The sequence below is a fragment of the Lissotriton helveticus genome, chromosome 6 (assembly GCF_964261635.1).
Source record: "Lissotriton helveticus chromosome 6, aLisHel1.1, whole genome shotgun sequence".
Classification (NCBI taxonomy): domain Eukaryota; kingdom Metazoa; phylum Chordata; class Amphibia; order Caudata; family Salamandridae; genus Lissotriton; species Lissotriton helveticus.
The window spans coordinates 2,076,406,349-2,076,478,437 of record NC_136067.1 but is presented as its reverse complement, the minus strand read 5'-3'; positions in this window follow the sequence as shown (position 1 = coordinate 2,076,478,437).

Here is a 72,089-nt window from a genome sequence, read left to right as displayed (position 1 = left end):
CCTCCTAGTCTTCCTGGACTTGTCTGCTGCATTCGACAATATCAACCATCTGCGCCTTCTCTGCACTCTTGAACACCACATGGGATGTCAAGGCACAGGCCTCAACTGGTTCTTCTCATACCTAACGAGCCATTGACAAATTATGCAAATGGGCAACTCAATCTTGTGACCAGTTAGTGTACATCAAGGAGTCCCTCAAGGCTCGATCCTCTACCCATCCCCTCTTTAACCTCTACCTAGAACCACTATGTGTGATTCCTAGAAAATCTGGGATTCTCTTCCACTTCTATGTCATTGACACTCAAATATACATGAGAATCTCATCCCCTGAATACATTGCCCTCCTTTTATACATGCTCCTAAAGATTCAAAACGTGATGTCTAACCACGATCCAAAACTAAACCCAACTAAAACAGAATTTCTCTTGATTTCTCCTCTGAAAGCAAAAACCCCATTCCAGGAATGGCTGGCTATCTTGCCCACCCTAGATGGCTGCCCTGCCATTGACCAGACTGCTACATCACTTGGTATGACCTTTGATAATACTCTCAATCTTCATAGACACATCATAGCCATGTCCAAAAGCACTCAACTCCATGTTAGGCAGCTTTGGTACATGAGACAATTGATCCCAGGACAAAACCTCAAAACAGGGGTGCAGTCTCTTGTTCTCTGTAGACTAGTCTCTCAGGCGTTCCCAAAGTTCACCTAGGACCACTGAGAGCAACACTACATGCAGCAGCTTGATTGTTTTAGGTCTCACCCTGCCCTGCTTACCCTCTAACATTTTCCCATTGAAGTGCGGGCCCAATTCAAAACAGCCTGCATTGCCCACTGAGTGCTGCACTACTCTTCACCCTCCTCTCGAACGAGAAACTGAAACTCTGGAGCAAATAGGGGTTCCAGAAATTTCTAATCCCTTCTCCAGGAACACCCACCTTCATTCAAGGACGGTGCATGTGCCAGTCAAAGTGCATAGTGCCACAAGAATCTGGAACTCCCTACCTTCCTCCCCCTGCCTAACCACCTTCCTTGTCACCTTCAAAAAGAACCGCAAGGGAGGAGGAGCTACGCGCGCATCCGAGATGGCCGCGTGAGCACAGGGCTCCCGAGGACCCTCGCTGCCTCCCGCATTTATCCTGGATAATATCCTGCTTTGATGGAAGATGATTGAAGACACAACGCGGCTGATGTACTAGCAGGTTTTTGGGTCGGAATCGGATGCGGGGTCCCCGAGTTCTGCCGTCTTGAAATTTGTGGCCTTCTCCATGGAACAGCCTGGACTTTGAGTTGTAGCAGTGCCCAGGTCGTAATTTAACAACGGCTTGAGGGGATCAGACCACAGCCTCACTTCACTTTCGGTTTAGTTTCTCCAGCGCACTGTCTCCTATCTGCGGTGTGTCTGTTGATCGGACGAACTCCGATGCCAGCTCATTGAGCTTCGAGCTCACGACGGTTTGGCTGTGGACTCAAATTGGCCCTACTTCGCCTCCTGTATTCTTTTGCGTGAATTTTTAGGAGCCATTTGGACCAGATCCCAAGCCTCCCTCCGGGGCACCCGACTCGCCATGACGGGCAAGCCCGAGGGTGAAAAATGGAAAGTCAAGACCACTATCCGTGGAGGCTGAACCCAGACGAATGTCATGGATCGCTACACACTTTCTAAAGGATCCCCTGGTGGCGCACCTAAGCCCCGGGAGGAGGCTGCAGATGATTCTGCTGTCTTGGTGGAATTAACGCTACAGGACGTGATGGGCGCCATTGCTGGTATTCAGTCTTCTATAGGCCAACAGTATGAAGCCCTGGCTCTGAAGTTGGACACGGTGGCTATTGATGTCAACCTCCTTCGAACTGATTTGGCCAAGACGAATGAGAAGGTGAAGTCATTGGACCTGAAGACATCCAGCCTTACCACGGATGTGTCCGACTTGCAAACAGAAATGTGCAACCTTAGATCTGCTAATTACTTTTTTGCTCGTCGCTTGGAGGATTTTGAAGGCCGTGCACGGCGCAACAACGTGCGTATTATTGGGGTCCCGGAAGATTCTAGTTCACTCGCCACTGATCTTCTTAATCACCTTGCACCCAAGGGCCTGAGCAAATTCTTTGCCATCGAACGTGCGCATAGAGTGCCAGGGGGACAGGCGAAGCCCGGTTTTCCCCCCCGTCCGATCATTGCACGGATCTTCAACTTCAGAGATTGGCCCGGGGTATATCAGACCATTCCCCCATTTGTTTTCATTTTAATCTCAAAACCGGCGCCGAAGGAAGGGTGGCCCCGATTAACCCCTGGTATCTTCTTAACCCTAAGACTCGCACTGAATTGATTAAATCATTTGATCTGTATTTTACAGAGAATGCTGGTTCTGTATCCTCGCCTGTTTCGTTATGGGAAGCTTTTAAAACTGTCATCAGGGGACAGGCATTGTCTTTGGTGGGGTGTGCTAAGAAATGTAAGAATGAGGCAATTGTTCAGCTCGAGACTGAAATCACAGACCTGGAGACTGCATTGGAGCGAGAGATGTCTCGAGAAGCATTACATGTCCTCCGCCTTAAACAATTAGAATATAAAAATGTGGTTACTGATGCGGCAAAGATGATGAGTAGGGAACAGCAGGGACGGCTATATGATGTGGGTGATAAAGCAGGAAAACTGATTGCCTGGCTGGACAGACGGGACAGAGCGAGTCGAGTGGTTCCGGCAATTGAGACATGCACACAAGGGCCTGAGCAAATTCTTTGCCATCGAACGTGCGCATAGAGTGCCAGGGGGACAGGCGAAGCCCGGTTTTCCCCCCCGTCCGATCATTGCACGGATCTTCAACTTCAGAGATTGCAACGCCATTCTGCAGGCGGCACGGACAAGTGGCCCTACGCAGTTCGAGAACGCTGCTGTGAACTTTTATCCGGACTTTTCTCAATCGGTCCAGAAACAACGACTGGGATTTCAAGGGGTGAAACGGCGACTAAGAGACATGGAACTAAAATACGCCATGTTGTTCCCGGCCCGACTGCGTGTTGAATATGACAATCGAACATTCTTCTTTGTCAGGCCTGAGGAAGCGAGTGATTGGATGGACACTTTGCCGGCTCGCCGTGCTGGCCAGGAACATGCTTGTGGTGCTGAGGGGGGACTGATGGACCAAGAATGATTATGGTGCATGTGTCCGGAACACTATTTAACGTGTCCAGCTGAGGCTCACTGACTTCTTTGATCATTCCGTTCGTATCTTGGGAGGTAGCGGGGATGGCGGGACCCCTTTCCTCCTCTGGGGTTTTCTTTGTGTAGATTAGTTCTTTTTTGTAATTGTTCGGCCGACAGGCACACTGCAAGTGGGGTGGCTTTTGAGTCGGTGCAGGGGTGCAGGGTGGGGGGGAGTTGTGTTGGGAACCTTGGGGGGGGGCATGTTTTGGGATTGTTTGTTTTTTCTTTTTCAAGGCAAGGTACTTTCATTATCTTTGACATCGGTGTGATGCTCGTTTTGCGTTGGGAGTTCACTTCGGATCTGGATGGGGGTAGAGGGTTGAGGGTATTATGCTGGAATGTGAATGGGTTGGGTGATCGGATAAAGAGAGGGGTGGTTATGCAGTTGTTGCGGCGCCTTTCGCCTGATGTTGTTTTGCTACTTGAGACGCACTTGATAGGAAATACTTGTCCCGCTCTTAATAGACGGGGTTATCGTCTTGCTGCCCATTCTGGATTTACATCTAGTTCTAGAGGAGTGGGTATTTTGCTTAGGGTTTCCCTCCCCCTCGAGGTTGACGATGTGATCCTTGATGCCAGAGGTCGATATGTTGCACTTGTTGGGCGGTGGGAGGGAAAACCAATTTCGTTGGTGTCGGTGTATGTCCCTCCGGGCTTAGAATTCACGACATTCACGGACCTGGGGCGGATGGTTCTGGGTCTCCCCGAGGGTGTTTTGATACTGGGTGGTGATTTTAACTCCGTCATTTCTGGCAGAATAGACCGCTATCCGCCCCGAGATCTTCCTGCTGCGCAATCCTGGTTGGGTGACTTCCTGGAAACATTGGGACTTATAGATTGTTGGAGATTAATGCATCCAGAGTAAACACAGTTTACTTTCCACTCGGGAGCTCATGGTAGTCTTTCTAGATTGGATTATATCCTGATACCAGCTGCCCTGTCCCCCTCAATTGGAGAAGTTAGACACTTGGCCCGGGGTATATCAGACCATTCCCCCATTTGTTTTCATTTTAATCTCAAAACCGGCGCCGAAGGAAGGGTGGCCCCGATTAACCCCTGGTATCTTCTTAACCCTAAGACTCGCACTGAATTGATTAAATCATTTGATCTGTATTTTACAGAGAATGCTGGTTCTGTATCCTCGCCTGTTTCGTTATGGGAAGCTTTTAAAACTGTCATCAGGGGACAGGCATTGTCTTTGGTGGGGTGTGCTAAGAAATGTAAGAATGAGGCAATTGTTCAGCTCGAGACTGAAATCACAGACCTGGAGACTGCATTGGAGCGAGAGATGTCTCGAGAAGCATTACATGTCCTCCGCCTTAAACAATTAGAATATAAAAATGTGGTTACTGATGCGGCAAAGATGATGAGTAGGGAACAGCAGGGACGGCTATATGATGTGGGTGATAAAGCAGGAAAACTGATTGCCTGGCTGGACAGACGGGACAGAGCGAGTCGAGTGGTTCCGGCAATTGAGACATGTGATGGTGCCCGTGTGACGGACCCTGCTGAAATTGTTGAATGCTTTGCTGATTATTTTCGAAAGGTCTATACCTTGGTGTCCGACAGGCCCGAGGAGGATTCACAGTTGTTGCTTCGAGATATAGCACTTCCATGTTTGTCGGACTCGGATCGGGACTGTTTGGATGACACGCCCTCAATGGATGAGGTGGCTCTCGCGCTACGCTCCATTCGTTCTGGCAAGGCTCAGGGTCCCAATGGCCTTCCTATTGAACTGTATAAATTACGCCCCATATTTTATCTCCCTATCTCCGTGATATGTTTTTGGCTGTGCGGGACGGTGGCTCCCTCCCCAGAGATCAGCGTCTTGCTACCATTGTGGTGATCCATAAGGAGGGTAAACCACGGGATCGTTGCTCGTCTTATAGGCCCATTTCGCTATTAAATGCGGAGCCTAAGGTCCTCGCCAAACTGCTTGCTAATCGTCTGATTACGGTTATTAGCGACCTGATTCATCCGGATCAATCAGGTTTTATCCCGCACCGTAACACGGCATTAAATTTGCGACGTTTGCATGGTGTTCTCGCGAGGGCCCCGACGCTGCATGAACCGGCCATCTTGGCGTCCTTGGACGCCACGATGGCCTTCGACACGATCGAATGGTCTTATCTCTGGGCGGTACTCGCCAAATTTGGATTCGGCGCTGGTTTTATTGGTTGGGTCAAACTCCTGTATGAAACGCCACTGGCACAGGTTGTGGTTAATGGCCGTGTCTCCGTGCCTTTTACTCTTGGGAGGGGCACGCGGCAGGGTTGTCCGTTGTCCCCGCTCCTCTTTGCTTTGGCGTTGGAGCCACTCGCCGCTTGGCTACGGTGGGAACCTTCGATGAAGGGTATACGCTGGACGCCGGAATTTGAAGATCGCATTTCCTTATACGCGGATGATATTTTATTGTACCTCACATGTCCCCAAAAATCGCTCAACGTATTGTTTGACGTCCTTAACTCCTTCGGGAAGAACTCGGGCCTTATCATTAATTGGTCAAAATCCTATATTTATGTACTTGCAGGTGATGTCCCCCGTTTGCCGCGGGGCTGTCCCATCCAGTTGTCGCAGTCTGGTTTTAAGTACTTGGGTGTGTTTATCTCGTTGGATCCGGCGGTTCGCTATGAACGCAATTTACTCCCCCCACTCCAAAGGTTGCGCTCCGATGTAGCGCGTTGGCGTAAATTACCGTTATCTCCCCTAGGGCGTGCGGCCCTTTTTAAAATGATGTCCTTACCGCGGTTCCTATACGCACTTCAGAATAGTTTTGACGTCATCCCGTCGAAATATTTTCGGGAAGTAGAATCGTTGCAGAGGCAATTAATATGGGACGGACGTTCACGCATCGCTCTTCCAAAATTGACACTTCCCTGGTATGATGGCGGTATAGCACTCCCGGATTTTCGTAGGTATTATTGGGCCTCCCACCTTGCTGCCATCAACCACGGGATGTATGGCCCGGCGTTTAATCCAGCATTTGAAATGGATAAGTGGCTGCTCCCGGGTGGTGATTACTACAGGACGCTTTATTCGGGACCCTCGCGTTCGCAACTCTCGGGACCGGTTTCTGGCAGACGTGAGTCCCTTGCTCACTTTGCCACTGTATTCAAGCAAGCCGGTCTGAAGACGGCTGTAATGCCAGAAACATGTCCTCGGAAGCTTGTTTCCGGTCCAGGGAAGGCATGGCTTTGCAGTTCGGGCTGGACTGTTCCCATGAGGCAGAGGGTCAGACTGATTTGCATATAGCCATGTCTGAACTGGGGTGGCAGAGTGGGCTAAAGAACGGTGATGGATCAAACCCAGATCTTTTGACTGGGTGTGAGTGTTTGATTGGTTCAGATGCTCCGTCCATCACCACCCCCTTTTGTACCGCTTTGGCCGCCATAAGTGTGGCTGGGTATGCTCAGACGTGAGTCCCTTGCTCACTTTGCCACTGGGTTCAAGCAAGCCGGGCTGAAGACGGCTGTAATGCGAGAAACCGGTCCTCGGAAGCTTGTTTCCGGTCCAGGGAAGGCATGGCTTGGCAGTTCGGGCTGGACTGTTCCCATGAGGCACAGGGTCAGACTGATTTGCATATAGCCATGTCTGAACTGGGGTGGCAGAGTGGGCTAAAGAACGGTGATGGATCAAACCCAGATCTTTTGACTGGGTGTGAGTGTTTGATTGGTTCAGATGCTCCGTCCATCACCACCCCCTTTTGTACCGCTTTGGCCGCCATAAGTGTGGCGGGGTATGCTCAGACGTGAGTCCCTTGCTCACTTTGCCACTGGATTCAAGCAAGCCGGGCTGAAGACGGCTGAAATGCCAGAAACCAGTCCTCGGAAGCTTGTTTCCGGTCCAGGGAAGGCATGGCTTGGCAGTTCGGGCTGGACTGTTCCCATGAGGCACAGGGTCAGACTGATTTGCATATAGCCATGTCTGAACTGGGGTGGCAGAGTGGGCTAAAGAACGGTGATGGATCAAACCCAGATCTGTTGACTGGGTGTGAGTGTTTGATTGGTTCAGATGCTCCGTCCATCACCACCCCCTTTTGTACTCCTCTTCCTATTTGTCATTTCTTGTTTAATTGCAGTAGGTGGAGATCTCCGCCACAGATGCAGAGTCTCTGCCACCCTGAGTGAGAAGCTGTAACTCTGCACATGAGGCGGAGGCTCCTTATGCTAAATGGTGACACTTGTATTAGAAAAGACAGACATTTTAAGGAATGATAAAATGTAAGCAAGGATAGTTGATGGACCTAATATATGTGTGACTTACAATATATTTTAATGTTTGCCCTAAACCATGAATTTTGTGCCTAAGATATTGTGTTGTAATGTGCATCTGGGTAAGTGAGTCTGTGTTTTTGAACAGATAACAAATATTAAGTTTTTCAACTTGAGCTTAGAATGGAAGATAAATACATTATGTAATGTAAACAGTGATGTTTCAGGATGGGGATATGGACTTTATGTTTGAAGTTCAACATTCATCATTCACAACAGACTGTCAAACTGCATCAATTCCATATTGAAACTACCAACTTAAGAGAAATAAAAGTTGGCCAGCCAATTCCACACCTGCATACCCTGATCTCTATTCTTGGCCCCACCTTGGTTTCCTGGATGGGGATGTAGGTCAGGATGAACATCTATCTGTAAGCCGCGTCATATGGGTATGTTGTGCAACCCACAACAAGCTATAATTATCTTACATGCAACTTCTGGAGAGTATACCACATACCCTTTTATGGTCAAGATACCTGATTCATGCCTTAAAAGCAACTACAGTGCATTTAATAATAGCTTGTGTATGTATGTGTGCCCTATTGTACCTCCGATGAGAAACTGTGGTTGGGCAATAGTAAGATGTGGGAGAGAAAGCATATCCAACATCACCTGACAAAACAGGTCTCTATTCTAATGTTATTACATTATGCATGCCTACCTACATTCAGTGTGTGTCAGGGTCATGTGTGGAATGCGTTGTAGTCAATCTGCAATAGTGTTGAAATGGTTACCGAGGCTACAGTGCATGACCTGTATGAGGTGTGCTTACCTTCCAATATGGCACGTCGGAAGATTGTCCAGCAGCCAAACAACATGCAAAAGGTGACTGCTGTAAAATAAAGCTGTTATGTGTGCTTCCAGGAGGAGAGCATAACCATCTGTGAAGCAGCCTCCAGCATCATAGACAGCCTCCATGGTGCCAGAGTGCCAGCACTGTCTGTTACGATAAAGGTGGCTGCACAGTGAAGCAGCTGTCACACCAGGGAAGTGTGCAAAGTCAAACTATTTCAATTTCTAATATCCAACAATCCAGATTGCACCATTGCTAATTCCGAACACACTTTATAAGACTCTAGTCTTCCAAATCACAAATAAACTGAATCCTATAAATGTAAATTTTTTGCTCCATCTGTTCCAAAAGAATCAATAGTGACATCCAAACTCTTTACCAATTATTGGAACTACAACATTATTAAGCCTTCCAAGACCTTCATCTGGAGAATATAGTATCCCTATTTTGAAATTCACTTACAGTGGTTTTGGTTCCCCATGACATAACGCCTACAATAAATTGTGGGAAATATAAACATTCAGATTTCCAGGATCTTATAGTGAAAACATCCAGGTCCAGATTCACTAAACAATCATGCAATGCAGCTTAGCAAGTAGAGTTGCTGGGCTGATTTGACTGAATGACAGAGAGAAAAACGTGCCATATTTACTAAGATTTGGTGCCGGTCTGCTCTCTCCCTGCATTTGGTGTACTCTTGGCAGACATGCACCAACACAGACATTCTTGTGCCATAGTTGCAGGGTGTCTATAATGTGATAGGCATAGATTTTTTGACAAGTAGGAGCCCCTTATGCCATGACTATGCTATGAGGCATGTTGCTCATTATTTATCAATTCCTTGTTACACTTGTTATATTCCCCATATAGGCGCAGGTAAGGTTGTAACCTTTCACCTATATTCTTCCCTACATTACATACATACAGTTCTTAGGGACTGACCTTTTACCTAGATACAACACTGCATTCAGAACGCAGGTTTTCTCTAGTTTGAATCTCATACATTATGCATGATGTTTCTTGTAAATAATTTTGTCCACCCTAAGCGTGGAAGGGTATACTCAGATGTGAGTCCCTTGCTCATTGCACCATCAGGATTCAAGCAAGCCGGGCCGAAGACGGCTGTAATGCCAGAAACCGGTCCCCGGAAGCTTGTTTCCTTCCCAGTGTAAGAATTGGCTTTTGTAGTCTGGTCTGTCCTGTTCCCATGATGCACTGGGCCAGGGACAGACTAATTTGCATACAGCCAGGTTCTGAAACTGGGATGGTGCAATGAGCTAAAAAACGGTGTTGGATCTAGCCCTGATCTCTTGACTGGGTGAGAGTACTCTGCTTAATTCAGAGACTCTGTCCATCACCACCCCTTGTTGTAAATAATTTTGTCCACCCTAAGCGTGGAAGGGTATACTCAGATGTGAGTCCCTTGCTCATTGCACCATCAGGATTCAAGCAAGCCGGGCCGAAGACGGCTGTAATGCCAGAAACCGGTTCCCGGAAGCTTGTTTCCTTCCCAGTGTAAGAATTGGCTTTTGTAGTCTGGTCTTCCCTGTTCCCATGATGCACTGGGCCAGGGACAGACTAATTTGCATACAGCCAGGTTCTGAAACTGGGATGGTGCAATGAGCTAAAAAACGGTGTTGGATCTAGCCCTGATCTCTTGACTGGGTGAGAGTACTCTGCTTAATTCAGAGACTCTGTCCATCACCACCCCTTGTTGTAAATAATTTTGTCCACCCTAAGCGTGGAAGGGTATACTCAGATGTAAATGTAAATGTAAATGTAGTATACTTGTAAAGCGCACAGCTGCCCCAGCAACGGGGCGTCCCGGCGCTGTATAACTCTGGGGAACCCGTCCTGGCTTTCCCTGTGGGATGGTCCCTTGCTGGGAGTCCCCAAGGTGGAGCCAGGCATCCCCGGAATTGGTGGGGCCGTTGTGGAGATTAGGCAAGCTAATGCCCAGAGTTGCCGAGTGGAACCCCTGATTAGAGTAAGCACCGAAGCGAGAATTATCGAGTCCGCTAACCAAGGTCCACGACCCTGCCGCGTCGGGAATTGAACCCTGGTCCCGGGCTGACTTCTGCTCTCAGGCCTGCCGCCTCTAACCAGTGAGCCACACTACTCCACTAGATGTGAGTCCCTTGCTCATTGCACCATCAGGATTCAAGCAAGCCGGGCCGAAGACGGCTGTAATGCCAGAAACCGGTCCCCGGAAGCTTGTTTCCTTCCCAGTGTAAGAATTGGCTTTTGTAGTCTGGGATGGTGCAATGAGCTAAAAAACGGTGTTGGATCTAGCCCTGATCTCTTGACTGGGTGAGAGTACTCTGCTTAATTCAGAGACTCTGTCCATCACCACCCCTTGTTATAAACAATTTTGTCCACCCTAAGCGTGGAAGGGTATACTCAGATGTGAGTCCCTTGCTCATTGCACCATCAGGATTCAAGCAAGCCGGGCCGAAGACGGCTGTAATGCCAGAAACCGGTCCCCGGAAGCTTGTTTCCTTCCCAGTGTAAGAATTGGCTTTTGTAGTCTGGTCTGCCCTGTTCCCATGATGCACTGGGCCAGGGACAGACTAATTTGCATACAGCCAGGTTCTGAAACTGGGATGGTGCAATGAGCTAAAAAACGGTGTTGGATCTAGCCCTGATCTCTTGACTGGGTGAGAGTACTCTGCTTAATTCAGAGACTCTGTCCATCACCACCCCTTGTTGTAAATAATTTTGTCCACCCTAAGCGTGGAAGGGTATACTCAGATGTGAGTCCCTTGCTCATTGCACCATCAGGATTCAAGCAAGCCGGGCCGAAGACGGCTGTAATGCCAGAAACCGGTCTCCGGAAGCTTGTTTCCTTCCCAGTGTAAGAATTGGCTTTTGTAGTCTGGTCTGCCCTTTTCCCATGATGCACTGGGCCAGGGACAGACTAATTTGCATACAGCCAGGTTCTGAAACTGGGATGGTGCAATGAGCTAAAAAACGGTGTTGGATCTAGCCCTGATCTCTTGACTGGGTGAGAGTACTCTGCTTAATTCAGAGACTCTGTCCATCACCACCCCTTGTTGTAAATGATGTTTCTTGGAAGCACAGCAGGACTACCATCTCCTGTATAATATCTCTGTGTAATGTTCAGGCCCAACGTCATCCTTTAGGCTGACACAGTAACACAGCAAGGTAGGACCCCTGGGGAGACCTATGGGTATATATACATCAAATCTTGCTTAGAAGGACAGAGGAGATCAAGACTTCCTGGCTGACACACTGACCAGAGACACTGAGGTTCCTGCATGCAGACTCCCCAGCTCGCAGTGATCTAACATCCCTCAACTGGGGTGGTATGGTGAGCAAAAGAATGATGGATTTAACCCAGATCTCTTGACTGCGGGTGAATGATGTGTTCCACATTCCGTCCATCATGTGTGTGTCTTCTAATTATAAGTTGAGGCGTCATGTATTGCCCCTGATAAATAACATTACTATGGGGTACATTATTTATCGGGTGTGATGAAAAAAACCCATAGCAAGTTTATTGGGAATAACATGGGGATTTTGATGTTCAACGCACCAAAATCTGTATGAAGAGGTAAATACCATGTTTCCTCTCTTAAATTTTAGCAGGTTTAATCTGCCAAAATGTAATGGTTGAGTTATTTAATGCATGTGATAAATATCAGATGAGTTAAATACCTTCAAACTCATATTTCTAACCCATGTGTCAACAGGGGTTGACGCATGGGTCGGAATATTACAAGCAACTCGCAATCAGGCCCTTAGTGTAATATATCTATCTAGCTGTATCTATAGATAGATAGATAGGATAGATAGATAGATAGATAGATAGATAGATGGATAGATAGATAGATAGATAGATAGATAGATAGATAGATAGATAGATAGATAGATAGATAGATAGATAGATAGATAGATAGATAGATAGATAGATAGATAGATAGATAGATAGATAGATAGATAGATAGATAGATAGATAGATAGATAGATAGATAGATAGATAGATAGATAGATAGATCGGCAGATAGATAGATCCACAGATACATAGATAGATAGATAGATAGATAGATAGATAGATAGATAGATAGATAGATAGATAGATAGATAGATAGATAGATAGATAGATAGATAGATAGATAGATCGACAGATAGATAGATAGATAGATAGATAGATAGATAGATAGATAGATAGATAGATAGATAGATAGATAGATAGATAGATAGATAGATAGATAGATAGATAGATAGATAGATAGATAGATAGATAGATAGATAGATAGATAGATAGATAGATAGATAGATAGATAGATAGATAGATAGATAGATAGATAGATCGGCAGATAGATAGATAGATAGATAGATAGATAGATAGATAGATAGATAGATAGATAGATAGATAGATAGATAGATAGATAGATAGATAGATAGATAGATAGATAGATAGATAGATAGATAGATAGATACATAGATAGATAGATAGATAGATAGATAGATAGATAGATAGATAGATAGATAGATAGATAGATAGATAGATAGATAGATAGATAGATAGATAGATAGATAGATAGATCGGCAGATAGATAGATAGATAGATAGATAGATAGATAGATAGATAGATAGATAGATAGATAGATAGATAGCAGATTTTCAAAGTGTGAAAAGGTATTTACTGTAGCCTTACACTCAGCTTTCTTGCAGTTGTAGAGGAAGGGGGCTCCATAGGTGAGGTTCAAGAAATCCAAAAGATCTAAACTTGAGAGAAGCACATGGTAGCTAAGGTCCTGTTGGGACGTGAATGTTGGCAGAACATTAATGATCGTCTAGTGTGTTAAGAAGGACTGCCATTAAAAAACAGGAGGAGAGGTGTATTTTCCCTGTCTTAAGCAGATTGGGCAGCTCCTTTGTGCCTGTGGACGTGCTGGGTGTTGTGTGAGGTAAGTTCAGTAATGTGCATGTACAAAATGTATAACTTTTGTGAGATAAGCATAAGTATATTGTCAGAGTATCATAAGTAGGCTGCTACTTTAAAGTCAGAAAGGAAAATACCAACATATTTTCAGCTGCTGGAACGTCGTAGCAGGTGCAGTAGCATACTAAAAGTACTTGATTCCTCAATTGCGACCACCAGCAATCTCCTATTTCGTTACTAATGCCATATATTGAAAGGATTGATGTTAGCGGCTCACATTGGCTTATTCATGTTTTACATCACGACAACTAGTCCTGACCTCATTAGAGGAAAATAAAGTGACGCCATATCATGTATTTTCATAATATAAATAAAAATATTTGAAATAAACAAATATAGTAGCAGCATATTGGATTCAATAAACACAATACGAGGATAGTGTCCTTTACTCCTGCTACCCCCCTCTTCTGTCAGCAGAAGGCGCATTTGACAAAAAGGCCAGAGGAAGATTATCAGGAAAGAAAATGTTCATATATATGGACTGAAAATTCTTACTTAACTGTTTGGAACAATTGAAGAAACATGTGGGTCAACACAATTGTAATATGAATCAATGGGGCGGCAATGCTACAAAGAGATGTAGTTTAGAATGGAAAGAGGCAGTCCAACTACAGATTCAATCAATTCATGTGTATATTCAACTTAAAAAGTCAGAAAATACATTTCCAAAAATTAAATACAGATATTCAAATATTTCTTAGTACATGAATAAATCATGTTACTAAAACAGTACATTTCACATTTACAATAAATGCAATACCATTAATAGTCAGTATGGTGGCAGAAAAATAACAATTTGAAAGGAACAGGATTCTCTAAATCCAATAAGATAAAAAGCTGAGGACATATTATCAGAAACTCTTATTCATCTATGTCGAAATGACTTCATAGTTTTGAAAACACTTTTAATAAAGCAAGTTTCTGACAAAGCTGTTGTACGTTCATACTGAAGCCTGTCGGATAAAATCTATGTTTGTTGCTGTGGTGTTTCAGTCTAGTAACGTACATTTGGAAAGGAGGAACGATGCACTGGTGATGCTAGGATTGTTACATGGTGCTTTCCTTTATTCAGTTCCTAGGAATGTATGGAGTAGGATCTTGCACACGAAGACTGGAATTATCCAAGAAACTTTCCACACTTGAAATTTCACAAAACAATATATTGTTCACACACAGCAGGAATTATATTTAAAAAGAATTCTAGAAGAATACACATAAAGGTAAAATCACCATTTTGTGAAGCTATTTTTCAGCCACCTATATCTGAATGCCTTATAGCATATACCTATTTCTAATTACATTTTGCAAATATACTTTCTGTGTGGGGAGTATTTCATGATAACATATATATTGTTATATTTGCCTTCTTTTACATCTGTGAGATTGCCAGATGTCCAAAAATACTGAACTATATCCAAATCCACATATTGAACAAAGCCATTGCTCACTCCTACTTATGTCTTAACCCATTGAAAAGGGTCACTTTATAAGATTTAACAGGATGAGTCAGATTGTAAACTGCCACCATGAAAGGTAGCATGAAAAGGGGGGATTGCTTTGTTCAGAACATTGGTTGGAATAGTGTACCTGTCCCAGGGCACAAATAGGACAGATGAAGTTAATAGTTAGTTAAAGAAGAGAGAACACTGGAATTATTAATTAGTCACCTGTTCATGCATTTTTGCAAAGCCATAGTGATATCCTTGTTCCTCAGACTGTAAATGATGGGATTCCATAGTGGTGGTCCTATGGTGTAAAAAACAGCAATAATTTTGTCCTGATTTACAGAGCTGTGCTGCATAGGTTTCATGTACAAAAAAATAGCAGCACCATACATTAGAGAGATATTAATCAAGTGAGAAGTACAAGTGGAGAAAGCTTTCTTTCTTCCTTTTGAAGATTGGATTTTAAGGATCGCAGCAATTATGTTGATATAAGAGAGAAAAATAATAGTTAGCGGTATCACACCTGCAATTGCTGCAGCCGAGAGATTGATTGTCCGAGCAATGAAAGTGTCTGCACATGCCATCTTTATTAGAGTCAATACTTCACAAAAGAAATGGTTAAATACATTGCGACCACATAATGGCAACTGCAGTGCCGCGACTGTTACTGGGATTGGGAACAAGATGGCATTCACCCAGCAAGCAACCACTAATTTACTGCATGTTAATGAGTTCATTATGCTGGAATAATTCAATGGAAGGCAAATGGCCACATAGCGATCAAAAGCCATGACTGACAAAAGGGTACTCTCCACACATGCTAGCACTGTGTACGCAAACATCTGTGCTGCACATCCAGCGAAGCTGATGATCCATTTCTCCATAAAGAGATGAATCAACATATTGGGAACAAAGACAGATGAGTAAAGCATGTCCAGGAAGGAAAGGTTACTTATGAAGAAGTACATTGGTGTGTGAAGACGAGGGTCAAGGACACACACTGTGATCAGGATCATATTCCCACTGATAGTGAACAAATATACAATTAGAAATGTCACAAAGATGACTATCTTTACTTGTGGGTCATCAGTAAGTCCCAACATCAAAAAGCCGGTCACTTGGCTGCCATTCCATTTCTCCATTGTGTTCTTTTTTCCCTACCTATGAAAAGAAAACAAGGTAACTCTATGATCAGTACACCAAAAATGTGGTAACTATCCGTTGCCATTTAGTTCCTTATCACCCATGCCAAAATCCCACCACTCCATACCCTGTTTGTGTGGGGCAATATCAATAGAATGGTATGAGTGCAGAAAATGTATTCAATATAATCTGTTCTTTAAAAGCATATATACTTTACATCTAGTTTGTTTTGATTTATGAACCCAATGCATAATAGTGAGAGTGTATACTAATTTGCTTACATATCAGACGAGTTCCATTCAAGTTCCTGCATTCTGGTTTGCTAATAAACATAGGTTCATTATCATATAATCCTTTCACCAATGGGGTGTTTGGCATCTCCATGTAGAAGCATTAAAAAAATATTCGCTTTTTCAAGTACATGTGTTTTGTCTCTTTGTGGAACCACACAAAATATATGTTTCTTTTGGTATGTATGTATGTATGTATGTATTGTTGCAACTCCTGCATCAAACAAAGTACAGCCTGAAGATATCAGGAAAATTGTGGAGATATACTTTTCTTTGAAAAATATTTGATCAATATTTTATTGCACTTCTCATAAAGGGAAACATGAATCATGAACAACTAACAATAGAAATGTTGTCCTGAATGTCTGGAGCCTGTCAATATCCAAATATGTGAGTGTTATCCTATGAAATATAGTCTGAACAATTAATTACGTAATGTCAGTGCAGATCAGGAACTCACAGCAGTTTCACTGTTTATGTTGTCCTGTTATTGGTACTAAACTTGCATAGAATGTGGTGTAGTTATTCAGGCATGAACAAAGGCAGTACACCTTCAGAATGGGCAGAAGCAAAAGGCAGACTAATTATTTGAGGAAATAGAGGCAACATTTGACTCAAGTAATTCGAACTTTGATTAGGGAATAGTGCACTTGAACCTAAAGCACAATATATATAAATTGGAAAAATGAAGGACCATTGAACTCAGTAATTGGTGAGCAGTGGAATCACCGCAAATGTATGTGAAAATGGGCTGTGTCTTGAGAAGCCTATGCATCTTTACAATACGAATTGTCTCCAATACAAGGTATCTACTGCTTGGGGTATGATCAGAGAACTCAGCTACATGCTATAAAGAAATTCTAAATATCTTGATTAAATATTCATGGAGATCATGAGGAGACATTGCATAAAATGTAAATATCAGTAGATTAACTTAATGCAGAAAGATAGCAATCACAAATGAAAACATTCTTTTGGGTAGGAAATGGAAAAGCAAATTATGTTTCCAAATAATTATCAATATAGCCTTATCCAAATATTTGCCAAGACATATTGTGACAAACAGGAATATATAGCAGGCTAATAAGGGATCAGAACTCTTATGATGAGAACTTCGCTTGGAGCTAGACTACATTGATAATGAGGAAAATAGTACATCCAAACGCACCAAAAAATATCTTTTTTAGACCAATTCATGTTGCTTTGCTGAGGACGTAAAAAAAAGAGCATGGAAAATCTACAAAGGTAATGGACAAGAAACACAAAGGAAGAAACAGAGCAGAAGTAGAAAAGGCCAATGCAGGCCATTTGGTAAAAAGAGGAAGAGTACAGAAGAAGCTATATAGGATTGTATCTACACTTTAATGGTAATTAGCCTCTTTCTGAGGTTCCTCAAACAAGAGGGATATTGAGGCACGCAAAATGGGATTATCGTTTTGTCCAGATACAGATTTTCCAGAACAATTTGACTATGTTGGACAAACTGAAAGAGCCTAGATCTTGACACTTCCTGCCTGAACCGAAATATAGATCTTGACACTTCCTGCTGGAACTGAAAGATCACATCTACTAATATCTGATATTGAGTTGCTTGACACATTGAATGATTTGAGATGCAATTCCCACATTGATTCTGGTGACCATTCGGTTGATTGTTGTTGTGACCTAAATACAAATGGGCACTGAATACTATGTTCACACCTAGGTCATGCTTCTACCTCAGTTATAAGAAGATGTCATTGGTATATTTTGTGAATTGATAAATAGACATATACCATACATATTCTTACCTATACTCAGGATAAGGTCTTGTTGGCATCACTAGAAGACCAGAGCATAGTAAGCTTTCCGAAAACAGCAGGAACGTGGTCTTTTCTACAACAAAGATGTTTGATTAAAATACATTGGTATTCTTGTTGAATGGAAAAAACACAAGTTTTTAGATGGAGGAATTTTCTTTTCTTAATAATGATTCACCCACAATACCTACAATATAGCTTTTACCAAAGTTCATAAGAACCCAGGTAAACCACTAAGAAGATTTATAATTTCATCAAAAGGCAGTCTCCTCGAACATACTTTCATAAATGTAGACCACTTTCTTTTTCCCTTTGTTCAAAACTTACCTTGGTATGTTAAACCATGGGAACCAGATTACACCATGGATCTCAGGTCACTCTATACTAGCATTAGACACAAGGATGGTATACAGTCTTCTTAGCAAAAGGTATAAACCACTTCCAGCATACACACATGCTTTTAGACATTATGAAACTGTGCCTATATGAGAATATTTTCTTATGCAAGGACCCGCTTTACAGACGGAACACCAATGGGTACATATTTTACATAAAGCTATTCAAATGCATTCTGGGGCTGTTGAGAGGAGCAGGTACCTAGTCAGCCATAATGGAGTCCTTCACAAGTGGGGTGGTAATGAGACTCAATTACACTGCGGATCTTTTCTAATATGAACAAACCTGGATATTGAATTATGTACATGTGTTAAACCATTAAACCTGAACGATCTCAATTTGACTTTTGACTTTGATCATAATTGCCAGTAAAACTAGTCCAGATTACTTAGATCAGAGATCAGAGGTATAGAAACAAACTTCTGGTAACTCTATTTTACATGCTCAAATTTGCCACCCACCGTGCCTTAAATGTAGTATGCAACAAAATGGGGGTTTTACCTATGCCTCTATTACGAATGTCACAATGAATGCATTCATTGTGACATTCGTAATAGAGGCATAGGTAAAACCCCCATTTTGTTGCATTTTACAGTGGCCCAACCTACCCTCTTTCCCAGTGGGCCCAACCCCCAGTTGCTCTCATCCTTAAATGTAGTATAGCATAAAGTGTATTCCTCTATGCTCTGAATAATCCTACATTACTTCAATTGAGGATATGAAAAGAAGATTTAAAAAGCATGGTTATCCAGAAGAGATTTCAAAGCAAGCTTCCCAAAAAGAAAAGACCAACTCTCTAGAGAGAATACTTTGTTTAATGACCAAGCCAAACTCAGAGAGTCAAACGACTCAAGTAACATCATTAGGTTTGTGAAGTAACACCATATACACACCAGTGTTAGATTAGATGTCTTTTAATAACCATTAGTCCCAACAGCTCCCAGGAAACTGCCAACACCCAGCAGCCAGTGAACATTCAAACATTAGCATTCTATCACCATGGGGAAGGGGATGACATAATGAGAGCATGTAACATAATGGACATAGAAGATAGATTACTACAACATCTCCCTTCTTTACTAACACTAACTATTATACAGAAGCCTTCTAACAATCACAAAAAGGAAAAGAGATAAAAAGAAAAACAAAAAGAAAACTTACAATCTTAAAATAATACATTTCCCATAGAAATGACATAGATATGAGACAAACCTTGAACATAAAAATAATGGAACTGAATCACAAATCCATGCATTTAGAGAAAATTCAAAAATCCGAGCCAAAGGATCAACCCTCACTGGAGATCCAAATTTAGATAATCCTTTAGGCACATTATGAGGGGATTTAATTTCAACCCAATCACCTACCTTGATTTTAGAATTAAAAACCTTGAGATTATCCAACTTTGGCTGACTTCTGAAAAAATCTTTTCCAACTGTAAATAAGTCACCTTCCCCCAAGCGCCTTGAGACCCTTCCGGGTGAGTAGTGCGCTATACAAATATTATGATTGATTAATTGATTGATTGTGCACCCATCTTATGAATAACAGAACCCCATTTCTTCATCCATGCAGGACACAAATGAAATGATGCTTCTCTACCTCTCAATAATCTAAATGGACTTGAACCAGTGATAACACTTGGTGTGGTGCGATGAGCCCACAACATGCTCTGTACTGCCTCTTTGATGTCAATATTTGAGGAAACCGCCCATTGAATACATTCCACTAAAATGCGGTTTGTCCTCTCAATAAAACAATTTGCCTGTGGGTGATATAAGGCTACTCTCCTATGAATGATGCCTGATTGAGACAAAAAATCTGAAATTTCTCTAAAGGTAAACTGGACACCATTGTCCGAAACAATTTGCTAGGGAAATCCTTCTCTTGCAAACAATCTTTGAAAAAAACGTATAACTTCCATAGAGTTTGGATCAGGCATGAAATGAACCTCCCACGACTTACTAAAATAATCAGCAACCACCAGAGCAAATTTATATTTACTAGGGAAAATGTTGAATGGCCCCACAAAATCCACCGCCAATTTTAACCAAGGACCATCATGCAACACAACATCTTGTGTAGGATGCGACACAATTTTTATCACCTTATCACTAGCATTACAAGTTAAACAATCCTCAACTACTGAATTAATTTGACGATCCATAGACGGCCACCAATAAAAATTCCGAATTCTTTTTTTAGTATTGGTTTGACCAAGGTGTCCCTCATGCCCAAAATTGATAATACGATTCTTCAAAACATCAGGTGGAACAAACCTATCACCTCTCATGATCATACCCCCTTCCTCCACAGTTAGTTCATCAGCAATCTTCGCAAAAGGATGAAAATCTTTTTCCAGATTTTTCTCTTTAGGCCATCCCGAGACAATATAATTCCTTTTTTTTTTTTTTTTAATTGCAAGTTGGTCAGGTTACAAGCATATTTAAAACAAAAAAAACAACATAAAGACGGCAGAGAGAGTTTCTTGTGTAAATGGTACATAAAAGAAGAAAACAAAATTTCCAGTCAAGATTATACATAGGGGAGGGAAAACAGCTCCGGGCAAAATTAAAATTAATAACACATGAACCACTACCCCAATTTCCCCTCCATCCATCGCTCTAGAGGTGCCCAGATTTGTATTCCTATTGCCCTTCTTTTTTCGCCCTTTCGTTCTATAGATGGTGCTTTCTAGAATATACATAGCCAAAAGACGTGCCCTCCAAGCAAAGAAAGAGGGCGGGTCTGGACTGATCCAATCCTGAGTCACACAGGAACGAAAGATCCCAGTAGAGATAAATATCAATTTTTTGTGGTCGTCAACCATAGCTGTGGAGGTAACTCCAAGCAGTACAAGATCCGATGTGAGTACCAAAGAGATGCCAATTATCAAAGAAAGAAAGACTTGAAATTCAGATCAAATTTTACTTAAATGTGGACATAAAAAAACATATGCACCGCGTCCGCAGCGTGCAAGCCGCATCTACTGTATGAAGTACCAGCCAATGAACCCCATTTTGAGATTTTAGCTGGCGTATAATACAGATCGTACAACACCATATAATGCTGTGTCCTACTCCTACCAGAAAGCAAAATAGTATTAGCCAGATAGATGGACTCCTCGATCTTAATGGAATCCAATCCCAATTTCTCAGCCCACAACTGTTGTCTAAAAAGTAAATCATCTGGATGTGAGGATAGTAAAAGATTATAAAAATAACCAAACTTTCTCTTTTGATACATGGAATCAATCAGAGGGATCCGATGTAGCGATGCACGTTCCTGCACCGTTAATGGGTTAAGATAGCTATGCCACTGCAGATATTTAAAATAGTCAGCATTCGTAAATTTAAACTTAGTTTGGAGCTCAACAAATGCTATAATTTTATTGTCCTGCAAAAGATCACTGAGATGATTAATACCCAGATTGCGCCATCTTTTCATAGTATGGTCTGTACCCGTAAATGGACAAATATGATGGGACATCAGGGGAGTGTATCTCGTGATTTTAGGGATATCAACAGTGCGTTTGATGGATTTCCAAGCCCTAAAGGCAGCTTTTGCAATCTTAAATTTAGTTCTTTTATAATAGCTAGGCTCAACAAATTTTAACAAACAGCCCCTAGCCTCTACCCCTAGGACCAGTTCATAAATTGACGGAGAGTGCGAATCGAGAATCGGGGCCTTATCGCTAATTATTAAAGGAGTAATAAATTGTAACACTGATGCAAGATATTAATAAAAAAATATGGGATGCCCCAGCCCCCCTGGCCTTTGGTAGTACCATTTTTTGATAAGCTCTTCGTGACGTTTATAGCCCCAAAGAAATCTCCCTGTCATTTTCTCCAACTGTTTGAAAATGGAAATAGGAAAATCTAGAGGTATACAACGAAATAAGTATAAAAATGTTGGCAAAATCACCATTTTCATCACATTATTTCTGCCATATAGAGACAAATGTAGGTGGTTGATACGCTCAAGTATAGCATCAGACTTTTTAATCATAGGAGCGACGTTTATTTCAGGAATCTGTGAGACTGGTGATGTGATCTTAATACCCAGATAGGTCGCAATGGGTACTATATTAGGAAGTGGAGGGGGGTTCTGGCCAGTAAAAAGGATTTGTGTCTTTGACAAGTTCAGTTTATAGCCAGAAAAGGCACCAAACTGAGCAGCCAAATCTTCTATCTTTGAGATTGCTTTTGCTATATCCGTGGTGAGAACCACCACTTCGTCTGCGTATGCCAGTGCCTTATACTGTGTGCCTGCCACCACCACAGGTGTTATATCCTGCGCAAGATTTAGTTGGTTTAGAAAAAAATCAATATATATTGCAATTAGCAACGGGGGGGACGGACACCCTTGCCTTGTGCCTCGATAGATGGGAAACAATATTGATTTATTTGCTCCAATTTTAATAGATGAGGTGGGTGTTCTATACAAGGCTTCCAATGCCCAAATCATACCAGGTCCAAACCCCTTAAAGGAAAGAAGATCCCAGAGGTAGGGCCAAGCTACTCAGTCAAACGCCTTTTCGACGTTTAACAGAGTAACCCCCACCGGTGTGTTTGTGCCCTCTGCCCAATCCAAAAATGCAATTACTCGGTGGACATGATCCGTGGTGTCGCGATTGGGTATAAAACCATGTTGCCATCGGGAAACTATGCTGGGAATTATCGATGAAAGCCGTGCCGCTAAGATTTTGGAGAAGGCTTTGCTGTCAGCATTAATAAGTGATATCGGCCTATAAGATGCCGGGTCAGAGGGAGGTTTGTCCTTTTTGATAAATGCCATAATGGTTGATTGGCCCCACGAGGGAGGGGTGTCACCTTTCTGTGCCTCCAAAAAAGTAGTCAACAAATCTTGTTTTAGCACATTTCTGAACATTCGATAGAATTCTAAGGGAATCCCATCTGGTCCAATGGCTTTGCCAATGGCAAGAGAAAGTATCGCAGAATCTATCTCTTCCCATGCGATATCCATATCTAAGGTCTGAGCCTGTTCTAAAGAAAGTTTGGACACATTATCATTTGAAATAAAGTTCAGAAATAAGTCTCTAGAGTAATCTAGAGTATCTTGAGCATAAAGCTTGAAATAGAATTGACGAAAAACCTCTAGAATCTCGTCAGGTTTAGTGTGTAACTGGCCTGCCTCATCCTTGATTGAACCTATAAAGTTTGATGCCTCTTTTTACCGCGTCTTTTTTGCCAGATCTTTCCCAGAGTGTTCACCCATTTCATAAATCTGTGCCCTCATAACTGCAAACTGTTGTGCCAATTTAGCTGCAAAAACTACATAACGTTTTGCTTTAAAGATAGCTAATGAGGATTTAATGTGTTCAGTGTCCTGATTGGCCATGATGGCTAATATCAGCTTCTCTTCCCACTCACGTACTGATTGATATAAAACATCCATTTTGTTTCGAATACATTTCTGTTTGTTAATCGAGTATGATAAGGTCTCCCCTCTCACCCCCGTTTTAAAAGCATCCCAAACTATTTTAGGAGAAGCGCTCCCTCTATTAAATTGAAAGAATTCCGTGATCCAATTTCCCATATATTCCAGATATATTGGATCCACCAAGAGTTTCCGATCAAATGACCACGGCTTAAGGTTGGTGACAACATCAGTTTTTATCTCAATCAAAATTGGATTGTGGTCCGAAATTATTCTTGGATATATCTCAAATACAGTACTATCTATGAGAGAGGTATTAATAAAAAAAAATCCAACCGCACCATCTTCTGATGCGGTGTGGAGAAGAAGGTGTAGTCAGGAGAGGTGGGATTTTTTGCTAATGCTACATCGGACAGACCGTATTCTTTAATTAAGCTCTTTAAAGCCTTATATGTATTTTTCTTTAAGCCTGAATAAATGGCATTGCTATAAAGATCTAAGCCATTGTGCTAACTCTAGACTTAAAAAGCTCAAAATTTCAGGATCGTCTGTATTAGGGGCATACATTGAACAAATAGAGTAGGTTTTATTGTCAATACTGACTTCCAAAATAACTCACCTACCATGTGGATCAGCCTTACTGCGCTTAAGAAACCCTGATCCTCTTCTAATGAGGATTGCCACCCCCTTTGTGGTCGTTCCTTGGCGGGTACAGGCCAATAGCTGTATACCTAAGTCATTAAAGCAATGCCGATCATTTCAGGTCAGATGTGATTCTTGTATGCATAATAGATTTATGCGCATAGTCTGTATCATCTGTGCACATACCCCATCTTCTTTTTGTTATTAAGTCCACATAAATTCCACGAACAAATCCTCAATTTCCCCAGCATGGTAATTTAATCAAATACTCCCAATCAGACCAAGCATAACATTTAGTACCACATTTTCCGTGTGAAATTCTCTCTTGACGTCCCCTATACAATACAGCAGACACCAGCCTTTTGACATTAAATTTCATATTCAAATAAGCTGCCTCACCGAAAAATGTACTCTCTGCTTTAGTTTTATGTACATTGCTCTTCACCTGACCTTTCTTGCACCCTACCCTCCCCCTTCTCTCCCTGGCAACCCCACCCCTCCCCCACCCCCTCCCAAGGAAAGGCAAAGGGACTAAAAAGTCCCTAATTGTGATGATATTGTAAGATGCAGCTAGTGTGGCTCGCCGTTCGGACTCCACTGAAACATCCAAGTATATAATCCCTACATCATCCAAGAAAGAGAATGAATACATGAAAAATACATAAGAAACATGGAGGTTAGTTAGTTAATGACTAATATCTCAACCAAAAAACAAACATTAAATTCCACCATTATACTTTTTGGTATAACCACATCAAGAACCACCAGCTAATAAAAGCTAACTATAAATCATATTGAAGTAAGTAGTTCTTTAGCTGCCCCCTCTGAAGTCAACAAATATGTTCTTTCTTTAAAGATGACCTTCAATTTAGCAGGGTTGAGGAGAAAGGCCTGAGCCCCCTTCGCCTGAAAAGATGGAATTAACTGCCGGAATTGCCATCGATGTTGAACGGTGGTATGACAATAATCATGGCGGACGAAGAACTCGAGACCTTTCCCCCTGCGTTTCCTGTCTGGCCTAGCTAAGTCATACAAAGCTTCCCTTGCAAGAAAATTGTTCAGACAGATCAGGTTTAGCATTCAACTCATTTCTGACAATCTTTTGAAAGGGGAATCTGTTCACCCGTTGAAGTTCCATGTCCCATTTCCACTGGGTGAGTTCTGGAAAGGCCTCTATAAAGAGATCAACTATAAATTGTCTGAGATTCCGCCCTTCACTACCTTCAGGAATGCCTAAAATTCACAGATTATTCCTGCGTGATCTATTTTCAAGATCCACCAACTTCCAGTTGATCTCCTCTTTTAAGCCCTCTAGCGATGATAGCTGTTTGTTCTGCTGAGTCATTGAGTCCTCTATCGCCGAAATCCGAGCTTCGGCTTCTACCACTCTGGCTGAAACCTCATTGCAAGTTTTACCAACCCGTCGTAGATAGTTTTGAAGGCGGCGCACTGCGCCTTGGGTGTGCAGATTCTCTGTCCTAGTCTCTTCCCGATGTCGAAGCATTACCTGATATAGAGTATTTAGAGTTATTTCAGGAATCGATGATGTCTCAGGCATAATTAACGGGGGAGTAGAAGATGATTCGATACTAGCGCCTTGGACCGTGAGAACCGTATGCTCCTCAGCACCCCAGTCAGGCCGCTCCGAAGATTTGTCATAGTCAAAGTCAGAATCCTGGGGGGAGCTATGTATACTCTTCCTGCTCTCGTCGTCACCCCACTCTCCACCTCCAATGCCATCTCCATCGTAGCTACCAACTTCCAGCGCATTAGATAAATCCGACATTGAATAGAATTGCCCTGCTGAGTCGGTTGAGTCCCCTTCTGCCTGCGAGTTAGCCGTCTCCGTTGTCTCCGTTGTCTCTGGTGCCTCTTGAGGTGGAATAATGAGGGGTGAGAATACCTCAAACTGCAGTTGCTCTGATGGTGGTATAGCAATATTAGCAATATTACTTGAGGCACGCAGCTCTAATACTGAAAGCACAGGTGAACCCGACGAATACTGGTCTTGAAGAGATTGCTCAGTAGTAATGCCAGCATTAGACAGAATGGGCCTATTAAGCATTGCTGGGTCATTACTCACCAAGGTCGCTTGCTGTTGAGTTAGTGAATGGTCAGCTTTTTCCCCTTGTTCTCCTTTATTGTTAATGGCACTCTTATTTGTTTTCCTAAAGATCCCATTAATTTTCGCAATAGCGCCTGTGGAGGCACTACTAGTCCCAGAATGCACAAGTGGTGCTTGTTTGTGAGACAATATAATTCCTGACCAATTTAAGAATAGAATCTGCTTCCATGGCTGAAAACCATTCCTGTTCAGCAAAACACCCCACTGAACAAGCATCAACGGCAGCAATCAGACAATCTTCATCTAAATTTTCTTTCAAATCATGAGTAGATAAAGAAATGGGAAATCTAGACAAAAAATCAGCACGTGTATTTTTACCACCTGATATATGTGCAACCTGAAAACAATACTGTAATAACTTAAAGCTAAGTCTTGCTAAGTGTATGGTCTTTCACCACTTTTCCTTTCAGAATTGGAACCAACGGTTTGTGATCAGTGAGCAAATTAAAACTTCTACCCCACAAAAAACATTTGAATCTTTCAATAGCCCAACAGCATGCAAGTAATTCCCGCTCTATTACAGAGTAATTTTTCTCACTTGGATGTAAAGCTCGTGATACAAAGCCCACAGTTTGTTCTTTCCCTTGTTTGAACTGAGAAATCATTCCCCCAAACCATATAAGCTAGCATCAACTGACGAAGTACATTTTAACCCCTTGGACGCTCATGACGAGCTCAGCTCGACATGAGTTACGCCTCTCGTACGCTCATGACGAGCTGAGCTCGTCATGAACCGCGGGTTTTTGAAAAAGTCAGCGCACAGCGGGAAAATGCGCCGCACGCATGGGGTTAAGTTAGGGTTATATGGTGTAAGCATTTTGCAAGATCCCAATTCCTTTTTCAAATCAATAAATTCATTTTGACATATTTCATCCCATTTGAATGTAGATCTTTTCTTGAGCAAATCTCTCATATGTACAGTCTTCGTGAAAAATTTGAATTTCGAATAAAATTCACACATTCCTAAAAATGACGATATCATTTCTTTTGATGTAGGACTAGGAGCCTCAACAATCGCCTTAATTAGACCTTGCCTAGGTACTATTCCTTCACCTGAGATCTGGTGCCCCAAATATTCAATAGACTGCACACCAAACACACATTTCAGCTTATTTGCCACATTACCATTTGTTTCTAACCTTTTCAACACGTTTGACAAATTGTTATCATGTAATTCTTTTGAGTCACCTGCCACCAGAATGTCATCCTGATATACAACTGTATTATCAACACCCTCCAAAACCCTTTCCATTATGCGCTGAAAAACAGACGCAGCTGAAGCCAAGCCAAACGGCATCATTCTAAATTGAAATGTACCTATGGGTGAAACAAATGCCGTTACATGTTTACATGAAGGATCTAACTGGACTTGATGATAAGCTGAAGCCAAGTCAATTTCTGAAAAGAACTTGGCACCAGCAAACTTAGATAAAATGTCATCAATACGGGGAAGGGGATGAGAATCTACCCAAATTTCGTTGTTGACACTGCGAAGGTCAATGCAGACCCTAAGACTACCATTTTGTTTGCGCCTCACCAGCAAGGGATACAACCACAGGGAAGATTCAATAGGTTCTATTACTCCTGATTCACAAATTTTTTTAAGTTCGACAAATCATCCCTAACACTGAATGGAACATTACGCAACTTGTGCTTAATAGGAACAGCACTCTCCTTCACTCTAATACTATGTTTAGAACCAGTGATACACCCCAACTCATTTCCAAAAACCTTCGGAAACTTATAGAACCATGATACTGATGTTCCCTTAACACTGTAATCTTCCACCACCGAAACTTGCTCTTTAGTATCTGGTCTAAGTGTCAAGCCAAATAATCCTTGTTGGTACCATCCTAAAATGTTAAGTCCTTTTTTTGCTATATAAACTTTACCTTGAATCTGTTTGCTTTTAAATACCAGTGAAGTCTCAAAAAATCCAGATAACTCAATTTTCCTTCCTTCATAGGAAACTGGACTTCTGTCAGGTGGATTGAGTAGTTTGTTATCCCAGGTTTTCTCAAACAAATCATCAGTGGTCATTATCATACGTGCCCCCGAATCAGCTAACAAATTAAGGGGTTTATTATCCACTAAAATTTCAACAATAGGATCAACTCAATCTTCAAATTCATCTTTCACAACTACAGCCAAATCAGATAGTGAACTTATAAACTCTGACTCACCCTCAACCTGTCCATCACAAACTATACTTACATTTCCTTTGTAATTACATACTTTAGCAAAATGGCCTTGTTTACCACATTTGTGACATGACGCGTTCTTTGCTGGGCATAACTTTGAGTTAGGAAAATGAGTTGCAAATCCACATTTAGTACATGTATTTCTTTGAAAAACATTCTTTCTCTCAAACTTGTTAGGTATATACCTTGAACCTTTAACTTCAGTGCGTGGTTTAACTGATGGAGCTTGAACTTTCACAATTTTCTCTTCATTCTCTTTAACAACACTAATCATACTTTTATCTGGTTTTTACTCTTTCTTAGATTTTTGAGAAAGTTCAATACTCTTGACTATAGATATCGTCTCATCCAATGATAGATTTTTGAGAGTGAGTAATTTTTCTTGTACTTTCCCATCATTGGTATGAACAACTATCTGATCCCTAATAAGTTGTGATGTAAATTGTTCAAACTCACACTCAGCTGCCAGCATACGTAGTGCTGCAACATAAGTTCTCTAGTATGAAATTTATGTCTAGCCACTACTAAACTCCTTTCAACCTCATACTGTTTTTGTAAACTCTGTACTACCTGTTGATATTCATCTAATTCATCCTCCCCTCACCCACTTCAACACAAGGAAGATGTTCAAGAACTGCTTGTCCCTCAAATCCCAAGTTATGTTCAAGTATAAACCTTTTCCTTTGGGCACTAAACCTACTACCTCCAATTGCACCTAAATATTTCTCAAATGCGCAAAACTACACTTTTCAAATTACAGGTGGTTCGTCTGGGTGCTGTAAAAATGGAGGAGGTGCTTGTACATTTTGCATCTTGTCTGTTATAAAAATTAACTTACCTAATGCTCTAGAACATCAATTACATAAAAATCTGTGACCAAAATAGTTGAAAGAATGACTAAGCCCAAAACAAAATATATAAATTCAGTTCTAGACACTACAACAAGTTCCTCTAAAAATCTATTCACCACAAACGAAATAGACTAACACATTAAATATGTACTACAGTCTTCACTGATGTAAATACAACCTAAATGCAATATTCATTGAAGGTTTTACCATAGACGACTTCAATTATGTAAACTGTTCCTGTCAGTTCAAATAAAAACCGGAGTTAAAAGCATTCACTTTCTGTTCCTGAAAATGCTTCTTTTTCTTGGAACTGTCAGTTCAAATAAAACCCGGAGTTAAAAGCATTCACTTTCTGTTCCTGGAAATGCTTCTTGATAAATAGAGCTCCAACGACGTTAGTGTTCTGATACACACGACTTCTTCCCCTAAGAACACTTGCTGCCAATAGAAATAAAAATCGGACTCCAGAGAACTGTGATGACGTGACACGTTCAGTGTCAAAGTTCAAAGATTTCATCTAGCGACGTGACATGACTCTGTTTACAGACTTCCTCCAACCACATGACACAGAAGCCATTCAGTATGAGTGTCTCAGACGCACACTCTGCCAGTGTGATAAGCCATTCAATATGAAAGTCCAGAAGCTGGTAAACATAAGAGTCTTAAACACGCACTCTGTAAGAATTCAAAGATTATTTCCTTCGACGTGACGTTCAGAATTTCATTAGTGCATTCTGCCAGGTTTTGTCATGACGACAGCAACAATCACCAAGAGGACAGAAGATTCTGATGCGTCATCATTCAAACTTCAGCTTCAGAAGGGAACACTTCATTAGCAGTCAGTAAATGTACGCTCCAGTATACTCTAGTGCTCAGATTTTGGAAAAGGGGGGTGGTGATGGACAGAGTTTCTGAATGATGCAGAATACTCTTACCAAGTCAAGAGATCATGGTTTTAATCCATCACCGTTTTTTAGCTCACTGCACCATCCCAGCTCAGAACCTGGCTATATGCAAATTAGTCTGTTCCTGTCCCAGTGCATGATGGGAACAGGGCAAACCAAACTACCAAGCCAATTCTTATACTGGGAAGGAAACAAGCTCCCAGGGACCGGTTTCTGGCATCACAGCCTTCTTCGGCCCGGTTTGCTTGAATCCTGATGGTGCAATGAGCAAGGGACTCACGTCTGAGTATACCCTCCCACACATAGTGTGGATAAAACCGATTTTGGAAAAGGGGGGTGGTGATGGACAGAGTTTCTGAATGATGCAGAATACTCTTACCAAGTCAAGAGATCATGGTTTTAATCCATCATCGTTTTTTAGCTCACTGCACCATCCCAGCTCAGAACCTGGCTATATGCAAATTAGTCTGCTCCTGTCCCAGTGCATGATGGGAACAGGGCAAACCAAACTACCAAGCCAATTCTTATACTGGGAAGGAAACAAGCTCCCGGGGACCGGTTTCTGGCATCACAGCCTTCTTCGGCCCGGTTTGCTTGAATCCTGATGGTGCAATGAGCAAGGGACTCACGTCTGAGTATACCCTCCCACACATAGTGTGGATAAAACCGATTTTGGAAAAGGGGGGTGGTGATGGACAGAGTTTCTGAATGATGCAGAATACTCTTACCAAGTCAAGAGATCATGGTTTTAATCCATCACCGTTTTTTAGCTCACTGCACCATCCCAGCTCAGAACCTGGCTATGTGCAAAATAGTCTGTTCCTGTCCCAGTGCATGATGGGAACAGGGCAAACCAAACTACCAAGCCAATTCTTATACTGGGAAGGAAACAAGCTCCCGGGGACCGGTTTCTGGCATCACAGCCTTCTTCGGCCCGGTTTGCTTGAATCCTGATGGTGCAATGAGCAAGGGACTCACGTCTGAGTATACCCTCCCACACATAGTGTGGATAAAACCGATTTTGGAAAAGGGGGGTGGTGATGGACAGAGTTTCTGAATGATGCAGAATACTCTTACCAAGTCAAGAGATCATGGTTTTAATCCATCACCGTTTTTTAGCTCACTGCACCATCCCAGCTCAGAACCTGGCTATATGCAAATTAGTCTGTTCCTGTCCCAGTGCATGATGGGAACAGGGCAAACCAAACTACCAAGCCAATTCTTATACTGGGAAGGAAACAAGCTCCCGGGGACCGGTTTCTGGCATCACAGCCTTCTTCGGCCCGGTTTGCTTGAATCCTGATGGTGCAATGAGCAAGGGACTCACGTCTGAGTATACCCTCCCCGGAAGCTTGTTTCCTTCCCAGTATAAGAATTGGCTTGGTAGTTTGGTTTGCCCTGTTCCCATCATGCACTGGGACAGGAACAGACTAATTTGCATATAGCCAGGTTCTGAGCTGGGATGGTGCATTGAGCTAAAAAACAGTGATGGATTAAAACCATGATCTCGTGACTTGGTAAGAGTATTCTGCATCATTCAGAAACTCTGTCCATCACCACCCCTCTTTTCCAAAATCGGTTTTATCCACACTATGTGTGGGAGGGTATGCTCAGACGTGAGTCCCTTGCTCATTGCACCATCAGGATTCAAGCAAGCCGGGCCGAAGAAGGCTGTGATGCCAGAAACCGGTCCCTGGAAGCTTGTTTCCTTCCCAGTATAAGAATTGGCTTGGTAGTTTGGTTTGCCCTGTTCCCATCATGCACTGGGACAGGAACAGACTAATTTGCATATAGCCAGGTTCTGAGCTGGGATGGTGCATTGAGCTAAAAAACAGTGATGGATTAAAACCATGATCTCTTGACTTGGTAAGAGTATTCTGCATCATTCAGAAACTCTGTCCATCACCACCCCTCTTTTCCAAAATCTACTCTAGTGCTCAGTCAAGTAAGTTAAATTCAATTGTGAACAATCAAACACTCCACAAATAACTCACGACTTGTTACTGGCAGCTCTGTTGATGACTCATGTTTTCCTCCGATTGAACTTTCACCGTTTTTCCATAATCATCCAAACTTGTCATATTATGTTTGAATTTTCCCCAAATTCATGAAGACACTTTAACGAGTTCCTGGTTTCACTCCTGCTTAATATTTCTTCTAGTCTTCCAGAATGCTTCATGCTGTCTGAATCGCTGAGATCCAAGATCCCATCAGTGTTAAACACGAAGAATTATTAAAATAAATTCCAGTCACAAATAAAGCATTAGCACACGTGGGGAAATGGACTAATGGACAGTCCTCAACGCCAATTTGAAGTAACACCATATACACACCAGTGTTAGGTTAGATGTCTTTTAATAACCATTAGTCCCAACAGCTCCCAGGAAACTGCCAACACCGAGAAGCCAGTGAACATTCAAACATTAGCATTCTATCACCATGGGGAAGGGGATGACATAATGGGAGCATGTAACATAATGGACATAGAAGATAGATTACTAGAGTTTGTAACAACATGTAAGAAAATGGGACTTTTTGCAGATGTCCCTCTACTCTATACCCCTAAGTGGACTACTAGATGATCTGACAGTTCACTGATGCATACTAATGAGGCTGCAGTGCCAGTGCTCTCTCCCTAAAAGTGACATGTGTAATTGCCATCCCCAATTGACCATACCTCTCAAGGAAGTCCCTGGTAAGTGGTACTATGGTACCCAGGGCATGAGTGATAAAGGGGTATTCAGGACCTGCAGCACTGGTTGTGCCACCCTGAATGACCCAGGTAAACAGATGACAGCATGCCTGCCATTGCAGACTGCTTGAAAAGTGTGCACTATGCCATTTTGTCTTTCTCTTCACAATGTGTGGCAGGGTCACAGTGCTGCTCTGACGTGCCCTAGGAAAACCTAGCAAACCTGTGCATTTTTTAAAACTAGACACCTAGGGTAACACACATGGCTCCCACCATGTTTTAACCCAGAATCCCTTGCAAACCTAAAACTTTGATTAAAATATACATTTTTCTCCATTCTGTGATGGAAAGGATTTGGATTTACAACAGTGTGTGCACTAAAGACGCATGTAAGACATGCCTTACTGAGTTTCTTAGATGGTCCCTAGAGGTAAATTGATTAAGTAGGAAAAGCACACGTTTGCATTGTGTCATGCCACGATCTACAATCATGTTGTGGTATGACACAATACAAAGGTGCAAAGGTATGCTTTTCCAAAGTAATCCATTTACCTCTATGAGCCATGGGGAGCAACACATTTTTCCCCAAAATAATTAGGGGCCCACAGCAGGTCGGCCTATGTCCTGAAGGGACGACCCCCTATCAATTTCATAATTTTTTAAATATTTGATTGTACTTTCAAATTTCCCTCAGGGGTTCAATTGCCCCCCAGGGGGAAAAAAATATTTTTTTTAATGATGCCCCCACTGGCATTCCCTGATGGCCTAGTCGTATTCCTGCTTGTGGATCATGCTACAAAAAAGATCCACAAGCAGGAACCTGCTTGTGAGAGGCATCGCTGGAAAGGGGAGACTCTCCCTTAAATATGGGGAGGGATTCTAAAAAAGAAAACCCACCATAAGGGGAGCAGGTCTTACCTCCTGCTTCTCTTCGCTCCATTGGGGGTTTATGATGTAAGCACAACTCACAGCGTGCTTACATCACGGATTTGGAAGTAAGAGGGGCGGGGACTGACGCAAAAGCAATTCCACATCTTCCCCGCCCTTTTTTAAAAAATAAATCTTTTTAGACCTCCCAGGTGTCTGACAATGGTCAACAGATGCACTGAAGAGGGTGTAAAGGTGTCGCCATTGGTCAACACGCATGTAATGGGTTGATATCTAAGAGCATATGACAGATTGCATACATTGAGAAGGATGAAATCCGAGAACAGTATTGATATTGTCTGTCAGTACCCTCATGTATGTAGAAGTATCACTTTTGCCCACTTGGGCTTTGTGGCAATTTATTATTTTGTTCCTTGATACGCTAACAAGCTGTTACTATAGATGATGTCCATATGGCTGACAGAGAATTAGCACTGTTTATAGTCTGTCTTCTATATCTTTCAGGTAAGAAATAGTTGTACGGATGTTACTTTTTACACATAGTTGTCAGTCTTGAACATAATCTTGAAAATGGTTTACTGTGAAAAGAAAATCACACATTGATCACCTCTACCTCATTATACATTTTACAATGTTTATGCAGGCAGAAATCTGTAACTGTTTTTAAAAAAAATACATTTTCCTTAGATAAACACTGTGATGTCTGGAAATGATAATGTGATCGCAACCCATAATGGGTAAAAATGCATCTGTTTATTGGTCACATACCTGCACGAATAAAATAGTGAACATTGCTCTTTGGCATGGTACATCATGCCGACACACCTTAAGCGTTTATTTTCAAGAAAGTATAAACAGTATGTATTTTCTATTTCTGTACAACCTTTGGCAGATCTCCCTTTTCCTGACTGGCAAGCCATTAAAGACACCAAACAACATGTTTGTCAGATTTGCAAAAGATCCATACACCCAGGTTTGGAGGGACATCAATGTGTGCTGCAGAGTGCCACAAACACTGGGAGGAACTCTGGTACTGAGTATGTCTTATGGCATAAGATGTGGGTATTCTCCAAGCCACATTCACAGCACCCCGACAGCGACATTGAACTGGGGTCCATGGAGAAGCTTGCCCGTCCATCCAAGCTGAAGGCATTTGACAAGCAGAAAGTCGGAAAGCTTAGTCTGTTTGCTATAATGAAAGTGTGTTTTTAAAAAGTGTTGTCCATACATTTCTGAAGTTTACTCTCTTAATAGTAAGTCATTGTTGCCTGCTCCATATATTTTCCTGTCAAATGCATATTTCAAAATGCAGTTTAATTATTTGTTGAATGTAAACATTAATAACATTGATGTACAATTATTTTCTGGATAATCTGTTGGCACAGTGAAAGAATTGCTTGTCCCCTCTCTCTGTTTAAAGTTAATGGGCCTGTTTGAAATTCTGTTCCACAACATTTCCTGAAAATTACACACCATTCTGCGAAACTGCCCAAAAATAATTTCACAATATCTAGTGAAGAAAAAGAATGGGAGGACATATTTCATGTTCAAATGTCATGTAATGTACAAGCATAGGGACTGGGCTAAGGAGTCTGCCTGAAACAATTTCCTGTTGGAAAAAAGGAGCACAATTCACAGAATTTTTTCGTAATGAAAAATAACGAATTTTTGTGACCATAGTAAATTTGTACAGATATCCTATGACAAATTATTCTAAGAATTGTGAGACCATGGAAATAATTCAGCTCATGAGAACCAAAGTGACGTCTTCCCTCACTCAGCAAGCTGCGGCTGCACCAGATAATAGAACAGATCTATTGAAGGATACATTGAATACAACTGCAGTTTTGACAACGAAATAAGCATTTATACTTCTACAGACTGAAGCTATCCCATTAGAAGGCTTCTGCACTAATAAATTAATTATTTTTTTGACACTGTAGTTTCGGTTTCATATTTTTGGTTTTTAAACTATTTTATTGTGTATGTTATTTTTGAGCTATCTTTCTATTTGAAATCATTTGTTAGTCTTTTTAATTAATTAAATGATTATACATTTTGAATATATATATGTGTTTTAATTTTCTTTAAAATATGTACACACACAAGCACATTTTAGTGATTAATATTTAATGCTATCATCATACATATTTTTTACCAAATCTTTAGTTGATTCCTCCATGAAACTGAATTTATGGTCGTATGTTAAGGTTACAGTCCTAGGAAGAGGATTCATTGATGTGCAAATTTTAAATTTGAATTTAAAAAATGGATGGGCATGTAGAATCAATGTTTAAGACTGATATTGTTGATTGAGCGATCTGGAAAAAAGGATAAATGGACATAGCATCAGATTTACTAAGGAGTTGGAAAGCCACACAAGGAGTTTTTTGTGGTTCCTAGAGTGACCTTGTAAAGAGATGCGATACAATGCATCAGCTTGCACTGCATTGCCTAACATTTTTTTGTGGTAGCATGCCATGGGCAGTGTTTGGGCACTCCTGTGCATCCACTCATAGAATTAGATGCAATTCCAGATTTACTAAAGGCAGTAAAGCTGGGATTGTGCCAAAATGGTGCATGTACCACAGAGACATGTAGCAAAGAGAAATATCTTTATTTGGCCGCATTACTTAATCTTTTTATGTTTGATGCATAATGGAGGATATTGCCTCTTAGGATTGTTTTTGGGCAGGAAGGAATACCTTCCCGCACAGAAAAACAATCCTAAGAGGCAATTTCCTATTGGTAGGGATTTCTGGCTTAAAGGTGGCATAGGAAATTTGAAAAAAAAATATTTATATCATTTTCATTTTGAGACTGTGCACTAGCACATTATGATGTATTGGTAATATCCTTTTATCACCTGCATAACAGACAATATTGTTTTTGTATAGGAAAGCATACCTTTTGGCTGTAACTCAGGCACCCTTGCAGCCTGGCAAAAGGATGCCTCCATTGGCGCTTGGTAGCGCACACTGCGCCAGCACTAGGAAAGAGCAGAAGTGTGCCCTGTCTCAGGAGATATGCTACATTTCTTCTCTCTCTTGTTCATGAAACGCAGCCAGTGAAATATTAGTAAATCTGGGTCCTACTGTTCATGGATGTATCTAACACATTTTATCGCAAACTTTGGTCCGTGCTGGCGAGAATTGTGTAAGACATTGTCAAATGATTACACTTAGAGCTCATGGCAAAAGGGGCATACTGAGCAATGCATACATCTGTGAAGCATTAGGCAAGGATCCGTCTTGGCTCCATTCTGATTTTAAGTCAAATAAAGCATCTAACTTGTTGCCATTGATTCTACATTGGGTGGGAACTAAGACTCGTCCATTAATCACTTTTTGTTGATGTAGCAATACCAATGCCACAGCAACTAATGAGCTACAACATCTTATAAATTCACATGTGGCTATAGGCATTCCTTGTGTTTTCCTCTAACCTTGTCGATACTCGTTCACTGTAAATTTGATATAAGAATGTAAAATATTTTAAAATTTAAAAACAAGTAAGATCAAACGGTATTACTTTATCCCCAGTTAAATCTTGCATCTACTTAGGAGTAATTTTCAATAAGGCTTATGATGGTTTCTATTTATTATCCAAAGTGAAGCACATTTAGGTCAGTTTAAGTGTCAATTTGTACAGAGAACATAGGAAACAAACCAATCCCACAGTAACTGAAACACAGCGGAGAAAATGTGTGGCTTTTGCTATATAAGAACAGACATCTGGTCTCATAAAATATAACAACCAAGCTTAAGGAAGAAAAGAAAACATAATTAGACATTGTCCTGGTATGCCATTTCAATATTGGGTACATCTGTCAAGATATAGATGGTAAGGAAGTCTGTACAGTTTCATTCTTGATTTGTGAAGTAAAAGGTAAATAATCCAGTAACCACTGTGAAACTTCTTACATAAAGTTCACTTAAAATGTGTCAAGTCTCTCCTGCAGAGAGAGACAGTTAGGAAGAAACAGCTAAAAGGAGCAAATAACCACCTTGGCAAGCTTGAATTTTTTTATTGTAGATAATTGCAGAAGTAAATATCAAGACACCCATCTGCATCTGCCCCTGATATCAGGGAAGATGAAAGAGACCTCCAGCATTAAACCCACAGGAAGTTCAAAATGTATAGAGCAAAAATCAGGGACAACAATAATAGCAGGTGATTAACACAAATAAAAATAAGATAACAAATGCATTGTTTTTGGAAAGGGCAGTTCATAAGGTTTGTCCAAGCCTCTTTCCTGTAATTCATGGCATTAGGTTAACATATGAAGACGCCTAAGTTTGACATCCTTTACCCAATACAGAAATGCCATTGACTTTCCCATCTGATGCTATGTTATGTTCACTGAACACCCCTCTAGATGACTGCATCCATAACAAAGTCAGTGCAGTCACACACGGAGTGTGGCATCCTACAATACGCTGGCTTACTACACTGTGCACAAATTAATTTCTTCTTGACACTTCCAAGAAGAAAGCATCCTATTTGAGAATTACAGTTGTAATACCTACAAAATACATCTGCCTAGAAAAGATGTATTTTTTTTAAGTTAGCTGATATTGAGGGATATTTTAAATAAGATCATCGCAAAAAAATGATGGTTATCAATCATTAAGGATTAATCCATTACACCCAGTTGTGCCCTATCGAATATTTCCAGTAAGCCATTGAAGCAAAGGAAAACACTGAGTAGAAATAAACTTTCTTGCAGCTCCACACTACTGAGTGTGAATCATCTGAGTCAGAATTAAGCTCTATGGAAGCATATGTGCTAAAGACACTATTAGCCAGAACATGATTTAATATGGATGACAAGGTAGGGCTTGAATCAAAGAAATATGTACTGTTAGACTTGTCAGCCTTAGGGTGGTCTTCCTACAAACTTCTTACCTTAGTCTTCAAGTTTTGGTGAAATTAGTGTTTTATTAGCTTTAGGACTCTTTGCACTTTACCACAGCTAACCAGCACTAAAGTGCTTGGGTCTCTCCCTAAAACATAATAACATTGGATTACACCTGAATGGCGTATTTAGCCTACTTTTAAGACCCTAATAAAGTGGTATACCATGTACACAGGGTCTGTAAAATAAATGCTACTAGTGGGCCTGCAGTGACCTCCACTTAAGTCGCCCCTTAAAACGTGTCCCAGGTCTGCCATTGCAGCCTGTATGCAGTTTTACACAACCAATTTGACTTGGAAATATTACACCCTTGCCAAGCCTTAACTTCCCCTTTTATTGTATATGTCACCCCTAAGGTTGGTGCTAGGTAGCCAATAGGGTAGGGTGCATTGTAATTAAATGAGTAGGCATGTACTTTTATATTTTACATGTCCTGGTAGTAAAAAACTCCTATATTCGTTTTTCAGTACTTTGAGGACTGCCTCTCCCTTAGGTCAGCTTATTACATTTAATAAGTGATAACTTTTGATATGAAACAGGTTGACTAGTCATGTTTGGTGTCTGAGGAATTTTAATAAAAAATCATCTTTAATGGTAAAGTCGGATTTTGAGTTATAATTTTGAAATTGCACTTTTAGAAAGTTGAATAATACATGTTGGTTGTGATGCACTCACATAGTTACTAAAAGTATCTGTAACAATCTTTTACATGTTTTAAATCTTAGTGTACACTCAGTGTGGGGGCCCCACCCCAACCCCTATCATACAGATTTGAAATTTCTAGAGCCACTGGTATAGACACTGTGTGCACTACTGAGTCCCCCGTGGGTGTTTCTTCCTAATGCGTCTCTGTTAAACATTAAAGACAATAATGACAAAAATATGGAACAAAAAAAACATGCAAATGTGCCTAAATCGAATAACAGTAGTCCAGTATATTATGCTGCAAAGGCGACGTGGTTGTTAATAATTCATCCAATCGAATGATGCTCTTTTACTTTCTTGAAGATGGACAAATCAATTAAACCCAATGCATTTTGAGCAACTACAAGGCCTTTCATTAGGGGTATCTATAAACAAGATTACATGATTTTAGCCGGGAAACTGATAGGAATCAACTGCTGTTCAAAAAGTATAACCACATATTATGAGGGACATCAACTAATCAATAGCAGGTGTCATATATACCAGTTAGTTATAATCTAGGTAGTTGAAGATGGTAAGAAGCAAATAAAACAGAAAGAGTTGTTAGTGTCAAAGAACGCTTAATCAAGTGCCACCAAAGAAAAGTAAGCTTACTAAACTAAATCTGAATATAAGACCAAAAAGTGCCGGAAGTAGTGTGAGTCATGCTAGACATTGTAAACACGTGATCATAAAGTTATATGACCACAATTTACTGAGAAAAAACATCTTGCTATTTAGTGCAGTTGAAAATATAAGAACAAAAAAACACACTCCAACATGTAAATGGGCAAAATTCAACAAATGACATGACTGTAGTTAAAATATCTAGATTCCTGACTTGTAAAGAAAAGAAAAGAAAAAAACATGAGAATACAAAGGTCCAAACCACAGTTAAAAAGTAATACAATAAAGCTCAACTGTTAAAATCTCCTATTCATTAGAATTTCAGACGTTCCAGCAGTACTAACCTTGTGGTTCCTCACTCGGAGGGCTTACGCGGTCGATGCTAGTGCTTCAGTAACCCAAACGCAAGTGCGCCATGATGTGAAGATTACGTTAATTTGTGCTGGGTAAAATGTGTGCCCCGACAAAGGAAAGTGAAGGAAAGGAAAGAAAGACTTCCCATAAATAATCTTAAATCTACGGTAGCAATACATTTTCAGGAAGGTCCTACAGCAGAGTGAATACATATTCTAATTGATTATGTGTTAAGAAAAATTCTGGATTTGACTTTGATCCTGGATCTGATTGAATTACATTAAACAAATGTTTACTGTCCGTATGTAAAAGCAGTTTTTTCAATAAACCCAATTCAATAATCTATTATAGCAATAAAGTTTCAAAAAGTGACAATAACGTTTCAAAAAGTAACACTCCCACAAAAAATATTGCATAAAGCATGTTATGCATTTCACATGAAGCATAAGTCCAATGAAGTTGCATTAAACAAAAAACACTATGTGCAATCGTTATACAGAAACCTCTTGTTCATAGACCATAACTACAATGAGAGTTTCATGAAATAAGAGTTCTCCAACGGTTTTGTGAATCAAACTGGCATTTGGGCTACAGATCCATCCAATATTGCAGACTTGTTTTAACATGCGAATCAGACTTGGTCTGATGTTTCCTGTTGGGCTGTCCTGGCTCGCTCGGTGGCCCATGAGTTTAGTTTTCACATAATGGGCGCCATTTTGTTAGCCTCTAATAGTGTTTTGGTTGAGGTTTGGCCTCGATTTTGGCATCTTCCCATGGAGCTGAAAAAGGGCGCCCTCCTCCATGAGCACTAGGTACTGTCGGCCATGGAAAGAGAAACCGGCTTATTGTGTAGGGCCAGACATGGAAAGTGAAATGGGCATGTTCCTTTCCCAGGATTGGCGGCCATCTTGGAGTGTGTTCTTCCTCATATTTCACACACATGGGCCTGCTTAGTGTGCCCCTTCTCCACATATTTGGTGATGGATATTTCCTCTATGGCCTTGTATGAAACGGCCTGCCTGGACTGCCTACCTCTGAAGATGTAAAGTACAGGATTGCCTCCTTGGAGTATGTTCTTCCGTATATATCCCACACATGGGACTACTTAGTTTGCCCTATCACTGCATAGTTGCAGATGGTTATCTCCACTATGGCTATCTATGAAACAGCCTGCCTGAACTGCCTACCGTCTGAAGAGGTAAAGTCCAGGATTGCTTCCTTGTTATTATGGTCCAGTCCAGTACCTTTTGCTTGGATATTCTGACCTCTTATAGTCATTGTACCCAACGGTACCTGAGGGTGTGTAGCTAGCAATTGTCTTTCTATTGCATAGTGAGTAAGTGGGACTCAATGGCACATTAGCCTCCTATCTTCTAGCCCTGCTTAATATGGCTCTCATTGGTGTTATTATACCAGAATAAATCAGTGGGAGCACAGCTAGTAATTAGCATGCTACTGCCCAGCCCAACCTAACACTAGGACATTCTCCCTCTGAGTACACATCTAACGCCCTGGATATGTCCCTGACCTTGACTAGAATCTTGGCCTCCCCTTGGCTCCTATGGTCGGCGCACACCTCAGCCCAGTTTATTTGAGTATTGAGACATGGCTGGGAGCAAAATCTTCTGAAGTTCATCTCTCCCAACCTAGAGCCGGATGGCCAGAACACTTTCCAAATTATTTATCCCCCAAACCTTTAAAAAAATGCTGCAAAAAACTTCAAACATAGACTACTTAAAACCGATCTGGAAACTATTATTTTAGACCTCTTCTTCTCCATTAACAAGGGTGTCACTATAAATGATCTCATCTTCTACACTAAATTACATGCTCAATGGCGGAAGGCCAATTACTCTCAAGATCTCCTCTTCCCTTAAAACTCCTCACAGTCTCAGAGTGACCGTTGCACCTTCCTCTGCCTTTAGAGCTGAAGCCACCATCTCACTCTACAAAAACTGAACCATCCTTATCCAAGCCTCTGACCTCAATTTAATGTTGTTTGACAACTTTTTCCCCATCATCATGAAGTCAGCTGCTAAGTTCAGTGTCGCTCCCCGTGGAGGGGCTAGCCCCACAGGGGTTACCGAGACTGTGCAAATTCTATCTCCCGCCTCTTCACTACCAGCTGCCAACCTTACATCTGTTCCGAAGCTACCTCTATTCAGAATAACAATTCAACCGCACTGCCCGTCGTGAACGAGTCGCAAATGCACAGCCATCACGAGTTTCTACATGCTCCCCCCACACGGTTAGCTGGCTCTAACTCCCCTAACTTCCCTAGCTCCACTGCTCATAACACTGCCCGGACTCTCCCTATGATCCCTTCCCCCAGCTCTACCTGCAATCCTGACCTGGCCCCACATGCTGGCAAGGGTCGCCTGCTGTCCGTCCCCTCCTCCCCCATCCCACACATCCCTCCAAGCACACAGTTCCATTTCCCAGAATACCTTGCCTCTGGCCCATTCACTCACCACCGGCCCTTCCTGTCCCTTCCCCCACTAGCTATTCTCAGCCGCAGGGTCCCAAGGACCTAGCCTCATATCCCTATTCACACCCTTCATTGGAAGACTGACTTAACGAGATTGCACTCTGCCTATAACAACTTAGGGCTTATATTCGTAGCCTATCACACATCACTGATGATCTATCACTTAATTCCACATTAAGCCGCTCCCTTTGGACCAATCTCCATCTATGCTTGCTCCCTGGTGCCCTTCCCCATCCTAGGCTAACCACATCACACACCACCGACACACCGCAAAGTTGGGCCTCCGCTCCAACCTATAATGACCTCTCTTGCCCCCCCAGATGTAGAGCCTCCAACTGACTTATGATCTGGCACTTCCCTCCACCCCATCAAACTCACATCTAATTGATTCAATCCCCGCTGATCCCTTCAGGGATTCTAAGCCAAACACAGGAACGTGAAATGTGAATAACCTCACGATAGTCACCGCCACTCTACCCCCATCAAAGGACACCCCTGTTAGTCTCAATGCGCACTGCGGATATTGCCAATCTCATCCTTGTCCAAGATCTTGACCTTGTAATGCCGACGGAAACCTGGCTAAATGACTCAGCTGCTCCTATCCTGGACCTTTTAATGCCTTCTTAACTTTGATATCAATATCATTAGGTTGGATAGAACTAGTGGTCAAGGGGGAGGCATTGCATGCCTACATCGTAGTAATCTATTGGGAAAGTCATTCATGCCGACCTCCTGCCGTCTTGTGAATATCTATGCATTGAAGTGACTGGGGGCAATGATCACACATGCAAACTGCAAAGGTTCTACCACCCCCCTCACAACAATCTTCCCTTCACAGAACAGATCATGGACATTATTTCATCTAACACAGATTTTCAGGGCACTCAAATCTTCCGGCAAGACTTCAACCTCCACTGGAATGATATAAACGATGTGATTGTCAACAGCCTCCAATACTTCCTACTTGACCTTAACCTTACCCAATTATGTAACAGCCCTATGCATAACAAAGGAGCCACGCAAGATCTTGTCATTGTTAAGCCCAATTCTTTCCTCCTGGAGTCGATCCTTCCATGTGACTGGGCGGACCACTATTGCATCACCTTCTTCGTCCTTGAATCGTTAAGAGTAAGCAGATCCCAACCTAAGAACACAAAACAGTTGAAAAGATGTTTACGGAACATCAACTCGCAAGACCTGACAGTGCTCTGTGATAGGATCTTGCCAACCCCTTTGAATATGTTGGATGTCTATGACCTGGCATCCCACTATAACCATGCAATGCTTAATGTACTTGACTCAGTAGCACCACTTCAGCTTAAACTAGTGTCCTCTAAATGCTCCAAACTGTGGTTCAATGATAGTCTTAATACTGAAAAAAGACATTTAAGACTTGCAGAAAGGAAATTGCGAATACGTCCCTCCCTTGAACATCTTTTTTACTTGAGATCCTTGCGAAGCATATACAATAAACGCATCAGATGCTCGAAGGCCCCCTTCTTCAGAAAAACTGTTCAAACTCATCAAGTTTCAAGCTAACAATCATCCTAACCTCTCCTCTCTGGGTCAAGGGACACTCCCAAACTGCGAAGAACTAGATGTTTTCTTCACTGATAAATCTACTATGTTTGAGATAGAATTACGCTCAGCCCATGATCACCTCGTGAGTGGTCCGCTGAACACACTACACCCTTCAGAGTCGACTAGCACTGACTCTTCACAGCCTTTCCTACCCAAAAACAATACATCTTGGAGTCTGTTACAAATCTTGGATGAACCCACTATACGCAAAATACTGTTGACGTTGAAACCTTCCAATCCCTACAACGATCCTTTGCCATGGAACCTGTTCCCAGAAGTGAAATCATCCTTACTAACATTCTGGACGACGATCTTCAATGCTTCTCTTATGCAAGGTGATATTCCGGATTGCCTTAAATCAGGTCAAGTTACCCTGATCAAAAAGAAACCAAATGCTGATCCCATGGACCTTCTTAACTTTCGCCCAATCACCAACATCCCCACCTTAGCAAAACTCCTGGAGAAATGTGTGAGCGCCCAACTCTGTCATCACATCAACCACTTCCATCTCCTGGACCAATGTCAATCTGGTTTCCGCCCAGTCTTAGTACGTACGTAGTCGGCGCTAACGCACATCGAGGATGATGCGCTTAGAATGCTGGATGACAATGAATTGTGCCTATTTATCCTTCTTGACCTCTCATCAGCATTTGATACTGTCAAATACGATCACCTAATTGACCTACCGGATTATAGGATGGGGCTGTCTGGGCCGGTTTAAAACTGGTTCTCTTCGTTCCTTCACAACAGATCTCAAAGTTTCAAGGTGAACCACTCCTTGTCACATCCTGCACCGGTCACCTTGGGGGCTCCCCAAGGTTCAGCACTGTCCCCCACGCTCATAAAGGGTTCATGGAGTCTCGAACAAAAATTCTAATATCATCCAGCATTCATTATCATATGTACGCAGATGATACCTAACTATACCTGAAGATCGCCTCCCCCGAAGACATTCAGTCCCTCAACTCAGTCCTGCTGGAAACACAAAGCTGGTTCACAAGTAATGACCTGAAGCTAAATGCTCTTAAAACAGAATTCTTACTGATCTCACCCCACAACCAATCCCCTGTCATGGAGCAATGGCTGAATCAGCTGACTGCTCTTAACTGTAGACTGCACCTCGTGGACTCGGCATCTTCTCTGGGTATCATTGTGGACAAAATCCTGAACATGCAGAAGCACATCAGTTCCCTCACCAAAAGAACTAACTTCCAACTCAGTTTACTCAAGAAACTCAAACCCTTGCTCCCTGCGTATGACCTAAAGGTTGCAGTACAAGCATTAGTGATCTCAAAGCTGGACTATTGTAGTGCAACACTTTGCGGCCTGCCTAGAGTGAGGTCATCCACTTCAAGACCCTGCTGTACCTCCCTCGGAAACTTGAGCACTCCTGCTGTATTAGAGCCTCCAGAAGTGCCAGCACCCTTTTGCTAAAACCACAAAAATTCAAGAAACAAAAAGACCTATAACATTCTCAGGGATGGCTCCAAGGATCTGGAATTCCCTTCCACCCGAAGTCAGGGTGAACCCCTCCACTGTCTTCTTCAAAAAAGAAGGACTCCTGATGAAGAAATGTCTTCCTTAGCCTGGCTCCTTCATCTGGTTCTGAGTCCATACCCGTTGACTCTGGCCCAGCCACCTAGTTCACGAGTATCTTCGACAATTCTAGACTGTGATCTTCTCGCCCTGTCGATTCTGTTGTATCTGTTTTTCCCTCAGGATAATGTTTGACAATTTTAGACTTTGATTTGTTGCTTTGCTCATTCTGTCCTGTTTGCTTATAACCATTGTGATGCATAATCTGTAAAACCATCTGATACCCTCGGTGGTCATGTTCGCGCTATATAAAACTTTCAAAATTAATAAATAAATCCAGTCCATCAGTATTGCACTCAATGACATAACAAACCTTTTGCTGCTTATATGTCTAACATTATTTGAGATGTTAGTTCTTATGGTAACATCAATGTATGAAAACTCTAACAATATGTAAATGCTAAATATATTAAAAAGAAAAACATGATAAATATCCACTGAACTTCTCATGTTACTGCTAAGGTGCTGACGAGTTATCATTGCAGTATTGATCAACCTCATGGACAACTATATCAATAAAATTATAACATTTACTGAAATGAATGTAAAATGTATGTTATTTACGGTATGCTATTATAACTATACAATTGTCTGATGGTGAAAAAAAGGGAAGTGTACATAGTGAGAGCATGAGTAATGTGATGATGGAACATTTATGCAATAATAAATGTGTATAGCGGTCTGTGGGATACAAAAAAGTTCCTGTCCTCTTTCTATTTCAAACATTCAGAGAAAACATGATAATTCGAATGTATCATTCAGACATTTAGGGTTTGATGTATCCAGATATCTAATACAATAAGATTCACGTTGTGCTAAGATTTTTGCCTGGTTTCTGTCATGATGATGGGTAATGACTTTGAGGGCCGTAACATGTAATTGAGCTATGGTCCATGTTATTAAAAGTCAAAAAGGCTTGCTGACTTGAATTAGTTAATGGTAATTAAGAATAAAATTAACAGTTTTACCAATTAAATTTACTAATCACAAGAGCAGAGATAAAGCAAAGAGGAGAGACTTGTGCCATTTTTATTGAGTTTAAAATGACAACAACAGGAGAGAAGCTATTGTGGAGAAGTGTGGCTCACTGGTTAGAGGAGGCAGACCTGGAAGCAGAGGTCAGCCCGGGACCAGGGTTCAATTCCTGGCTCGGCGGGGTCTTGAGTCCTAAAATGTCCATGGACTCGACAATTCTCGCTCCGGTGCCTACTCGATTCACGGGTTCACACTCTGCGACTCTGGGCAATAGCTTGCTTAATCTCCACAACGGCCCCTCGTGGTGGGATGCCTGGCTTTCACCTTGCGGATACCCTGCTGGGGCTATCTCACAGGGGAATACCAGGACGGGTTCCCTAAGCAAGCGCTTAGAAACCGCTCGGTGATTTGCGCTATATAAATTCCTGTACATTTACATTTACATTTACATTGTTTCATCCATATGAAAGGAAGTATTGAATTTAATTATCCTACACCTGGTCCTGAGGAATGTTTTTGATAAGTGCCAGTAAAGCTGACATGTTGAAACCAAGGTTGACGAAATATATTACAGATTGAAATTGGTTAAAAAACATTAGTGACTAATAATTTGACACAGAATAACATGCGAGTAAGAACTTTGGTGTGTGACTATGGTTGGTATGACTCAATATTTATGTAACTAACTTTATGAATTCATTTTGACTTGATTTGAAATAGTTGATGATGTGTAATATAGCATATTTGGAGTTCATTTGTGTGCAATGCATACATCCGTAAATTACATTAGATGAGAATACATATTTTCTTAAGAGAATCTTCAGTGGGCTCTTTCTATAAAAGTCAAATCCTGGAAATTGATAAAGTGACTGATTGATTTTATGTGCAAAAGATACACACCACATTTATTGAGACTCGAGAGATCAGTGCATGTATGTGAAATACCTTAAAGTATTCACAATGGCTCTCATATTGGGTGATGCCTTCATGTTATTGTTTGAAAACATAGGCATGCAATGGCAGAGCACAAGTGGCGGGCCCTAGTTGACCCACTATTCATGCCTTAAATGAGATATATAAATTAAGAAAAGGAACTTACATTCCCTAAAGACTGTGTCTCCTAATTACTGGAAGCAAAAAAAGAATTATCCATAAAACGGGCCACACTATTGAATAGTTTATAATTAAAATAAGACTAAGGGTAAAATTACAGACGAAAAAAACAATGACAGCCGCTCCATTCAAAATAAGTAAACTAGTAGTCACAATATGCGAAACGACTGTAAAGGTTAGAATAATTACCAGTATGCCTAAATAGATTATCAATGGAATGGTAGAAACCAGCATACCTTCCATTACAACCAAGGTGAGCAGAACATTCATGCCATGGGAGTAGACTGTTTCTTTGTGGAAAATATAGGAGAAAATATCATATTTATGAGATAGCATGGAAGGAAAGAAAAGAATGAGTCACAACATGGGAGAAAATCCAGCATCAATCTCAGCATGGCAGTAAATACCACAATGTTTCACAGCAGAAGAGAGTATCAAGTGGTTATTCAGACCATTCCGGGTCTACTGATGGCCAGTGTCTGATTGGTTGCTTGAACCCATGATTCCTCTCCACTACTGGGCCGCTGAACCAGAGTGAAAACCTGGACACAGAAGACCAGAGTGTCAGGAAAAATGGGACAAAAGAATTTCATAGCCTGTGAAGGTAAAAAAAGGATGGTGTCAAACACTGGATTCTTCAATAACACCCCTGATTATTTGCTGGTGACAGCTGAATATGTGGCACCTGTTTGAGGATATGACTCAGGCTCCAGGTACCTGCTTCACGAACCAGGTGAGAGAAGGAGACCAACCTGAAGAAGAGGAATCCACTCTACTGATAGAAGGACAAAATCTTAGCAAGAGGGATCACCTGGAGGATAAGGTAGGACATGACAAACTCTTTCACAGCCAATAAACTGGAAATTCCTGAGGGTTAACCCTCAATGAGATTAAAAGACAAGTTACTAGAGGGAAGCATATTATTGTGAACAGAGATTGATCCATGCGCCAAATGCAGTCGAAAGACAATTTACCCTTTGCTGCTCTTCATTGGATAACCCCTGATAAGTGCATGTCTACATGCTTTGCCAATCTTCCTGAATTACCTCTGAAAAATAAATATCTGATCTCTTCAAGAGTACTTTGATTCACAATGCCCATGATGTTGTGAGCTTAATTCAGTTCTAACATTGTACCTTATCCACCAGGATTGAAAGTCGTCTGATCTAGGATCATAGCCCTAGCATGGATGTAAACATAAGCAATATTGAAAACATGGATTCACATGGCAGAAATGTAAACAGTAAGAATGTGCAACATAGTATGCATTCATACTGTGGGGAAATAGGTGCAATAAGCAAGGCATGGCTTAAATGAGCAGGATTATTCCCTGATTCAGCGAAAGGAGCAGAAAGAGATCGCAGAATTAGAAGAACAGCAGAATATTGACAGCATGGAAGAAATTAAAATAAATAATAATACAGTAGTTGTCATTCCCCTTAAAACATTTTATAGATCACTGTTTGAAAATCTTGTGCATTGTTACAGGTGCTCATTTGCTGACACAGTATGCTACATAATGGTAATAACTCCAGCTATCATTGTCCAACTAATGTGACTGCATGAATATTCACTTGCAGATCAGCACTGTGCTATATCCAAAGACTAGACTGAACTCTCGCTATACCTATCACAACATGCGGGAGAGATATTTATGGTTTGGCAGGCATTAATGGACTCATGAACACAGACCACCTATTACGTGTGATTCTCCGGAACAGACTCACTGCCTGAAAACATGCAACAGAGCAAATCTTTTTTTCCTTGAGAAAGTTAATGAGACTAATGCCCGATCAGAAATGTGTTGGCTATCATGTTTCTATGATTAAATATTACTCACAGCACCCATTAGTGAAAGGCTTCTATATTGGTAGGTAAACATGAGCTACAACAAGTGCTACTTGCGCCTCTACTTATCACCATCACATTTAACAATTGGATATTAAGGTCACTCAAATAAAATCAGAGCTCCATGGAAAATACATACTAAAGGGGAAGTTATTCAACTCCAAAATCCAGAGACTTTTTCACAGTGCTAGCATTTTCAGCATTGCATTATGCAAATCAGTCATTTTAGTAAGCGCATGAAAGTTTCTTCTCTGTCTACTGTTGGCATTTTTTTGTCATGTTACTATTTTATTGAGCAAGGACTACCCCTTCCCCTACTCCACACATAATACTGGTGTCCTGGTACATTGCATCCTGAAATACCAAGAATTTTCAATGTGATGATGAAGACTCAGACTAGTAGTACTGATAAGTATTGATGTCATTACCTCCATGTCACAGCTTCCTTGTTGCAGTCCTAACATTTGGGGGTCTCACCATTTCCCTGGTTAAACATTATATAATTTATTTTGTGAACTTATGAAGTAACATTTAGTGACAACAGATATTGTATAGGTTCTTTGTACATTTGATTTACAGCACCTCTTTTGGTTAATTAATTACAATTATTTCTAAGTGGGGATTTTCACTATTAGGCTAATGTAAATGTAAATGTTGGAAACTTGTAAAGCGCACTGTTACTCTACCCGAGTGTCCTGGCGCTGTAGACCGCTGGGGAACCCGTCCTGGTTTTCCCTGTGAGATGGTCCCTTTCTGGGTATCTCCAGGGTGAAACCAGGCATCCCCGGCGTCTGTGGGGGGCCGTTGTAGAGATGAGGCAAGCTTAATGCCCAGAGTTACCGAGTGTGTTCCCTGGTTAGAGTAGGCACTGAGGCGAGAATTATCGAGTCCGTTGACCCTGGTCCAAGACCCTGCCGCGTCGGGAATTGAACCCTGGTCCCGGGCTGTTCTCTGCTTCCAGGTCTGCCGCCTCTAACCAGTGAGCCACACTTCTCCATAATGATGAATTTAGAGAGCCGAAAGGGAGGCAGCATATAGTTTAATCAGTATATCTCTGATCATACCCACCCACATCAAGGACAATTTATTGACTCTATTGTGGATGCTCAATCTCCAGTTGCAAAAAAGAAGTTACTCCTTGCATCTGGTCTGACCATTATATGATTAAATTCAATTTGCATATCTCTTTGCAATACCCCATGAGGAGCTTGACACTGTCTGCCGGCCAGAAGTAGCACTTGGTAAGTTCTGATAGTATGACTAATATTCTTCTCAATTCCACTCTATGTGTGAATTGTGATATCATCATAGCTGCTGATAATTTTAATCCTTGGCTAAATGCTGCAGCCAATTTACATGCCCCCCACCCCCAACAACGCTAAAAACTAAGCTACGGACAAGATTGATTGATTACTTGGCTCTCCCATGAACTTAAGGAAGCAAAACTTAAGTTAGATCAAGAGGTCCATCTCAAACTAAAGATGTTTCTTGAAGCGCGATTGGTTGTTTGATGATCACGTCGCATACTCTGGCAGTTTGCACTGGTACTGTGGCCCTTTTCACGTGACATTAAACAAAAAGGCGTTTCTAAGAAGCCTTTGCTTACATCACATGGACCCAGGTGTGCTGACACCATCATTGCGCATATCCATGAGGGAATAGCATAGTGAGCAGCAGCTGACACCGCCTGCCTACTGGTGCAATGCTACTGTCTACACCTGATTTATGGCACAGTGCAAAGAACACTGCAACAGTGGCAGGCACATTAACCTGTTTTGTTACTTGCAGTTTGTAAGTTAAAATCCTAACATACAACAGTGAGCTATTAACTGTCATCTAAGAGCTGCATGCAAACTGCATTAATGTAATAACTGCACTTTCACAATTGCTTTATTAACCTTCCTGCTTTCTCAAATTTGCTTGAAAATTCACCATTTTTCCACTCTTTTTTCAAAATTTTCCCGGGGGAGAACACCACCGAACCCCCATAGGTTGTTCGGGCCCGCACACTAGGCGCGCTCACTACGGTACAGTATGACCAGCATTTTACGCTCCACAACTTTCAAATGTCACGATCCGCCAGCCCTGATACCCACAGGGCAGGATCCTGGGCATCATGAATTTCTCCAGCCAGGGCTTCTGAACGGTACAGAAATCCTTGTGCTGTACTTGTTTGTATTCATTGAGCAGGCAAGCAAGAGCAGACCACTTGCCCTTTGACAATTGTTTTTCTTACAGGCAAATCTGCTTTCTTTAAGATGTTGTCTTTAAAGGTGCAGGAATGTCCTGCTGAGACCGTGGTGAGGTATCAGTCTTATCCCAAACACTAGTCAGTGACTGGTAAATTCTCATTACCTAATTCTAATTATTTTCTCACCAGTTTTCAGCATTTGGCTGTGATTGTCCTGTGAAATATACAGGAGCCCTAAATCCAGGATGTCTATCACTTTCCTCTACCTGAACTGTATCTAGTTATCTGCTAGCACTCTTTCATGTATATGAAGTGTTCTTCTCTATGTCAGCATCCACTTTCATTGTCTCTCCCTGTGGGGTTGGAACCAGAGAATCTAAGGTGGTCCTGGGAATGAATGGCAGCAGGTTCTGCTAGCCTGATTTGGCATCACTACGTCAAAAGAAGAAAATGCGAAAACTTTCCTTTGTTCTGCAAAATGTGCCTGTTCCCTCCAATGTAACACAAAGTACTTTTTAAACTTAATCATCAAGATCTACTTTCAGCATTGAAAATGTTTTTAACGTTAAGTGAAAATAACTTTCAATAGATTTTTTAGTCTTTCCCAGGTAAACATATATTTTAATCCTGTCAATGCCGGTTTCTGGCAAATGTACATTTACCTACAGAGGGTAAATAGTTTTTGGTTACTTTACTACTGAGAGCAACACTATGGCCAATATGGAGTATGCTAATTTTCATATATTACACATGCAGCCCTGTGGGCTTCTAAGGCGGCCTTTAGGAGTAATTTATTTGATGTATGAAATAGGTTTTTATACAGGATAAAGATGCTTTCCCCTGCCCATGGTCACCTCAGTGCATTTACACTGCTGCCCAGACAGAGCACAACGGTGCTCCTGTTGGCCATACATTTTTGGCACATGGTGGTCCACTACAGCCCAATATGACGTGAATTTCTACAACACTAGTGAAATCTCTGCATCAACTTACAAGAACCTTACTTTTTAATGAGACCAATTGTCTGAAACCAATTTTACAGTACCATTTTGGGAGCATAGCTAACAGTCTCACACCAGCAGAGACTCAAGATCCTTCAGTATGTCACCCAGGGACCCCCCTACACACAACACATCCCCGAGATCCATACATTATGGATACAGTGTTACATGGTATATACATATGTTGTTTGGTATGGAGTTGTGTGTAAAGCGTTTATCAATTTCCAAACAGAGCAAGTTAGCAAAGCAGATTTTTAGAATGCCTGACTGAGTGTCTAAGCACAGGTGAGCTTCATGCACCATATAATACCCAGACTCTGAATATGACATTATGCAGTGAGTGAGTGAAGTGTTAACTAGCACTATAAAAAGTATGCTTCTTTAAAAAGCAGCAATATAACATTGCTCAGTGGGTTCTGTACCCATACAAGAAGCCTAGTTTCCAATACAAGTAGAGCTTGTTTATCACCTCATTGAACCAATGGGGACAACATTCCAAGTGCAGAGCTAGGAACTAGCATAATTGATTAATCAAGTGCCTAACCGCAATTAATGTTGTGCTAGAAGCTTTGGAGCTATTATGACCAAGGGTCAATGTAGAGAACCACATTCTGCACACATATGTTTATCTCAATAGAATAATTAATATTATGCTCATAACCTTGTTTTAAAAGCTTTAGAACCATTCATATGTTAGCACAACACCTGCATTTGGCATATGCATGAGTAGCAAGAAACATGAAGAGCAGCTGAAGAAACATATTTTCACACAAAACAGCACTTACCACTACCTGCACCTTATTGGGATCCTGTTCCATGTGCTCCCATCCTGCTCAACATCCCTATTTGGACTTCTCACTTGTTTATTGCCTTTCTAGGGCAAATAATGCATGGACAGGATACCACCCACTGGGAAGAAAAAGATGGCTTTGCTTTGTGTTCAGTGACTATGCCTCCTACCTGTCTCTCTTGGCACTACCTGAGCTCTTTCCTTACTTACAGTAGAGGACCAGTGGTCAAACTCACCTGCTCCAAGAACTATTGAGGAATGCAGGTGATATTGAAGAGGGACCGCACTTAATTCAGTAATTAGGAAAACTCTTTGAAGTTGGATTGATTTCTGGTAATGTGGCAAAATAGAACCCAACTCATCAATTAAGTCAGGGAGACTCTTTACCCACGCATGGTAGGTGAGAGTCTAGTGCTGCATGGGTTCTACATCTTCAATTGAAAAGATCATCACTGTGACAGTCAGCAGCTCTGTAAGTGGAGTGTTGCATCCTTTATAAAGCGCTCAATCAAGTGTGTACCATCTGCAGCAGATACCAGGCCTGGCATTGCCCCAAGGAGCTGCCAATTCTCAGTAGCTTTCTTTCCAAGTGAACACTGAATTAATCCCAGGAGGCCAATTAGTAATAATAATTAATGCCAAGTATAACATATACACTGCATGAGGATAGACATACACACCTGCCACTATTTGTCTCTTGGGCTCCCCCTCTCTAGAGTTGACACATTTGTAAGTGCAAGGGACTAATTATATGGCAGATACAACAAATGCTGAACTGGATAGCCACATTGGGACTTAATATTTGCTAGTTAGAACGTTGTTCAATGCCCAAAATATTGACCCTCACCTCTTTCCTTTTTGTATTGAGTAGAAGAATGATAGTAAGTTATGGAAAATAAAATTCCACAATTGCTCAGAATGTGATAAATGTGCAATACCGACAGCAACCTTTCTTTTGACACTAGGCAGGCAGGGACAACTAAGCTGTACACATACTTTATGAGAGAGCTGAACTGCCCCATATTTACAAAGATGAGGCACTGTTCAGATCTCTCTCTGCACTGGTGCACTTGGGGTGGGCCTAGCACTTTTTTAGGCATTTGTGCTGATACACAGGGGTTTTGGGTACTGTAAGATAACCTACAGGCATAAGTCAAGGATCTTGAAGGGTGTGCACTTGTGCAAGGGTAATATCAATCCTGCAAATACTGTGTCTCCTACTGTGGATAGGATATCATTAAGAAGATTGGGCCATAGGAAGAGCAATGATCCCATTGGAATCCAGGTTTAAGAATAAGTACGTTTTTTCCAAATCAAGGCAGGGTTGTAGATAACACTTTTTATCATTTACCGATACATTGCTGTTGCATTCCTTTTGTGGGATAACTTAAGTAAGCGTGGCTGATGTTGTCCACCCAGTTTGTTTTTGGCCATGGTATGAGATAATAACAGATGTGTCCACTCCTTCCACTTATTGTAGGTCTGCAAGTGCTGGTGTGCACAGTGACCCTGTATTACCAAGTGAAGAAGATTGTGGTTATGTTTCAGACATTATGTCAGCCTACGATTTGACAAATGTAATAAAGATGTACTGAGTCCAGACATTTGTATGTCTGTTTTCTTATGTGCCAAAATATCCATGCTTGCAGTAATCACAAAAAGTGTCCATGAAAAGTTGACATGATTGAACTTCCACATTGTCAAATGTGTGAATGACAACAGGAGACAATTTTATTTATTTATTTATTAAGTTTATATAGCGCGACAGTAAGGGTTTCCCGGCGCTGAAAGACAAAAGCAAACATGAGGTCCTAGAGGATTATTGGACAAAGAGCCAGGTCTTCACGGCTTTGCGTAAGCGAAGGTGGCAGGACTCCATCCGCACTACCAATAGAAGAGAATTCCAAAGTTTGGGTCCCAAAGTTGCAAAGGATCTGCCGCCCATTCTCGAGAGTCTGAACTTGGGGATGCAGAACAAGTGTTGAGAGGAGGAACGACGTGAACGGGCAGGAATATAGGGTGTGACAAGGGACTGAAGATAAGAAGGGGCCGCTCCAATCTTGATCTTGTGCATGATGCATAATGCCTTGAATTTTACCCGGTCGAGATTGAGCCAGTGGAGTTCCCTCAAACGCTCGGTGATATGGTCCCGTTTGCGGCAACCACAGAGAAGCCATGCAGCAGCATTTTGGACTAATTGCAGGTGGCGTATGACCGCCTTTGTAGACCCCAGATAGAGCACGTTACCGTAGTCCAATCTGGAAGTCACCAAGGCCGTCAGCACAGATCTCTGGGTGTCAGTAGGTAGTATCCAGGAAATCTTTCTCAGCCACCGTAGGATGGTAAAACAGGTGGCTGCCACTTTGTTTGCCTGATCCTTCATAGACAAACTCTTGTCAATAATGACCCGAGATTACGTACTCGTTCGGAAGGAGTGGGCAATAGGCCCATGGCCGACGGCCAGTGTCTCGGGCTCCAAAGATCAGGTTTATTTCCAAAGACTAGAACCTCAGTCTTTCCACTGTTCAATTTAAGAAAGTTGCGGATCATCCAACAGGATATTTCACTGAGACCAATTTGCAGGGAAGAAGAGGAAGTGCAAGAATCAGCTTGGGATAAAGAAAACACAATTTGTGAGTCGTCAGCATAAGTAAATAAATTTAAACCAGAACGATGTGCAATGTGGGCCAAAGGAACAACGTAAAGATTAAAAAGAAGAGGGCTAAGAATAGAACCATGGGGCACAGCATGAGGGGATACATACGTGTTGGATGTGGACGTATGAGAAAAAACTTGAAAAGTCCGGTTCGTAAGAAACGACGTAAGCCAACTAAGGGCTTTTCCGCCAATGCCAAAGGAAGCAAGGTTTTTTAAGAGTATACTGTGAGAAACAGTGCTTTGTTGAGGTTTTCTTTAATGTAGTGTACACACAAAAGTGAGTAAGATAAGCATGATGAGTGGCTAAAATTAAAGAACAAAGTGAAAGATTTAGTCATCAAGGCTGAAAGCATTGGAGTACAATCCATTGTTTCCAGAGACCAAAGTCCAACAGGCTCCTCACATCAGATTGGGAACAGGAACAGTCAACAAAGTGAGTGAGTAATACGCACAGGATGACATTAGGGGTGAGGTTACTCTCTGGCAGTGGTTCTAGTCTTGCCACCCTTTCCTCCTGAAGTTTTAGGTGACGTTCCCTCTTTCTGTGAGGGGGGATATGGAGCTGCTGAACCAAGGGTGCTTGTAGGCAAAGAGACCTCTGCCCGGGCCTCCCTTTCTGTGGCTGCTGCAGAAGTATATGGTGAGGATGTACTTTGACCACAGGAAGGGGTTGTTGAAGTTCAATTGGAAAGTCCTGCAAAGGGTTATGTTGATGTTCCACAGCACCCCTACCAGGGAGGCCACCTAGGTACAGATGCTGGCTACATTGGTTTCGATCCCAGCCACCTCGGTACAGGCATCAGCCACCTTGGTGCATAGAGCTGCTACCTCGGTGTAACGTTGCCCACTTCAACCCAGATTCCAGCAACCTCCTGGTGTGTTGACTCTTGCAGCTCCTTCATATCCCTGACTTGTGTCATGACCTGGCCCAACACACCTTGGAGTCCTGATAAATTCCCAGGACTGTGTGATGGCAGCCTGGGTGTCTGTAATCTAAGTGGACTCACTCTGGGGGTCCACACTGCCCCTCCCACAGTGGCTAGCCCCACTGCCTTGTGCCCGATCGACAAACTGCACCCTCCCCCTGCCTGGACTGGGGGACACTAGATGGTACTGTTTGTGCCAAGTGTAATGGTTGTGGGGCAAACTGTTGTCCGAGATGTTTCTGACATGGTGGGAGGTGTGGGCCCAATGAGCCCAAATGTTGGCGTCTGCCCAGGTTTCGCAGACGGCCCAGGATGGTTGTCAAAGTTCAAAGCTTCAAGAGGACGGTTTTCACTGAGGGCTGCTTCTTCTTCTTCGTGGTCTTGAGAGGGTCTTGAGAGGGAATCTGGTGCCTTGACTGCCTCTGCTCTGCAGCAGTGCTGGGTTCACCTCTTTAGTAAAAATAAACAGTCAATGGAAGGTTAGAGGTGAGTATATCCAGGTAGTTTGTGTCAACTTCAGTGTGGAGCTAGAATACGTAAATATGATAGTGGTTACTCTATTCGTTGATTTTTCAAGCAGGCTAATTATCTGATTTCAACAGCTTATAGGATGTGTGACTATCTGTTTCTTTGGGTTTAGGGATAGAATTGTCACCACCAACCCTAAGTTACACCAACAGTGTAGTCATACAGTCCAAATATGGCACGCAGTGCAACGTCAATTGGGATGGGCTGACACTCTAACTATGGCCACCTCGCTATGGGTTTCACAAAGATTGGGCACCTTCTACCGAACCAAGGGGTTCCGTAATTGGGACTTAATTGGGATCGCCCACATCAGAGACCTATGGGGATCCGAAGGAGTTGTGTCCTTTGCCTCACTCCAACATACATACGAGCTTGCTCAAACAGAATATTTCAGATACCTGCAGGTCAGGCATTCCCTCCAATCCAACATTCCGCCCGGAACTATGCCCCCGGACTCGTCCCCCATGGAGGACAGACTACTGGACGGCCACCTATCCGAACATGCCATTTCACTCACATTCAAAAAGATTATCAATAACTCCCCGGACATATTGCAACCCCTTAAAGGGAAGTGGGAGGCGGAAGGGTTGGAAATAGATGAGGAGGAGTGGCGGAGTGCTCTAGCTTTCCCTGGGGAAGTGGCCATATCGGCCAGACTTAGGCTCATTCAGCTTAAAATTCTCCACCGAGTCTACATCTCGGGGACCAGATTGCAATTGATGGGCCGCAGTGAGGACAGGCTCTGCAGGGGGGGATGTGGAGGGAGGGGGACGTTTTTCCATATACTGTGGGATTGTCCAGTGCTCCAGCCTTACTGGCGCCGGATACATAGATGCATGCGAGAAGTGTGGGAGGTGGAGCTAAGAGTTGAGGCAAAGAGGTGTATCCTGAATATTTGGGAGCCCACAGATCTGCCGCCCCGTGGGAGGATCTGGGCCACACTGGGATTTACAGTCGTAAAGACAAATATAGCTAGGCTATGGGGGGCAGAGGGGCTGCCGAAACTGGGAGCATGGAAAAAGGACATGGATTGGTGCATGCTCCAGGAGAAGACAGTCTATGTAGCCAGGGGAAGCCCCCGGAAATGGTGTGACATATGGTCTGCATGGAATGAATACAGGGGCCACATATGTGAATCCCCCCAAAGCAAACCAGTTGACAAGTCGCTCGCATTGTAGAATGTTTGCAATGAGTATTCTGAAATGTATATTGCCAACAAGCTCTGATTTCTGGAAGTACAACTGTACGTATAGTATTGTTTAATGTGACGATCACCACTGTTCTCTGCAACGTTAATAAAAATAATTTTTAAAAAAACAGTGTTTTCATCTCATATGTATCTTCCCAGTCCAAAGCTCACTGATGTTGAATTCAGAGCAGCAAGCAATTTGGATGCATGAGTGGCATAGTTAATCCTGTTATGGCGCTCTAATGAAGGGGTCACCTGGCATTGGTACTGACATGTGTGTCTTTCATCGCTCACTTAGTTTGAGTTCATGTGTCCAGGAAACCATCAAACAAAGGATTCCTACTTGTATTTCTGATGAATAATATCTGTGTGTTTTCATTAGTAGTGAAGCTCAGTAGTAAGATGGCTGACAGGTGAGTTGAGGGGGAGGTAATCTAGCATGTAGTTTGGAGGTGGCCTTCTGGTAGCTGAAGTCAGTTGAATGTGACTTTTAAATTGTTAAGCTGCAAGAGTAGTGTAGGCCAGTAGTAAGATGGCCATCAAAAGTGAAGTCACTCAGTCTAGCTTCTTGTTTAGAGTTGGGATGACAAGGCCTCATGGTAGTTGGGAGACCTTTTCTATCTCTACTTACCAACACTTTGCGAATGGTAATCAGCATGACCAGTGTAGATCAAGAGTAAGATGGCTAACAATGGAAAAGGGGTACAAGCAGTCTAGCATATTGGTTACAGTTGGGATGACAAGACCTCATGGTAGTTGGGAGACCTTTTCTAACCCTACTTCCCAACACTTGGCAAAAGGTAAGCAGCACGAGTAGTGTGGTCAGTAGTAAGATGGTCAACAAGTGAGAAGAGCACAAGAAGTCTAGCATCTTGGTTGGAGTTGGGATGACAATGCCTCATGGTGGTTGGGGGACGATTTATATCTCTACTTCTGAAATACTTGGCAAAAGGTAACCAGCAAGAATACTGTAGGTCAGTAGTAAGATGACCGACAAGAGAAGAGGAACAAGATATCTAGCATCTTGGTTAGAGTTGGGATGACAAGGCCTCATGGTATTTGGGGGACCTTTTCTAACTTTACTTACCAACACTCGGCAAAAGGTAAGCAGCATGAGTATTGTAGGTCAGTAATAATGGTCGACAAATGACAAGGGCCAAAAGGAGTCTGGCATCTCATTTGGAGTTGGAGTGACAAGACTAGATGGATGTTAAGTGTACCCTAGCTGTTGACAACATACATTTGTGACCTAGCACACATTTGCATTTTACCACATTTCATGGGTCCAGTAATGTTGTTTAGATGATGCTGCACTTACAGACAGCATTGCAACATGTGGCATTTCAGGATATGTGAACATGTGGTGTAATATGCACCAATACTAATTGTCACAGACATACAAATATCTCAGAAACTTTCAATGTTGTCTGTTGTGAAAGAAGGTGTAGTAGACGATAGCAAAGGCAGAGCTGATATCAAAAAGGACACTGTGATATTGTGTCATTTCTTGTAGTATAGCTTACTAGAGTTCATTCCTCCCTCTATTTCATTTAATGCTCTCAGTGTGCAGGATAGTCAAGACCTTCTCCTCCCAGAGAGTGAGTTGAAATGGCATGCAGGGAGGGCCACAGGCAATCCTCTCTGCGTCCTGGTGATGGCTGCTACACTTGCCACGCACCTTTTTCCAGAAGTCGTTCCACCTCTTCCTGGTGTCACCCTGTGTGCACAGGGTGTGTCCAGCAGCATTCATTCTATTGACTATTGCCAACGTGTACTCGTAATACGATCAACGGTTGGACCGCTGCCCTGGCACAGTCCGCGACTCAGCTGCCGAAAATTTGCACCGCCGCAGGACTGCAGACCGGACTGCCAATTCTGACAGTCAGCTTTTCAGATTGTCGAACTCATAATACATCAGGCAGGTCGAGTGCTGGCACAACGGAAGAGTGGAGTAGGTGGACACAGTTCTATTGCGGTCAGACCACCAAACTGGTAATTAGGCCCCACGTGGTAATAAGTAGGGACAAAAATATAAAAGCTAATGCTTACTAATCTCTAAGCAAAATGGCTTTAAAACAACATATCTTTCTTAAACTTTTGTAAAGGCAGTCATTATCTAACTATGTGATAAGGTAGTTTTGCACCATTTTGTGAAATTCCATGAAAGCACAGCAGTCACAGATTTCACTCAGTTGAAATGCCTTGTAACTAAAAAATACTTACCTGCAGTACCCTACAAAGGCTAATCTGCGCACTTTAATGTATTATCCTGAAAAATGTCATGTAAATCCTTTCAGTGAATTGTGCACTACATCAAATACAGTTGTATGTGGAAAATGCATTGGTGGAAAATTCCATTTTGGAACCCCCTTTCATCTTTGCCCCACTTAATGATTCACCACAAAAGAGCATATCATCTAAAAAAAATGAAAATGCTCTACGCCTGGAAGGTTTTATGGTGATTCATCAAATGTGGGCAAAGTGATTAGGGGGTATACATCTGAGGGATTCCTATCTTTGGTTATCCTAACTATAAAAACAGAGGGCCTGATTTTGATGTTGGTGGGACCGCCTCGGTGGCAGTAAGAGACAGACCGCCAAGCCACCTGCCCACTGGATTATAACAGAAATCCAGGGCAGGCAGTGCGTGGTGGCATTTGCATTCTGGTGTACAGGACTGCATAAGTAAGATGTTTTTTCTTTGGCTTGTTGGGCACTGCTTTATTTTGTAAGCCAGAGTGCTTCCAAAGAAAACATATGTACAATAAGATGTATGTTGTATTTATCGATCTGTTTAGTGGTTATCATGAGCCTGTGACCATAAATGGCTCTTTCTTGTGTTTATGTAGTAAATCTGAAACTTTGCATGTGTAGTCTAGTTTGTTTTTTGGGCCTCCCTGCTATTTTTGGTAGCATTGAGCTGCATATGAAACAGCAGATGTCACTATGTTTTGGCCCTTACAACTTCATAATCAATTTCCTATTGGCCAATTATCACGTCATCATATAGTAGTTTGTATAGCTCACTGCTGGGTCACTTTTACATTTTGTTGCACAGTCGTGCTTAAAGAAGATGTTTTTTGTTTGGCATTTTGTGCACTTTCTTATTTTGTGAGCAAGAGAGCATACACAGAAAACTTCTATAGATTAAGTATGTATTCTATTTGTTATGTATTTGTTTTTTGGTTTGTATTAGCATACGACTATAAATGGTCATTATGTGCACTACATTACCAAAAACAACTTGTTTTTTCCATAACACGTGTACATAAAAAAAAGCAAAATTTATTATACAACGACTAACTAAGTGAGATATGTATACATGGCATTACAAATTACATCGCAATATGTATGAATGCTAAAATAAATGTAAAATATACAAAAAATATATGTGAAATAATATTTTTCCTATGGTTAAAAACAAACATATGTAACAAATAAAAAAACATATGTGTGTTAAATAATTTACGAATATATAACTAAAATATATATCAATATTAATTTCCACGAGTCTATTATTATTATTAGTCAATCTATACTACAAAATATATAATAGCTAAATAAAACCTAGCTATTATCCTTGCCCTCTCTGCAACACAATATTCATTACATGACGTGGTCAATCAATCAATCAGAGTACTTGTAAAGCGCGCTACTTACCCGTGAGGGTCCCAAGGCGCTGAGGGGAGGGGGTGCCGCGACTGCTCGAATAGCCAGGTCTTGAGGAGTCTTCTGAAGGCGAGTAGGTCTTGGGTCTCCCGTAGGTGGGTAGGGAGGGTGTTCCAGGTCTTGGCGGCGAGGTAGGAGAAGGATCTGTTGCCGGAGGTTGTTCGTTGGATACGCGGACCAGCGGAGATGGCGAGGCTGGCGGAGCGGAGCTGGCGAGTGGGGGTGTAGAAGCTGAGTCTGCTGTTCAGGTAGGCTGGTCCGGCATTGTGGAGTGCTTTGTGTGTGTGGGTGAGGTGAAGGTGATCCTCTTGTCGACGGGGAGCCAGTGTAGGTCTCTCAGGTGGGGGGTGATGTGGCTGCGGCGGCGGACGTTGACGTTCAGTCGGGCGGAGGCGTTTTGGATGTGTTGCAGTCGTCTTAGGTGTTTGGCTGGGATTCCTACATAGAGTGCGTTGCCATAGTAAAGTCTGCTGCTGACGAGGGCCTGTGTCACCGTTCTTCTTTTTTCAGTCGGGATCCACTTGTAGATCCTGCGGATCATGCGGACGGTGTTGTAGCAGGAGGAGACGGCGTTGACCTGTTAGACATGGAGAGTGAGGAGTCGAGGATGAGTCCTAGGTTGCGTGCATGGTTGGTGGGTGTCAGTGCTGTTCCCAGTGTGGCCGGCCACCACGAGTCGTCCCAAGTTGAGGGGGTGGGTCTGAGGATGAGCACCTTCGTCTTGTCCGAGTTCAGCTTCAGACGGCTGTTCCTCATCCAGTCGGCAAAGGCCTTCATTCCCTCGTAGAGGTTGGTTTTGGCAGTGTGCGGGTCCTTGGTGAGGGAGAGGATGAGCTGGGTGTTGTCAGCGTAGGAGATGACATTGAGGTCGTGTTGGCAGGCCACTTGTGCGAGGGGGGCCATGTAGACATTGAACAGCGTCGGGCTGAGGGATGAGCCTTGGGGGACGCTGCAGATGATGTCGGTGGCCTCGGATCGGAAGCGTGGGAGGCGGACGCTCTGGGTTCTGCCGGAGAGGAAGGAAGTGGTCCAGTCAAGGGCCTTCTCTTGGACTTTGGCTTCTGGGAGGCATGTCTTTAGAGTGTGACGGCAGACCGTGTCGAGAGCGGCTGACAGGTCCAGGAGGATGAGGACTGATGTTTCGCCGTTGTCTAGTTGGCGCCTGATGTCGTCTATGGCGGCGATGAGGGCTGTCTCGGTGCAGTGGTTTTGTCTGAACCCGGACTGGGACGGGTCCAAGATGTTGTTGTCTTCCATGTGGCGGGCCAGTTGCATGTTGATGATTTTCTCGATGACCTTTGCCGGAAACGGGAGCAGGGAGATGGGCCGGAAGAACTTGAGGTCCTTGGGGTCTGCCTTGGGCTTCTTGAGGAGGGCATTGATTTCGGCGTGTTTCCAGCTTTCCGGGAATGTCGCTGTTTCGAAGGAGATGTTGATGACCTTCCGTAGTTGGGGTGCGATGGCTGCGCCTGCTTTATTGAATTTGTGGTGTGGGCACGGGTCTGACTGAGATCCTGAGTGGATGGAGTTCATGACCTTGCGTGTCTCGTCGTCGTTGACGTTGGACCAGGAGGTCAGTTGGTTGGCGCTGGTGGTGTTCACAGGGGAGGTGGGGTCTGGCGTAGTCAGGCGGTCATGGTGTTGAAGCTGTCATGGATGTCAGCGATCTTGCGGTGGAAGAAGATGGCCAGTGAGTTGTACAGTTCTTGTGAGGTAAATATTTACATTTACATATTTATATAGCATGCCCAGTAAAAATAAAATCTTCTCTGGAAAACATGCACATTAAACACATTATTCATATTATTCACACTCCTGTGCTGAATGGGTCAAATTTACTATTCTCACTCCAATACAAATATTTTGGTAGGACACTGAAGGGTTTATATTTACTATTCCCACTAATTTCTGATTTCTCTGTCACTTTTGCTAAAATGTCTCTTTCGGCGTGAACTATATTTTCATGCACACATATATACATATCATTAATTATTTCTTATCTTGTCACTATGTTCATGCAATCAATGGTAAATCTTTCTACACATATGCTCTCAACCAGAGCCATTTGCTCCTCTTCTATGACACCTTTTGTTAGTATATTACGGCTATATACAGATAAAAAGTTTCTTCACTTTTAGAAATTAGTTCATACTAGTGCTTTACTCTCTATGGAGAACTAGTTGACTTGAGTTCCTTTGTTGCTTTCCTTGACAGGGCCTTTGTGGAAGTGTGCAGAGAAACGCGTTTGCGAGCTTCTCGTTTCAGTAAAGCATTGTGAGAGTTACGTGTGTCTGGAAATGCCTTCATATATACATTTCTTGTTGGCCATCATGAATGCTCTTCTCTGCTCATTTCTACCAAGGATGTCTCCATAATTTTGTACGAAGGTTTCTGGCCCTTCTCTCATGCCACAGTTTATGACTTTAAATACCCTTCGTTAGCATTTGGTATAACCGTGCAATCTACTCTGTGGGCCTCATTTACTCATTTTTGGCGCAAAGCAGCACTGCAAGCCTTCCGCTGTCCTGTGCTACGTCCACAAAAAGGGCAGGCATATCTGTGAGATACGGCTCATTCCTGTCCTTTTTTACTGCACAGGTGCATAAATGACTGATTTGCACCAATGCAGGCCCACTTGCACCAAGGTGTCTGTGTTGAAACTGTTGCCACCTCTGGGGATGCATAGGCTTTTGATGCATTCCCAGGTTTATAGCATATTGTAAATCTAGGATTGTGTGAAATGCCGTGGGTGTATTAGAGGGAGCGCCCACCGTAATGACCAGGGCACGCCTCCCTATCACAGTGTGAGACAACACAGCGACTTGCGCTGCGTTGCCACTCACCATATCTACAAGGCCATGAAAAGCCAAGCAGGACGGCTTTAAATGGCCTCGTAGATATAGGTCAGGCCAGTGCATCGCCGGAACATCGAAAGCTAGTAAATAAGCCCCTAAGTCTTCTACCATCACTATTTCTGATACCAGGGTTCAACATTCATCTAGCATAAAACCCAGATTGTTCACAGTTATGCCAAAATAAGCAATGAGCTGAAGAAGGGTGACAGAACAATTGGTTCCATCTCTGCTTATGGTAGCCTTGCTGAAGAATTCCAGTAGAAAAAATTGTCCCTTCTCTAGCTAACATTAGCATTCAAACAATGGCTAAAATAAGATAAGGCGATGAGGCGTCCCTGTACTATAAGTTACCAAAGATATGGGTGAGTCAGCACAGTACAAGAACCAAAATCAAAAGAGAGAAATAAGAATGTCTAGGGGCTTGCTATATGGTATAAAGACAGTGATGGAGATGGTAAAGGTCTGAAGTATGCTACAAGAAACCAAATATGAATGAAGAGAAAAGGCTTGGCAGTGATCGACAAGAAAGGTTTGAAAGTAGGAAAGGGCAGCACCAGAGATGCAAGGAGACAACATGATATTTCAGTGCTGCAGGGCTTTGATGTTAAAAAAGCAATAACCCTCCAGTGTGTGTTGGAGGACGTTTGGACATATTATTGAGTGCAGATAGTGTGAAATAGAAATATTGTGTCAAAAATGCTGTGGTGTTCAAAATATTGTGGACAGAAATATCAAAGGTAAGAATGTTGTTTTAGGTGTTGTCTTTAATATAAAGTAACACATATTTTTTTTCCAAATCATCATTCTATATAATATTGTTTTTTGGTTATTTTATTATGGATTTTTTGTAGAATTAAGGGGCCTATTAGGATGGCGGACGGAACTGCGTCCGTCCGCCACCCCCGAGGTGGAGGGACCGTCTGCAGGGGCAGCGGCGGTCCCTCCGGTGCAATTAGAATGTGACCGCCACATCCCGTATCTTTAACCTTGCGGCGGGTGCGGCTAAAAATGCATGTTTTGCAGTTACACGCACAAAGTGGCAGGCACCGCGCGGTGCCTGCCGCTTTGTGCAGGCAACTGCATGTGCACCCCCACCCCCCCTTCACTCTGGGGGCCCCTGCGGGCCCCCAGATGCAAAGGACCACATGCTTTTCCACGGCGGAAAAACCGCCGCAGAAAAGCATGTCTGAACACGCATCCTAATATGGCTGGCGGTGTCTGATAGACACCGCCACCATATTAGAGCTTTTCCGCCGTGGTCGGAAGGCGACCACGGCGGAAAAGCGGCAGACAGTCTTCCCGTCCGCCGATGACCCCCCCAGCCATCCTAATCTGGCGGGGGTCCTTGAAGGCACCGCAGTGGTGAATCCGCATCCTCCGGGCCGGCAGTGGCTTCGGCCGGCCCGGAGGATGCGGATTCACTGCAATCCTAATCGGCCCCTTAGTTAGCATTGATTGTTATTTATTTAGCTAGTTTTTTATTTCTAATTTATTTATTGTAATATTTAAATATTATAATTTGGGGTATGGGCTGAGGAGCTTTTTACAAATATGTTTGTATTGATTTTTATGTAAAATTTGTTGTATCATTTATAATGACATTTCTAAAATGTAATTTATATTTTTAAATGTACTGTTTTTTTATTGTATGATATTTTTTGTGTTGACAAATGGCAATGCAAGGGCAATTCAATCCCTAAGTCAGAATTACCAAGACATACAAGGTCACCTTGTGTGGCCCTGCGTGGTTTGGTAAAATTGGAGTAACACAAGGCAGGAAATTTGCTGCCTTCCATTACTCTTCACCGGGAAGGCATAAGAAGGGTAGAGGACAGATGTTCTCCTCGTTTTCCTTGTTGTTTCCTCTTTCTGCAGGACACTTAGAAAGAGGAAAACACCTCTAAAAATTGTTATTGTGCAGGAAGGCATCCCTTCCTGCAAACAACAGTCCTGCCTGTGATGCAGCCACCCTTACATCATAGTACAAGAGTGCATGAGTTGGTGCTAGTGATGGAGCAAGGACTCTTTGGAAAGAGACTTGCTCGGGAGCAATCCTCTCGTTTAACTCACTAACATGTTATTAAATACGTTTTGCAAATAACTATTGTGCACCACATCAAAACGCGGGTTAGTGAAGCTTGCTTATGTGTTTACTAACTGTAATGAATGAATGAAGGACTAAAACAATTTTAAACGGGAAATCTTTATTGTGCATGCACCAACTGCATTTACGCGGTATGACGAGCTCTCTCTTGGACGGAAATGCTTGTGCATAAGCAGAAGGTACTAAAATGGAGTCTTGAAGACTTGCATGCATGGCATCTGCTGGCTTGAACTAAGTAGAGTGATTTTTACTAATGCTAACGCGGACATAAGTCTTATAAATAAACTGGGTTAGAGTAGAGGTGGGTGGTATACAGTGAAACCATTTATTTTTTAAAGTAACATCTGTCTTTCTGACTTTATCACTAGTGCTTTATCACTAGTGCACATATGGGCCTCTCATGTATAACTGAAGTAAGCTGAGCCATGTGACAACCGCGCATGGGCACTGAAAGCTAATCCGGAGTGAGGACACAAAATTGGACAAGGTCGCAGAGTGTCCGAGCCTAAAAAAACGCGCAGTGAAATGTTCAACTGAATGGACCTGTATGTTAGATTTTAAACAAATGTTGCAAATGAAACATAAATGCGGGTGGGAAGTAAAAATATGAATAAAAATTAAGGGAATGGGCTTGTGAACAATAGTCGAACAGATTCAGATGACATGTAAGCATGGCATGATGAACTTCCCCTTTGCTGACCAATTAGAATTCCTATTTTTAAGATATTGAAACTTTAGTGGGTGGTACATGAAGAATGAAAGGTATAATTGAGATACCCTTAGTTATTTAGCTAGAGGAGAGTTCGGGAGATGCTGATGCCGGGAGAGATGCTGTGAGATGCTGATGAAGAATCCAGTGCAGAACCTTCTATCCTAATTTAATTAGGGATAGATAAGAAGATCTAGCAGAATCTTGTGGAGTAAGAGAGTGGCAGAGAGGGGTGCTACGCAAGCGTCGGTATTCGAGAGAGGTCAGCTATCCTGTCCTAATACCTGTCCTGAAGTCTTTGTTGCCTATCTATCCCGGGGGACCCTTACCAACTCTTTGGGCAGGGGGTTGGTCTTCACACCATTCTTGGTAAATATATTTTTACGCTATTTACAGATGTTCTTTCCTCTCTGTCCTCTCCTTTTCTGAACAATGATAATTGCATGAGTCCAAAGTTTTGTTTGATGAATTATTTGAATTTTCTCTCCTAAGAATGAGTGACTGCACTTTGTCTTTGAGATGGTTCACATGAGTTTGAAATTTAGATAAAGATTCAAAATGTTCCCGAGTCTGTGGTTATTTACATTAGATAAAAGAATAAGTTAGCTCATGCCATTTTTTACTAGTTCAACTAGTGGTCCATCGACCAGAGGAAATAATTATTTGATCAGTGAAAGGTTAGTTAGGAATAGTAATTAACTAATCTTGAAAACTGTGAAAGAAATTATAAACTTTGACTCCAGCGTTTTACTCAAACAAGTGTGTGTTTATTGGCCCAGGCGAGTATATGGTTGTGGAGTATCTGTTGTTCGTTCGCCGTTGGATCACTAGGCAGCTACAAGTGCCCCAACGCAAGGAGAGAGAACAGGAATGCGGAATATCTTGATAGATATGGTTCATTCCTGCCCCCTCAATTTGACGCAGTGCAGCAAGTTATCTTTCTGTATTTGTGCTGTGTCACATTTTGATCAATCTGGGCCCAGGTGCAGATTGTTGGACATGTCTCCAATTGGGTAAACAACCTTCACAACGCAACTTTTACAACGCAGTGCCTTTACGACGCAACTTTTACAACGCAAACCATTACAACGCATTGCGCTGGGGGCGCTCTAGGATAGGGAATACGTTTAATTTACTGTCCAACACCGTCCCTAGTGTCCACGGGGACTGGAGTTGGAATAGTAAATTAAACTATTCACTATCCAGCGCCCCAAAGCACTATGCGTTGTAAAGGTATTCGTTGTAAATACCGCGTTGTAAAGGCATGCGATGTAAAAGTATGCGTTGTAATGTCATACATCCCTCCAATTGATTTGATTACATTGGTACTACCAGCTTTGATTGGCTGTGTAAGAAGTGTTTGTATCATGGCTTGTTCAAAGTTGATTATTATTTTATATGGGGAGTAGTTGTTTCTGGTACTTTTCAAAGTAGTTTAGCAATTCTTAGTAAGTGCTACTTTGTTTATTAGGTAGGAAGGCATATATGAATTGTATTTTAGTGTTTTGATATCATCATGTATGATATATATCTGAGTGAATGGTCCAAGTCACATTTTGAATGTTCCATCCATCATACATATTTTAAATTGGCGTAGTCCAAATAAATGATCTGCCGTAGCAAATGTGACATTATATTTATGCCACACATGCACATGAACAGTAATAACGTGAAAACACAACACAAGAATAAACCACTACCAATTTATAAACAAATTGTAAATGTTAATCATTTGACACCAAAATGACAAAAATCAAATATGTAGAACAGGAGTTACAGTAAAAACAAGCATCTAAAAGATCAAAGCTCCAACCATGGACCGGGTCAAAGTCGAAAAATGTGGCTGATCGCAATGAAGCACGGGTCAGATATGAGAGGTGGATTGAGAATGGTAGGCGCATACATTTGTACTTAAAGAAATGTCAGGAAAAGGTTTCTGATGAGGCAAAGTTCTGTGGGGCAAGGCTGCAGGCAGCATCCAAGGAAGAAGTGTTGTCATCGGTGGATCTCTGGACAAAGTCACGGTGAAGATTTCTTCTTTCAGACTTAGTCACTTTTTTTGAAGTTGAAAACCCCCTGCAGGACGAGGCAGGGGCTGTGGCTGATGAGAGTTCCAGGATGCCAGATACACCTTTGTCAAAGGGTCACTGATCAGGGTTTGCTGCTGCAGAGAAAAACAGGATCTGCCATGAAGTCAGGCAGAACAATGATGCACCTTGTGGGGGTGCATGAGTATGTTGATCCAGGCCTTCTCTTATTTCTCAGAGCAGATTTCATAAAAAATGTTCGAAGTCCCAAGTTTCGGATTTTGGCTATCAAGGTCCAGGACAAGGTGGGCAGCATTTGGGGGATTAGGACTGCTACAAGCCAGGCTCCTGCCAGCAAACCAGTACTTCCAGGTGCAACAAAAAAGTATTGTGGAATACACTGCATGTACACCAGATGGCCACCCTCCGAGAGTCCTTATGAATGTCCAGAAATGGAACTGAAAAATGGGTCTGAGGGGACTATTTTTGTACCTGGTGTCTTCTTTGAAGTAAAGATTTCTAGAGATGTCCTTTTACGTGATTGGGATTTACTCACTCCCCTGCCATGGCTCCAAGCTGGCTATAAGCCCTTTTAGTGAAGGCAGATCACAGCCTATTCAGTTGCAAATGGGGCTGTGCCCAGCTCCTCCTCTCATCCTGACACACTGATGGCTCATTCAGGCACACTTAATCTTTCTATTTTGTGACTGATACACTCTGCATCATCAGAGCTGATGAGCTCATTGATAGGTTAGGAGCTCTCAATAACTCAGTACCTTTGACTTGACATCTATGTATTGATAGATTGGCAGAGCATGCTAGCTGATGGGGCCAATGAGAGATCAGCACTCTCTACACCAAAAGGACACTTCCAGTTCCAGGTTATGCCCTTTAGGTTGAAGAAGTTCCTTCAATCTTCCATAGATTGGTCAAGCGGTTCCTGGCTGCGATGGAGAATTTCAGTGGATATTGATGACATTGCAGTCTTCAGGTCCATATGGAAAGACCATCTGCAACACCTGAGTGAAGTGCTTCAAAACCCTGCAGCAGGCAGGCCTGACCATCAAGGCCAGAAAGTGCCAGATACGTCAGGACTCTGAAGTTGAAACTACTTTCTCTACCCGATCAGTGATTTATCATGCTTGGCCTTAAATCATGCCTAGGTCCTGATCAACCACAACCAGATGACTGCAGATGGCACACTCTGCGAGCCCTTTCGCAGGTCCAGAAATGTAACTGAAG